The 72,089-nt window shown below is 37.4% G+C and overlaps 2 protein-coding genes across 2 annotated transcripts; both read left to right on the forward strand.

Annotated features, from left to right (window-relative positions):
* The first annotated feature begins 3,963 nt into the window (after window positions 1–3,963).
* On the forward strand, window positions 3,964–8,030 carry LOC110881535. Its single transcript, XM_022129759.1, has 3 exons — window positions 3,964–4,368; window positions 6,826–7,563; window positions 7,671–8,030. Exons 1-3 carry the CDS (start codon window positions 3,964–3,966, stop codon window positions 8,028–8,030), a joined length of 1,503 nt encoding a protein of 500 aa, XP_021985451.1.
* Window positions 8,031–15,562: 7,532 nt separating this feature from the next.
* LOC110884913 (uncharacterized protein At5g41620) lies at window positions 15,563–19,326 on the forward strand. The gene is made up of 3 exons (XM_022132618.2): window positions 15,563–16,194; window positions 17,704–17,829; window positions 17,914–19,326. Exons 1-3 carry the CDS (start codon window positions 15,814–15,816, stop codon window positions 19,165–19,167), a joined length of 1,761 nt encoding a protein of 586 aa, XP_021988310.1. The 5' UTR covers window positions 15,563–15,813; the 3' UTR covers window positions 19,168–19,326.
* The last annotated feature ends 52,763 nt before the right edge of the window (window positions 19,327–72,089 follow it).

Raw genomic sequence — 72,089 nt, forward strand, 5'->3', positions numbered from 1 at the left:
TGGGCCTGGTGGGGAGTATCGTGACGTAGTCGATGTCATCATGGTCAACAACACAATATATAAAAGCACAGCGGAAGCAAAAGATAAATATATTACATTCCGAATATAAAGTAATGTCAAAGTATTACAACCGAAAGTAAAGGATCCACAGGCGGATCAAATAAAAGAAAACTGTTCAACAGACTTTAGGCATCTAGAACTTGCAAGATTCCTTATTAACGCCCTGAACTTCCAGCCAATTACGTTCAGTACCTGTCACTTAACCTTTTTGGAAAATACGTCAGTTTACACTGGTAAATACAATTAACCGACTCGTTTGAAAAGGTTTAATAAAATTGATTTGGATGCACAAGGCACAACATATCTTTTATAACTTTGGACAATTATATTATAATCTTGTATACAGATTTACATGTTCGTTGTACGTTCGACGCCCGATGTAGAAACCGAGTCAAGATTAACAGACACGCCACAAGTATAGGCCCGCAAGAGAGTGAGATACCGTTTCCCTTATGCACTGTCAGGGGTATGCCTACACCTCGTGCATAAGACGTGGCCATTTTATAATACAATGATGTCAAGGATATCCGGGACATGGTCATTAACCCCTAAAGGCTTTTATTTCAAACAATACAGATTAAAGCGGGTTACCTCAATAATTTAATCATAATACGACTAAACATTCAATACCCGACCAAGCGGTATTATTATAATGCCGTATCCCAAGCCCGTATAGGGAAAATAAGTTAAAAGTATTTACCTGAGCTAGCAATGCAATTTATACTCAGCCGTATATTCTAATCAGCAAGCACAAGTACTTCTACTGGGGCTCTCAATCTGGAACGAAGGTTTTTATTAATCTATTAGATTACTAACGGGTCTTATTTAAGTCCAAACTTAGACCGGTTAGTTTTAAGGAAAGTTTTACGGTTCAAAACGCATGATTAAGCGAAGACCGGAATAGAATGTGATTTAGACCCGACGAGTTAGGAGACTTGTACAATATGGGTAAACTAAACACATTCTGAATTTTGAGATAAAAGCGACAAGGTTTGACCCGTTTCGGCTAATTTATGCAAACTAGTTACATAAACCGAACCGAACGCGTAAATAGCGTAACGGGTAACCGTAAGAGTCCTATACAGGTTTCCTAAGTCAATATGCTCTAAATATGTTGTGATATCCTTAGGATACTTTCCATTATACCCAAAATGAGTTTAACCTCATAATACGCCCCGTAGGGGTATTTTGGTCATTTTTAAAGATGATAAAAGAGGTTAATTGTAGTTCTGAAACTCGGGTCTGAATATATCGGTAAAATAACTTATTTTAACAGGTTACATCAGTTGATGATAAGTCTTATGTGACAAAATGGTTTTAAACCCAAACTATGCGTTTAATACGCGTAAAAAGCCATTTAAGCGATTTCCGAGTTATACCAGAAATCTGAGTTTTCTGATCAGATTATAAAGTTCAAAATACTATATTTATTATATAAAATCAGTAGCAATTGGATTGGTGTCAAAATACTATGTAGAACTCATTTTATACATAAAAAGGGTATAATCGGTATTTACCGAATTAAGGACATAGCCTTAGGTTATGATTAGTTTAAAAATAATTAAAAATATTTAAAAATCTCAAAATATTATATTTCATCAGTGGGTAAAAGGTTTGGTGTCAAAAATTGGGTTTAGATAGGATTTATGCTAGTTGCGCCGTTTAATTACTAAAAGGCGTTATAATTACGCTAATGAGCATAACTCCTAATCTAAACCTCCAACTGATGTGAAATTTTAGGGACAACTTTATAAATCAGTAATAAGGCTTATTGTCCTTTCACTTTTCCAAAATTCTCGTTTTATGATCACAAGGGCATATTGGTCAACATTAGGCCATTAACGGAAACGTGTAAACGAAAGGGGCAAACAACAAACCAAGCCCAGAGGGTTATACCAACACTTAACCTGGTCCTATGGAAGCCTTAAGTAATTTCTAAACCTATCTAATTCGGGTCAGAACTGAAGTCAAAGCAAAAGTCAAAGTTTTGCGACTTTCGGTTCCGAACCGGGTCTAAACAGAAAATTGTCGGATCAAACAAGCTTAGATCAGTTCTTATGCTTATTACCAAGTTATATGAGTGACAAAACAGGTTATACGCTTTCTACATTGCTACTTATGCGTTAAATCGAAAATTAAGCTTCTGTTGACTTTTTATAAACAACTTTGACCCGACATTTGACCTAGTTAGAATGGGAATCAGAGGGTGCCCTTTTAAGGGTTTAAAGCCCACATGATTACCAACTTATAACTACCTTTGATTCGACAAATCACTGGACCAATAGTGATTAATCATTAAGTCAACCGTTAATTACGACGGTTTGACTTCTAAGCTAAAACTAAGCGAAAACTCAAAAAGGAAAGGTCAAGCATACTTACAAAGGTCCTATGCACGATTAGGGAAACTTAGAAGGAGGTCTTGAGCTCCAGAAATGATCAGAAGATGAAGGAATGAATGAGTGATCAAGTCTTGCAACAATGGGGCTATTTATAGTGTTCTTGATCCATTAAGATCATGACAACTAAGGCTATACATGATCCCTGATGATTAACAAGTGTCCCTAAGGCCTTAGGATTAGTTTAGGCAACTCTTGGAAGTGTTTAAGGCCATAAATGTCGTTTACATGGGCTGAACAGGCAACAAAAACGATTTTCTGCATCTGGGCGTGCCAAGCGGCCCGCGTAAGAGTCTCCCTGGGCTTACGCGGCCCCCTTAAGGGTGGTGGTCAGGTTACACAAATGTTTCAGTTTGCACCCTTGGCTCTTGGTTCTTCGAAAGGACAACCACACTTTGTTTCTTGCATTTTGAGCCCTCCATAATTACTTATAAGGGCCTCAAGACCTATATCCACTTTGTTAAGTCCTTGGTCACTTCGTGTTAACCCGAAAAGTCATAACTTTCAACGTTAACGCTTTTAACCCTTATATACGAATTTGATCATAACTTTCTCATATTATAACGAAACTTTATGAAATTTTTATCGTGCATTCTAGTGAGCATAATTTACCGTTATAAAGCTTCGGGTTTGCTAAAAGGTCACTCAGAGGTATAACTTAAACATGTTGACACATTTAACCCATGTAGTTTGTAATCTCTCACTTTCTTCCACATTTAGTTCCATGATTTATTCGTTTGAAGGTATGAGCATCATGTAGGGTTACTGTAAAGTATATTTATCCCTTGTTGACATTTTGAATCCCTTGATTTCACATACTTTCCATGTTTGTCAACTTTAGTCCCTCTAGAGTATTCTTTCGCACGTTCAAGCTTATGACACGTGTCAATACTTTATAGGACGTGAATTTTCGAGGTGTTACAAGAATACAACATATTTTCATGGGGTCGTGAACTCAAACACTAGCAATAATCGGATTAATGTCCTATGGGTGGATGATACGTGGGGTGACGTCTCCTATCCTGGTAAAAGACAACGTGTGTGCGTTTTTTGCCAATAAATTTCAAGAACCTATGGAAGTGAGACCATCTCTCGTGTGTCCAAACATGAAGTGTATTTCAAATTTAGAGGTGGAGGGATTGTCGGTTCGGTTTACCATGGAAGAGATTAAAAACGCGGTATGGGAGTGCGACGGAGATAAGGCCCCGGGACCCGACGGGATTAATTTTTCTTTTCTAAAGAGGTTTTGAGGTGTGTTTCATTCAGATTTTTTAGAATTTTTGAAGAATTCTATGAGCGGGGGAGTATCAACGAGGGTTGTAATTCTTCGTTTCTTGCATTGATTCCTAAGTGCAGCGATCCGGCGAACCTCTCTGACTATAGACCGATCAGTCTAATCGGTTGTATAAATAAAGTGATATCCAAGGTTTTGGTGAACCGATTAAAGACCGTCATACATAAGCTTATCTCGGAAGAACAAACGACCTTTCTAACAGGTAGGAGCATTATGGATGGTCCTCTAATTTTAAATGAAATTATACCGTGGCTGAAGAGGAAGAAGAGGGCCAGGATGTTTTTTAAGGTAGACATCGAAAAAGCATATGATTCACTAAAGTGGAAATTTCTAGACTCGGTTATGGAGCAAATGAAGTTTCCGATTAGGTGGCGAAAATGGATCATGGCTACGGTGACGTGTGCACGGGCTTCGGTGTTGGTAAATGGCTCCCCGACTCAAGAGTTCCCGTGCTTTAGGGGACTTAGACAAGAGGATCCGTTGTCTCCGTTCCTGTTTATCATCACAATGGAAGCTTTGTCGTGTGTTGTCAAACGGGCGTGCGATATTGGACTATTTGACGGTATTAGATGTAAAGCCGATGGGCCGATTCTATCTCACTTTATGTACGCAGACGACGTAATTTTTATTGGGGAGTGGTCCACCCTAAACGCTCAAAATTTGAATAGGATACTACGGTGCTTCTTTTTAGTTTCGGGGCTTAGACCATAGGGTATGGTGGGGCTTGGGTTGGGCATTGGTTGACACGTGGAATAGGGTGGCAGACATGGGTAAACCCACATTGAACACGGTATGACCGGGGCGGGGGTTTAGGGCGTGGGTTTGGTGGGCTTGTGGGCTGACCGGCTGGGCTGACCCGCTGGGCAGACCCAATATGATTTAGTACACAAATTTAATTTTTTTAATATTTTTAAATAAAGAAAATTACAAAAAAAATTCCTAACTTTTATATTTGTTTTTTTATCTCTTCTCTCAACGCCAAGACTATTTCTAACTCGTCACCCTGTAGGTGATCAATCGGCTGGGATGTATAGAAGATGTGGTTGAATGTGGTAAAAAATGGAAGAAAAATGTGAGTTTTATAGTGAAAAAATGGAAGAAAAAATTAATTTTTTTTAATATAGCCGTTGGCCAACGGCTATTTTCTTTTGGCCATTCACAAACCGCCATGTCACCTTGCTCCCCCGCCCCACGCCCGGCTTAAAACCCAAGCCCTAAGGGGCCACGCCCAGTGGCGGAACTAGCCCATTAAAACAGGGGTATCCCAAAAAAAAAATTACCGTGCAATCATACAATAAAAAAACGACAATAAATAAATAAAATAAAATAAATACCTAACTAATTGGGCCACAATTTCAATCATATCATTAACAGTGCCAGAACCAGAAATTTTTAATCGGATGATCTATATATATATATATATATATATATATATATATATATATGTGTGTGTGTGTGTGTGTGTGTGTGTAGTTCACTAGGGGAAAGTTAATTTGAGAAGAAATTTAATGTGAGAAGAAAAAGAAGAAAGGACATAATGGTAACATATTAAATAATTTATAACTCATCCTATTAATTATGTTATCTCTCATTAATAAAACAAAAAAAACATTTTTATCCTACACATTTTCAAAATTTATCCTACATATATCTTACATTTACCAAAATTTACCCTACGCATATCTAAATTATCATACACATTTAGGAATTTATCATACACATACTAAAATTTATCCTACACATGTCGAAAATTGTCCTTCACCCTAAATTAGTTTATCTTGAAATAATATATTTTAAAATGAGTTACAAGTTTAATTAGTTAGCTAATTAATTACAATTAGAAATTTACATACATGCCCTTATTAATAACATTAAATACACATATTAAATGAAGTAAAATGGAGTATTTCTATTGGTTTAAAACTTATTCTTTTTATTCTTACAAAATTTTTCTTCTTTTCTTATTTGAACCCTCCACTAGTTCACTATTTATGTAAGTCTACTATATATATATGTGTGTATAGTTAATTATTTATGTAAGTCTACTAAATAAAATAAAAGAATAAATAAAATAAAAACTAGTTATACTTTTTAAACTAAATTAAGTAAACTCACAACTAAAAATAAATAATAAGTAAAAACGTTAGTAAATAAAAGAGCTATTTAAAGTATTATTAAATTATATATAGTTAATTATTTATGTAAGCCTACTAAATTAAATTAAATAAAATAAAAGTTGGTTGTATTTTGTAAGCTAAATTAATAAATTAATTAAACTAAGAACTAAAAATAAATAATAAGTAATAGCGTTAGTAAATGAAAAATTATTTAAACTATTAATAAATTGACAAGAAATAGGTCATTGAATATAGTAGCATTTCTCTCTTATTAAAGTTGGTTAATTACAAAAATGCCCCTCACTTACTAATATATTTACCATCTTACCAATTATCTTCCTCATCTGACATCACTCGCCCTCTCTGCAACTCCGGCAAAGATAGAATGAAATTTCGATGAACCCAATTTGGGTTGTTTAGGGGTATCCTTGTATTATTTTTGGGTTGGTTAGGGGTATCCTTGTATTATTTTTAGGGTATCCTTGATATAAAACCGAAAAAAATAAATAAAAATATACTACGAATACGCACTTGAGCCGTAGCCCGTGCTACGACTACTAAGCCATTGGGTCCGCCCCTGGCCACGCCCCAACCCAAGCCCACCCGGGGTGGTGCCTTGGGCGTTTTCCCCCAACCCACGCCCCATACCCCACGTCCTTAAGGTGAACTTAGTCAAGAGCTCTATTTATGGAGTGGGCGTAAATGAGGGGGAGGTCCAAGTGTTGGCAAGTATTCTGAGGTGTAAAACTGGCTTATTCCCGTTTAGACATCTGGGACTTCAAATAGGCGCAAACATGAATTTGGTTAAAAACTGGAAACTGTGGTGGATATTTTTAAGAAGCGCCTCTGGGTGTGGAAAGCGAGCACCCTATCGTATGGCGGACGAATTACACTTATTAAGTCGGTACTTAGTTCCTTACCGACTTATTACTTTTCTCTTTATAAGGCGCCTATGCAGGTTGTAAAACAACTAGAGCGTCTTCGTAAGGATTTTTTATGGGGGTCGGATCCGGAGCATGGGAAGATGTCGTGGGTTGCGTGGCAGAAGATTATGGCTCCAATAGACGTGGGAGGAGTGGGTATTGGGTCGTTGAAAGAAGCTAATATCGCCTTACTAGCCAAGTGGTGGTGGAGGTTTAAGGTTGACGGCCCGTGCCTATGGAGAAGCGTAATTTGGAACTTATATAGTAGCTCAAGGCAGTGGTGTGATATTCCGGTTAGACTTTCGGCTCCGGGCATTTGGAAACAAGTGACTGGAATTTCGAAGGATTTGTGGGATATGGAGGTGGACCTACCAGGTTTGTTCAAAGGGATTCTGGGCTCTGGTACGAATATACATTTTTGGAAGGACCGGTGGGCGTTGGAAAAACCCTTGCAGCTTGTTTTTCCTAATTTGTTCAGGTTAGAAAGAGTTAAAAACTCTTTAGTGGCCAATCGAGTGCGCGTGGAGGGAGGGATAATGGTTCTTAGCTTCGAGTGGGTTAGGGAACCGGGGTCTTCGGAGGAGTTGCTGGAACTCGAGGGATTGTTATTGATTATGGGTGACGTGAATCTTGGGTCCGGTATGGATAAATGGGAATGGAAAGCGGATCAATCAGGGGTATACTCAGTTCGGAGTCTGAGGACTGAAATGCAGAACACAATCTATCCGGTGCAGGAAGGTGGTTTTATTTGGCATACATGGGCTTCTTTAAAGGTAAGGTTCCTGTGTTGGAGAGCGTTCTTAATCTGATCCCTACATTGGTAGAATTGCAAAAAAGGAACATAAATACTGTTTCTTTATTGTGTCGTATATGTGGGAAGAATGAAGAGACTACGGACCATTTGTTCTTGTCGTGCGGTCTTGCTCAGGCGGTTTGGGACTCGGTGTCAAGATGGTGTAGAATTTCGCCAGTCTATGCTTTTGAGTCCAAGGATTTGGTAAGAATGCACCATCATTTGAGTGGCTCTTTTAAGTGGAAAAAGGTAATCTTTACCATCGTTCAAACGACTGTTTGGTGTATGTGGAGGTGTCGGAATGAGGTGGTTTTTAATCAGAAGCAAGCTAACGTCGCAAGGTTGGTTGAGGAAATTAGAGCTCTCGGATTTTTGTGGGTGAGGAGCCGTGCGAAACTGCAGGAAATGTCATGGGAGATGTGGTGCAGCTTTAATCTTCCTGTATGAAATTATAAGATGTAATATGGTGAATGTAATGCTGCTGGTATTAACAATTTGTTGGTACGTGTATGAATAAATTTCTTTGTTGGCCTTTCAAAAAAAAAATGCCTCATAAGTTGTGCAAGGTTTTGGGAAATTAGATGACATTTTTTGTAGCAGTGGGGGGTGGTGATTTGGTTATACATACAAAGTTATTGAGGATCAGCTTTGCTTGTATATGATAAGGATCAAAGACAATGCTTTTGGTCTTAGGAGTGCAGTGTATGTTGCATATGAAGTTTCCTCATGAACTCGTTTCTGGTATTGTGGTTCTTGTTGGTTTTGATGATTTGATGATATGAAACACTTGTCATGTTTTTTGGTTGGGACTCGACAAAACATCAAATTGTGAGTCTGGCGGATCCCAAGGACTTAACCCTGTCCCAAGCGTTGGACCTTGTCAAACCACATCATTTAAATGTTATCCTTTTTACCAATATAAGACTAGTCGGTATGGGGGCCGGCTGAGGCCCGGCTAGGACCGGCGCCGATCCCCACACCGCCCCCCTCAAAACGGCCCGGCTAAACCAGCAGCCCACAGCCGATCTCGACGGGCCCATGATTCAAAGAAGTAGCCGTTATAACGGCTAGTTTCAAATAAATAAAAATTATTTTTCCACTTTAAATATATACCACTTTCAACCATTTTTTATACCATTCTCATCCATTTCTTCCCTTTCTTCTCCCATTCTCATCCATTTTTGTAAAAAACACTCCCATTTTTTATACCAATCTTTTATAAAAAATATCTTTTCATCCACATCCACAATGGCATCTAATTCTTGGTGGTCCTCGTCTTCTTCGGACGAAGAGGAGATGTTTTTCGCAAACGCTGTGCGTTCACACCGAAGAGGTTGCGCCTTTGTAAGTACGCTTGCATTTTGCTCCATAACATGATTATTGAAGACGAAGGTCGGGCGATTTGTGAGTATGATGAGAATGCATCTTACGGGAATACTGTCCCGGTAGATCCGACGCAACAGGATTTAAACTCGTTCGCGCTAACCAACGACTTCACGCATGTAAACCTTCAACATGATTTGGTAGAACATATATGGAACAACGTAAACGTCGGAGACGAAGACGAAGACGAGTAGTGTAATTTTCTATTTTTAGGAAATGTAATTTTTTTTTCGGAAATGTTTTTATTTTTATTTTTAGGAAATGTAATTTTTTTATGTTATGAAATGAATTTATTTATGTTGTTTTATGTTGTGTGTTTTAATTTTTATAATATGTTTTTTTTATAATTTTTATATTATAATATGTTTTTTAGTATTTGATTCCGATTGTTATTAGAACAAACCCGTGTATTCACACGGGTGCACACCTAGTTTTTATTAAGTTAATAAAAAAACTTAGGAAATTATAAAATATTAAGATGGGGTAGCCCCATCCTCCACCCCTCTCAAAAGTGAAGGAGGCCCATCCCCCATGAGCCGGTAATGTGGCGCCTACGTAACGACCCATCCTCATGGGAATGGGCCTCACCATACCCTCTGGTCTAAAGTCATTCACCATAGTCCATATAATTAATGCATTGTCATATCATTTAAACATTAAAACTTTTTCTTGGTCGCCTTTGGGATGTCCAACTCATCCTATGATTTTTAACCTGTTAATTTGTGGTTAAGAGAAATTATCTTTTATAGAGAGAGCGAAGTTTAATCCTTAAGAGATGTAATATTTAGGGAAAAAAGCTTTGCTGTTAAGAAAAACTCTATGATTTTTAACCTGTTAACTTGTTTTATTTTTACCTAGGTATAACAATTCTTCCTTAGAGAAATTATTATTGCATTTTCCGTTCTTGGACCGTTAGATTTAACAACCTATTTGAGTCTTTAGACTATATGATGTGGGCGTGGAAAACTGGCATGGAAGCCAGTCCACGCCGGGCACACCACTTGGAAATGGTGTGGTCAGCGACATGGGGGGGGGTGTGGGTTTTTCCACCGGTGTGGAGGGCTTTTGTTTGGTGATGTGAAGGCTCTTGATTGGTGGATGTAGGTTGAGTTGGTTTTGATTGGTTATGTTTATTTATTTTTTAATAACGCTACTTTCATGCCCTTCCACTCCGTGCCTTTTTTACCACGTCCCTCCACTGACGTGGCTGCCACATGGCGCTTCATGCCACTCCACTCCGTGTGGTCTACCTCCACTCCGTATGGTCTTAGGTGGGCATGGGAATATGGCATGGAGGCCAGTCCACGCCCACCAAACCACCCCGTGCCTGGCGTTTTCTACGATGTTGTGTGTGGGTGGGGGATTCTTCACCGCGTGGGGGCGGTGATGCGACACGAGTTGGTTGGTGGTTTGTGGTAGGATGTCTGTGATTAGTTAGTTTTTTTTGGAAAAATTACACTTTTCGTCCTTTATGTTTGTACCCAGTTGCAATGGATGACCTTTACCTTTAATATTTACAGCCACAGTCCTTTTTTTTGAAAACCTGTTACATCTTTCGTCCTTTACCCCAAACCCAGTTAAAAAGTTTGGTTAAGTTACATCACGTGCACAGCACGTGAGGGCATTTATGTCCATTCATAACAACCAGCTACCTACCATTTAAAAGCCCCAATATCTCCCCCAAATCCCTGATTAGGGTTTCTTCCCCATTGTTTTAGCCCCCATACCTGCAACTCTCTCTAAGGCGGCTGGCCCAAAATTAGGGTTTGGATCTTAAATCATCTGCCCATAAACGAAGATGGTGTTATGAGATTGTGGAAGAGAAGCTGTTATCCCCACCTCTTGGACAGATAGGAACCCAGGTCGCCGTTTTTATGGGTGTCCTGATCAAGGATCGTCATGTCGATTCATAGGATGGGTAGATCCGTCCAATTGCCATTCATGTGTGAACATCATCCCAGGTCTGCTACGAAACAGAAACATGTTAGAGGAGAAGGTGAAAGAACTTAAATCTGAGACAATGAAGCTGAAAAAGATTTTGATTTTGAGTTGGGTTTGCTTCATCGTGTATTTGTTCATGTAATGCAAAGCAGTCTAGATGTAATGTGGTAGTCTTGATGTAATGCAGTTTAATGCAAGTAGTTTTTGTATGCAATGTGATATGTAAGTAGTTTTGATGTAATGCAGTACCTTTTGATGTAATGCAGTACCTTCGGCAAATGATATTGTCTTTCTTGTTGTTGCAAAACGGAATTTTGACCCATAACCTGTTTTGACAGTCTCCATATTGACCCAAAACCTGTTTGGACATAACCTGTTTGGTAAGCAGCACATAATTGACCTGTTTCGACAGTCTCTATTTTGACCCATAACCTGTTTGGACATAACATGTTTGGCAAATAGCACATAACCTGTTTGGACACTTTAAATGGCTGCAAATTGCAAACAAACAAGACAAATGACCCATTCAACTGCTGTAGACATCAAACACAATGCAACTGCTGTTTTGACCCATTCAAGTGTTGTAGACAACAAACACAATGCAAATTGCAAACAAAAACTGCCACATTGGCATAGATATCCCATAAAGTACTAAGTTATAAAAGACATGTTTTGAACATGTTCCAAACATCTAGAGTTAATACATATCCCATAAAGTACTAAGTTAGACCTTAACAAACCAAAAGTCAAAGACCATAACAAACCAAAAGTAAAAAGTTAAACCCCTGCCAACAGATCTAGTCCTTCCTTTTTTCACCTTGCCCCTTGCAAGTCCTTTGATTGTGTCCGGTGTTCCCACATTTTCCACATACACCCTTCATATTCTTCTTTGATAACCTGCCCTTCTTCTTGCTTGAGCCTTCATCCTCCATCTCCACGGCTGACCTTTTCCTAACCTTCTTTGGCCTACCCACTTGTTTGTGATGTTTTGGTGGTGTTATCTTGATAGGAACTTCACTCTTCGGCCATAGAGCTTTGCCATTTATAGGGTTTATCTTGAAAGCATACACCTCTTTCCACCTGCCTATTGAGAAGACTGGATCAAACCAGCTTTCCAAAGCACCAACTCTTTGACCATTAGTAGCCATGAACCATATTGCAGCCACTGCATGTCTGCAGGGCATGCCTGTCACAATCATGAACAATCAGTCACAAACAGTTAATAATCATAAAAGTTAGTCACAAAGAGTTAATAATATACCTGTGATTTCTCAGCCTCTACAAGCACAAGTCTTTTTGGCCAAGTCCACTACCCTTGTGTGTCCAGGTTTACCACTCACCCCATACAGATCCCCTCCATTCCACTGCACATGATAAAAGGCTGCATCTTTCTTAATTGTCTGAAGTTGTTTTTGTGCCCAAGGTGTAATAAGACCTTCAGTCCTTTCTATAACCCTCAACACTGTCACAATCCTCCTCATTAGGTACTCCCTGATATACTCCAAAGCAGCAATGATAGGCTTGTCCCTCCCTTCCAGTATCTTGCCATTGAAGGTTTCACACATGTTATTGAGTAGGATGTCACTTAATGTCCTACCTGTTCATTGTTTTTTTATCATTAGTCAAGTGTATACCAGTTAAGACCAAGTGAGAAATGGGAACACAATGTACATACCAGAGAAATGGGACCTTGTCCAGTGAAGAGGGGGGATTTTAGACAGCCACAAGTGAGCTTTTTTGTTAAAAGCTTTCAATTCCTCCATGGAAGTTTGAAACTCAGGAATTGTTGTTTCCTGTGCACATTTCCACAATAAATCTTTGTATTGTCTACCTTTAAAGGTCCCTTTCATATTCTCATTCACTTCCTGCACACTCACACCACCCTGCACAGTCACACCTTCCTGCTCATTCACTTCCTGCACACTCACACCTTCCTGCTCATTCACACTCACACCTTCCTGCTCATTCACACTCAAACCTTCCTGCTCATTCACACTCCCACTTTCATGCCCAATGTTATCAACATCTAACTGCAACCTTCTTGTTACAGTTAGTTTTGAAGGCACTATTGCATAAGGGCCAGGCTCATCAATTTCTTCAATTGTAATGCCCTTTTGTGGCTTCATAGGTGATTGAAATAAGTCCTTAATATTGTGTAAACCATGTAAAGTAAACACATTGATAATCTTATGAAATTCTACATGCCTAGACAAGTTCAAAACATCTTGGTCACTACTTAAATCTTCAATACCATTATCTAAATCCTTTTCAGGGTTTTGGAAAAAATAGTATATATGATCAGTAACAGAATAACCCAGCTTATCCATCATATCTGAAATCTCGTGAACAGAAAACATATCAACGTCGATCATGTCAACAAAATTAACCTTACCACCTTCGTATACACGACCAGGAATCTTGGTTAACCTACCACCATGATGTAACCTAATATTGAATAGATGAGGCATACCAACTGCAAATTTCAAATTTTTACTAGTTAGAAACATACACATTACAATAGGTTGTCTTGAATCATTCAAAAAGATGAGAATTTAAGGTTACAACTAAACTTACCATACAACTGAAGAACTTCATCTCCATCCATGGCCTCTCGTATAAACCACGTTGGTGGTACTGGTTCTTGGTTCGTCGTCATGACCGTACAAGCAAGATTTCTTGCTGAAGAAGATGATCGATCAGAGCAGCAGATGAATTTGGGGATGTTATGCCATTTCGAAGACCTAGGGGAGATGATAAGGATTGAACTGATAATGAGGGATTTGGGGGAGATATTGGGGCTTTTAATGGTGGGTAGCTGGGTGTGATGAATGGACATAAATGCCCTCACGTGCTGTGCACGTGATGTAACTTAACCAAACTTTTTAACTGGGTTTGAGGTAAAGGACGAAAGATGTAACAGGTTTTCAAAAAAAAGGACTGTGGCTGTAAATATTAAAGGTAAAGGTCATCCATTGCAACTAGGTACAAACATAAAGGACGAAAAGTGTAATTTTTCCTAGTTTTTTTAAACACTAGGTGGGGCCCTTTCCACGCCCAACACCACCCATGCTTTTTTTTTTTACCACATCCTCTTGATTACATGGCTGCCACATGGCGCTTAACGCCTTCTTTTCATGCCCCTACACACTGAATGGTCTTAGGGTGGAGGGGGCGCCCCATTGAAGTACCCTCGCTTCCTCCAATCCTGCACTGCCACATCATTTCTACCCTAAACTACCACCAAACCACCAAAATACTTGCAACACTCCTCTCGGCTACCCTAGAACTTTATTATATATATTATAAATAAAAAAGAAATTCAACAAATTTAAATAACTAAATTATAATTTTATTAAAAATAAAAATAACACAATTCAAACTTTAAAAATAAACAAAATAAAATAATCTAATTAAAAAATAACTTCATTCATCTATCTCATCCATCAACCACCCATATGTTTCGGCTTTTACGTTGTATAGCAATTTCTCTTAGCTGACCACGAAGATAATCGTGGGGATTAGTAAACATCTCAGAGTCCCAATCAAACATCACTCTTCTTACACTCTCGCGTTGAGCATGCATCAACGCGATAGACTTATCTTGTTTCCTTTTAGCATCCATCAACGATTTGTTTGACGACTCGACAAATGTCTTCTCTTTTCGCTTCGATCGAGTAGGGTCGATTTCTTAGTTCACATCTAAATTCGGCCTACTACGTGTGAAAACATTGTCAGATGAACCCGCATAGTTGTTGCCGGCTACCAATGTCTTTCTTCTCTTCTTGGACCTACCACCGGACTCTTCACCCATCAAAGGGATCTTGCTCCATTTTGCATGTTCTATCCCAAGCCTCAACATGCTTAAAACCACCTTTGCATTTACTCCGGAAATCACTTAGCGCATTACTCATTACATTAATATCATCGTAACCACTCCCTCGTATACAGTCCTATTGGGTGATACCACCCACTCGGGATTTGGTTGTTTTTTTTTTTTGCTTGAACCGACTCGTTTTTGTTTGTCCATGGATGACAATATTTGTGTGTTAATTGATTTGTAATTGTGTGGTGATAAATGATTTGAATAGGTTGGTACTTATAGGTTATTTGTATGTAAACTAAATTTTTTTTAATCCCAAACGGTCATATTTGACAAAAAAAAAAAAAAAGTTTTCAACAACACGTTTCAATACCCACTTTGGCTACCCGCCTAGCCTACCCGAAAGGGTGGCGACAGTATAGCCAAGGCAGGTTCGAATCCTATAGCAAGGTTATCCACATGCCCCCCTCCACCCTTATAAATAATTACCACTTTTAAACTCATTGTTCTTTTAATTCTTTTTCAAGCTTGTAACTAATTTATTTTTTAGCTTCTATAAGAATTGTTACTTGTTTAATTTTGTATTAGTTTTAGTTTTATTTTTATTATTTTATCTAAAAGTTCATCTTAGCCAATCTAATAATCACACTCTTTACTAAAAGTACAACAAGATTCACCATTCAAGTTCAGTCATCAAGTGCACCAAAATGTCAACACAACACACCAAAAACAATCTTCTAACAAGGTAAAAAGTAAAAAAAAAAAAAAAAAAAAAAAAAAAAAAGATTGGACTATCACTATAGTTATGCCAGCCAAACCAACATAAATCCCCACACTTCAATAATATAAAACACAAGTTGGACCCTACAAACATGATGCCATCACATTCCAGTGCATACTCACTGTTACAAGATCAAGAAAGAACACACAAGAAAAAACTAACCAACCCTCTTCCCACTTCCCAGATTCAAATCTAACTAATAAAAAACAAAAACAAAAAATCAAACACAATTCTATTCTAGAGAGAGAAAAGTTGGTGGTGGGTAGAGAGAGAGAGAGAGAGAGAGAGAGAGATAAAAAAGTCAGATGAAAAAGTGGGTTGAAGAAGAGAAGAATCCACCACCCAAAAAGCAGCAAACTTTGGTGAAAAAGATAGCAGCATACCAAAGGGGTGAACAATTCACACCTGTTTTGCCTTACCCTCTTCAGATTACCAACTGTTGTGCGCAAGATAGCAACGGTGGTGCGCAAGATAGTCACTTTATTAACAACCCTGATTTGTACTTGACTGTTGCTTTGCCTCCTCATGTTTCTGCTAGAAAGTTAGCTGCTTCTGTTTGGGAGCTTCATCAGTATAACCTGCCTTTTGCTAACATGCACCAGGGTGGTGGCAGCAGGCGGAGCCACCGGTATCTGCAGCCCAACCACCACCACCACCATCATCTGCTTGAGGATAACCCTGAGCTGGTAAAATAATACTGCTATTGTGTTTATGGATCTGATCATATGCATATTGATTATTTATTTTTTTTTAATTTTAATTTTAATTGGTTTTTGTTGATTTTTTGATCTATTAATGTGGTTTCTCACTGAGAGGCTCGAGAGCTACTCGTTATCGGCTCGGTTAAAAGTTCGAACGAGCCGAGCGTTAACGAGCCCGAGCTCGAGCCTGAAATAGAGCTTGTTTAGTTATCGAGCCCGAGCTCGAGCCTGAAATACAAAGCACGTTTAGTCTCGCGAGCCTAAACGAGCCCAAACAAAAATTTATTTATTTTATATATAATATAATAATAATGATGATAACATTGGCGAGCCGAGCTCGAGCCGAGCTTTGGCTCTTTTAAGCGATACTGAAGCGAGTTCGAGCTGAGTTTTTAGATCGTGTATGAGGTTGTTCTTAAAATAGCTCGAGCTCAGCTCGAGCTTTGGGTTTTACTCGCGAGCCGAGCTTGAGCTCAAATAAGTAGGCTCGAACCGAGCCGAGCTCAAGCTCGAGCTTCAAAAAACATGACGAGCCGATCTCGAGCCCAGTCGTGCTCGGGCTCGGCCCGGCTCGTTTTCACCCCTAGGTTTCTTAATTGTTGATTATGGTGGGTAAGGGTTGCTTTTTATGATAGTTCAAGTGTCTTTTGCTTATTTAAGAGTGTTGTCTAGATCACTTTTGTTCACATTTGAATCATGAAGTTTGCCATTTAGGACATCAATTAAAGTTGAAGCATTTATGATGATTTAACATGTGAGGAAAAGAGGGGAGATTTTTGCAGCATTAATTGTTAAATGAAAATCTCTATTTTCTTGCATATGTGTTGGAAGCCTAAGTTCAAAAACAGATTACAATCTTGGTTTAAAAAAGCACGAGGCGTTTTGGTCCCATAAGGGGAGGCGCTCGGCGCTCATCATGCATGTGAGACGCGCGTCTATACAACCAAATAAGCTTTATTTACAAGCAGAAGCTACATGTCTCTCATATGTTTTGCATATAAACCTCTTTATCAAGTAAACCTTTCATAATTTTTTCACCCCTTAGGTTGTTTTTACATATAAACCTCCTACGGAACCTAGTTTTGATCCAGAACTACATGAGGCACGCCTTTTTTCCCCTGATGCGTTTTCCTCAACGCCTTGCGCCTAAGGCGTGCCTTTTTAAATCAAGATTATACAATACGTAAAATATATATACCAAGAAAAAGAGACATAAATCAAACCAGAACTTGCATCACGAGGAATCAAACAGTAGATTAATAAACATAATTGGCCAAACACGGTTTCCTTAAAACAGATTTTGCGCCTGCTTTTATCATGGTACAACAACCACAACGAAAGTATTACCAGAGATGACCAAACTTATATAATATGCAAATAGTTAGTTACGTGTTCTTGATTATTGTTTAACCAAGGTTATAAAACCTTCACATTCGGCTTCTGTGCAGCACCCAAAATAGAAATAATGTAAATTCAATTTTATGATAATTGTAGGGGAATGCTGGCAGTTTGAGAAGGCATGTTGCAGCATCATTGACGCAACATCACCGCGCAATACAAAGGACCCATAACGCTGTACGAGCAGTGTCACCTTCAAGTTATGGTAGTAGTTCCATGGAGGTACAAATATACCCTTTAATCTTGTTACATTTGTTGATGTGTTGACTTTATATCTTGGTTTGACCTGTTGATTTTTGTTGATAGGTAGCACCTTATAATGCTGCTGTTACGCCTACGAGTTCTGTAGAGTTTAGGGGAGGAAACGGTGAGACGAGTTACACTCTCAAAACATCTACAGAGCTACTCAAAGTTTTGAATAGAATTTGGAGCCTCGAAGAACAACACGCAGCGAATATAACCTTGGTTAAGGCGTTGAAACGTGAGCTAGACCTGGCCCGATCAAAGATCAAAGAACTGGCCCGTGACCGCCAATCTGACCGCCATGAGATGGAACACTTGATGAAGAAAATAAACGAAGACAAACAAGGTCATACTAATGCAACCATTCAGTCTGTGAGAGACGAGCTTGAAGGCGAGAGGAAATTACGAAAACGGTCAGAGACACTTCACCGGAAACTGGCTCAGGAGCTTTACGAGACGAAAACGTCCCTCACGAATGCTTTAAAAGACTTGGAAAAAGAGAAGAAATCAAGGGTACTTTTGGAAGATCTTTGTGACGAGTTCGCCTGGGGGATTAAAAGCTATGAACAAGAATTGCACGCGTTGAAGCATATAAATCCGGATAGAGGTAACGGATCGAACTTTAGATCCACCCGTGATGGAATGATTCTCCATATATCCGAATCTTGGCTCGATCAGCGAATGCAAATGAAACAAGAAACGACACTTACTAAGAAATCTGTAGTGGAACAATTAAGCTCGGAAATCGAGGCTTTTATTGAAGCGAAACGGAAGGGTGCGCAAAAAGCCGGGTCAGGGTCAGTGTCGGTGGTGGGACCCACGGCCCGAAGACGGCATTCTCTCGAGTCCATTCCTACAAATTTGGCTGCTAGTGCCCCACCTAATGATGACGACGATGGTGTTTCTTCGGATGGTGCCGATTCACCTTGTTTTGAGCTAGATAAACCTGATGCGCGTGGCAAGGACGATATCGTAAATACAACAACGAAGGCGATATTAGGTGAAGAACATGGGAAAGCAGAAGAAAATCACACAAAAGTAAAAGAAGATGAGGTTGGTTTAAACTCCAAATACTTGGATAATTTACTAAAAAACCATTTCCTGCTAACCGCAAAGGAATTCGACGATTCTAATAATAAACCGGTTTGGAAAAGTCATCCAAGTCCTGTTCGGAGATGGACCACAACGCTACCGGATGAAGATATTGAATCGTCATCAAAACTTCAAACCGAGTCAAAAGTGCAAACTACATTGAAGTCAAAGCCACATGAAGCAAGAACACGAGGTCATAGATCGGGCTCTCGTGCAAAAAAGTAACAAGATATGGTTCGTTACGTCACATTTGATCTGTTTTATGTGTGCATATGTACATGTTATCATACCATTTCTTTCGGTTTCCAAGTTCCAACACATATATATCTTGTATCGGTTTTACACGGGCTTTTAAAATACCAAATACACATAAAGTTAGTTGTATATATCCATATGATAGTTGCATGAATTTGTCTGGACTCTGCCCAAACAGAGTGACCGAACTTAACGCAAACATGGACAGAACCGATTAACGGGTTGTTGGCTGGTTCTTGGTTTAGATGTCTAGCTATCGGTTTCAGTCTAGGATTTGGACCAATAGAAAAAAACTGCGGACCAACCCCCCGAATAGATTGTTGCTTAGCCCATTATCCATGCAAACCTGTTAATATAGCCCGAACCCCACGAACAATTTTTAGTGACGATTAGTGTTAAAAACTAACAATTTAATACGTGGTGTAAATAGTAAATGTAAAGTCAAATGTAGGGTATCCCACTTGGTGGAGGACCGGAGGCACATGCCTCTTAAGGAGGAGGTCTCATGTACTGAATTAAATAAAATAATCTCATGTGTATTAAATAATTATTAATTAAGAGACGTTTCTTAAATAGGGCCAAATTAGAAACTATTGCATAGAGCACTTGTACCATATTCTTAGAAAGTTGTAATAGACGTCTTACAAAATTTGTGAAGCTGTAAACGAGTCGAGCCATGGTGGGGTCGAGCTCAAGCTCGAAATTAATTCAGGCGGTTAAACTTGGCTGGAGCTTTACGTCAGAGTTAAACGAGCCTAAGAACGAGCCAACGAGTTGAGCCATGGGCCGAGCCGAGCTTAGCTCGAGCTGGGCTTGGTTACAAAATGAGCCGGCTTGGTTCACGTCATCTCAAATTGAGTTTTTTTATCTAATTTTTCTCGAGCTTCTTTCGGGCGAGCTACGAGCCGAGCTATGAGTCGCGAGCTTTATGAACAGCTAGTTTTTCAAAGAGATACTTTATATAAAGCTCAAAATGTTGGCTATCAGCTTATCTGCAAGTCTTATTGTGATAAGATGTTCTATCACCTGAGTTCTTGTGGATTAAGAATATATCTCTGTTTAAAGCCCTTTCTTGGGTTAATTGGTGTAATTTTGTGTTGTAATTTTTCTTCTTCTTGTTGTTGCTGCCTTCTACCGGCTCACTAGTTGTTTTAGTGAAATTTGAAGATCGAAAGTTAAGCACGTATTTCTTGATGGGCCGCGTTTACGTTATGTTTATTTTAGTTAATGGGTCAGACTTTATTATTATGTTTAGTTTATTTCGGTTGGGCCGTAGGCCATGTTTGTCCAGGTTATTTTTAGTCCAGTATGGGTCAAAGAACAATGTCCGTGTCAGTTTGTTTATAGTCCAGTCCGATAGAAATATGATACGGGTCAAGGGTTTATAAAGCCCAAAGGTGAAACGGTGTGTCTCTTTGTTGTAACTGCTGCAACGGTTATTCAGGATACACCGTTTAAGGAAAAGACGCGACCGTATAGAGGCACCGTTTCACACCTATAAGAACCCTGCATCATTGTTCTATTTCGTAGCGTTGTAACAGACATTTGTTGAAGGTATTCGAAGTCAGTTTATGTTATTATCGAGTGCTGCAAGTATTTCTGTTTGTTTTTCGATCAGTAAGTTTTTTCCATTCAAATCATTCGTATTACTGTTCGTTCATTATTGTTACAATGAAGTTCTGCGATCGTTGTTATATGATTGATTGTGATTGTGAATATAATAACAACCCGGTCCGTTCCGAATGGTCCTGGGTGTCCGACGATTCTGATACCAACATTGGTATCAGAGTCGAAGGTTCACACGGACACGGAAAGGGTTGTAGTCATGGGAACGCGTGTCTTCGCGGTAAAGGAAAAGGGGTAGAAATCGGTAGTAGTAGTGATGTTGGGAACGTTGGAAAGTGCGGCCGGGGCTGCAACCGTGGGAAACGAGTTGCGCAGGGGAAGCCAACCAAACGTTCGGTGAAGTCATCCGGGAAGGATTATGCGAAGAAGAAGGTTCCTAAAGGCGTTGGAAAGAAAGTTAACCGGAAAGGGAAGGCACCGGTTGGACGGCCGAGGAAGGCCGGGGTGACATGTTTTATTTGTAAGCAATTTGGGCACATAGCCTCCATTTGCCCTAGTAGATATATCAATTTAGGCCCGTTACCGGAAGAAGATGATTACTTAGTCGATGGTACGAGCGGTGGTTTGTTTAGCGAAATGTGGGTCGTTGATCCAAGTTTCAAGACACACATGACCGGGAACCGTAGTTTGTTCAAACGGTTCAAGAGGCATTTCAGGGTAATCACGAACGAGAAAAAGAAGAATTTTTCGTTTGTTCATGGCATTGGTGAAGTGAGAATACCGGTCGATGGTAGAGATAAAACAATCTCGTGTATAAGTTATGTACCGAAGATGGAGAAAAATGTTCTTAGTTTGGAACAACTTTTGTTCCAAGGGATCGAGACGGTCACTACGGGTGACAAATGTATGTTAAAACGAATGTTCGGTGTACAAGTCAAGAACTTTGATGTGTATGAAGATAAATCAAATGTTGATTTGGAAGAGGATTACTTGAATCGGTTTTATGATCAATTTGATGTCGATAACGGTTATCGGATGGAGAAGGAGAAACTTAAAGAGTACATAGAAGATTACTATGAAGGAGAGTTTAAGAAGGAACGTGAAGAAAGAAAGAAGGCGAACGGCGAAGGAACATCGGGAACAAAAAAGGATGAAGTTGTGTTTTCAAAAAAGCATAAAGTTTGCTTTATGATCTACTACGAGGGGATGAAAGATAACCCTCTTCAATCTAGGCAAGAGTTACGTGAAAGGGCGGTGGTCCTTTCCCAAGATGAAGATGACGTGATCGAGAACGGCTTGATTATGGATAGTTGTTTAGAGCCGTTGGATTTGCTCTTAATGCACGAAGAATTGGCGGGTTATGACAAGTTTTATGATGCCAACTTTGATGATGTTTTGATATGGTTTTTACCAAGTTTTCTTGGTATTGTTAAGTCAAGAGAGATGCCACCGAAATTGCTAGACGGAAGAGATGTGAATTTGCTACTTTTGTACCGTATTGTGAATCTCAAGGGTGGAATTAAAAAGGTATTAGAAGATGATTCGTGGGCTGAAGTTGCACTCGAGTATGGGTACGAGAAGGTTGATGGCTTCGAGATGAAGGTTTCGTATGTTCACTATATCGAGTTGTTTGAATGGTACTTCGAATATATGAAGGAAAAGGGCGATAAGAATGCAAAAGCAAAAGAGAAAGATGGAAAGAAGAATGCTCAAGTCAAGGAGGTCAAGACCGAGGATGATGCGGACTTGGTGATCACATTCGTGGTCACCGATGACGAAGATGCGTGAAGATTGTTGCGGGTCAAGAAGATTCGTGCTTAAGGGGGAGAATGAAGATCGAAAGTTAAGCACGTATTTCTTGATGGGCCGCGTTTACGTTATGTTTATTTTAGTTAATGGGTCAGACTTTATTATTATGTTTAGTTTATTTCGGTTGGGCCGTAGGCCATGTTTGTCCAGGTTATTTTTAGTCCAGTATGGGTCAAAGAACAATGTCCGTGTCAGTTTGTTTATAGTCCAGTCCGATAGAAATATGATACGGGTCAAGGGTTTATAAAGCCCAAAGGTGAAACGGTGTGTCTCTTTGTTGTAACTGCTGCAACGGTTATTCAGGATACACCGTTTAAGGAAAAGACGCGACCGTATAGAGGCACCGTTTCACACCTATAAGAACCCTGCATCATTGTTCTATTTCGTAGCGTTGTAACAGACATTTGTTGAAGGTATTCGAAGTCAGTTTATGTTATTATCGAGTGCTGCAAGTATTTCTGTTTGTTTTTCGATCAGTAAGTTTTTTCCATTCAAATCATTCGTATTACTGTTCGTTCATTATTGTTACAATGAAGTTCTGCGATCGTTGTTATATGATTGATTGTGATTGTGAATATAATAACAACCCGGTCCGTTCCGAATGGTCCTGGGTGTCCGACGATTCTGATACCAACAAAATTCACCGTTCCCAAAAAAAAAGAAGCTAGCACGTTAAGCTAGTGTGAGCATAAGGATGGTTACATGGAATAGTAGGTAATAGACTTTTGGGTTACATATCGCTATCCAAATGACCGAAGACCATATCCAACACCACAATATACATATCATCGTCGTTTTCAAGTTAAAAAAAACGAACATTTGTTTCGTTTAATTCAATTAGACCCAACTGGTATCACAATCGTTGTCCATTTCGTTGCTTTGCAGTCATCGCTAAAGGGTAGAACCTACACATCACGGTTCTATATAGTTGTACAATAAAACCTTACACCACATAAGGGGTGTAGTCAATATTCAGTTGGTCTAAACTAGGAAGCATCTCACATGTTGTACAATATATCATACACCAACTACTTTGCTGTGTTCTTGACCAAATGATTCATTATTATGCATCATCTTTAAGATTTTTAATTTCTGCTTGTTAGTCTATCAACAAATGGTTAGAAAGATATGGTAAGATTTGTATATTTTGGGAGAGTACTCGTGATATTGAAGTTTGATTTGATTATGTAATGTTTTCTTTTGGGTGAGGGAGTTTGATTTGATTATGTAATGTTTTCTTTTGGGTGAGGGTATTGGTACATCCCCCAAAAGTAATGACACCCCCCCCAGCAGCCCCGTATAAGGCAATGAGGGTTGTATAGGGTTTGAGTGCATTAATTATGTCAGAAAAAGTAAAGTTATACGACCCTCATTGCCCTATGAGCGCTGTATTAGAAAGGTGGTAGTTGGAGCATTAAACCCTATACGCCTCTCATTGCATTATACACTGCTCATTGGTACTATAATCTCTGAATTTAAGGTATATTGCTGACAAGACAGCTGAGTTCAGACTGAAAAGGCTGAAAAGGTGATCCGCATAGACGCGCTCATGGCCCTATACGCTGCGTATTGTTTCGAATTTTTTCCTTTTACCCCAAGCTTACGGGATTTATGTAATACAAATGTTCAAAAATCCCAAAAAAGTGATGAAAATGATAAAAATTTTCAAATAAACGGTCTGGTTAAATTAGATTCGAATCACGATGTCAAATTGGGACTTTGGATATTTTTTTGGTGAAATTTCGAATGAGTCATATGTCTCCGAAAGCGTTTGGTTACCCGGCGTTGATCGAGGTGAGGAGGAGGGTGAGGAGGAGGTGGTTTCCGTGCGTCCGCAACACGCCGGAACTTACCATTCGCATCAGGAAGGGAGTGTGCGGTCCGTGGTGCCTGATTTGAACCAGGTAAAAAATTCATATTGTCGTTTTGGTTATTTTAGTATAACCATTAAGTTGTTTCAGGTCGTAGAGGAGGCGGGACCATCTTACGTGGCTCAAAGCTATCCGCAACAGGAAAAACATGCATACGGGACTTACCATTCCCATCAGGAAAAACAACGCAAGCTGAAAAAGTCCGAGGAAGGTGCTTTTGACATCGAGGAAGACGAGAACGAAATCGAGAAAGGTGTTACACACTTCGAGGAAAGTGATCAAGACGAGGAAGATGGTGGTGGTTGGGACGATGGTGGTGCCTGGGACGATGGTGGTGGCGGGGACGATGGTGGTGAAAAGGACGATGGTGCTAATGACCCGAAAAAGCAAGGAAAGGTATAACATTACCGTCACTTACGTGTTATTCGTTATGTATAATGTTTATTAAATTTTAGACAATTTTGATTTTGTATACGTGTTATTCGTTATGTATAGGTTTATTAGAAGGGTGCCTATTAGAATTTAGAAAAAGTGGATTTTGTTTACGTGTTATTCGTTATGTATAAGGTTTATTAGATTTTAAACAAATATAGTTTTAAACATACTTTTAAATTACCGTTGTTTCAGGTATTTGCGACACTTCACGAGTTAAAGAATTGGGCTTACAAAACAGAAATTGCGAAAGGTTACGTCATTGTGACCCAACGAACGGTAACAAAAGGCGAAGATTCGTCAGCAAGGACAGTGAAGATATGGTTGCAATGCGACCGTGGAGGCACATGCAAAAGTAAAGCAACAGTTCGGCGTTCTGGTAGCAAGAAGATTGGGTGTCCTTTTAAAATGATAGGGAAACTAGACGCAAGTAGTGGCAATTGGAGCTTAGTGGTGAAGCAAAAGGATCATAACCATGAGCCTGCGGTATTTCTCGAGGGTCACGCGTTTGCAAGAAGGTAATATTAGAATGGATATGGATTACACTTTCTTGTACGTAATATTAGAAAAAAAAAGAATCAATACGCCACTCATAGCACAATGAGATGCGTATAAAGTACAAAATCCAACCACTTTTTCAGAAAAAGTAAATACATATGCCTCACATAGTGCTATGAGGTCCGTATAAAAAAAGTTAGGTGGTGTATATGCCTCACATTGACCTATACGGTCGTATACACTGACACCTTTTCAGAAAAAGTAACCGGTTACCCTTTCTTTAACTAATACTTTCTTTTAAGGCTCATGCTTACTAGATCCCCAAAAAGTTCTTGGACCACACGAGACCAACGTTGGACCACACGATGAAGATCCGGAAGTACACACACACGCACAGATTCTTTGTCTCTCGTATTGTTATTGCTCTCGTATCGCTCCATACGCTCGGAGTATTTAAGGTTTGTTCGTATTCTGTATTTTTATGTTTAATTTTCATTTTTTCTCTGATTTTGGTGGGTTTTTGTGGTTGACGGTTGTGTTGTTTTGTGGGTGGTGGGATGTGGTGGTTTTGGGTGGTTAGGTGGTGGTTGACAGTGGTGGTGGTGGTGGTGTTGTGTAGTCAGTGGTGGCTGTTGTGGTGTTGTGGGTGGTAGGCTGTGGTGTTTGTGGTGAGGTGGTGGGATGTGGTGGTTGAGGTGGTGGGTTGTGGTGGTTGAGGGTGGTAGGTTGTGGTGGTTGACGGTGGTGTTGTGTTGTGGGTGGTAGGCTGTGGTGGTTGAGGGTGGTAGGTTGTGGTGGTGGTGGTGTGTTGTGGTAGCTGGGATGGTGGTTTTGGTGGTGGTTAGGTTGTGGGTGGTCGGCTATGGTGGTGGGTGGTCGGTTGTGGTGGTAGTGGGTGGTCGGCTATGGTGGTAGTGGGTGGTCGGCTATGGTGGTGGTGGGTGGTCGGCTGTGGTGGTGGTGGTGGTGTTGGTGGTGATGGTGGTGTTGTTTGTTTATTATATTTTACAATATAATTTCTAATATCGAGTCTAACACTATAATTCTATGTTTTTTAACAGGATATCGAAAGTCGGTGTTTTGACGGTGGTGGAAACGTAATTTTTATGGAGAAGTGCACTGCGTTCATATTTCAGATTCATGCGCCGGGACGTCGGTCTAGGGTGAGGTGCTTGGCGGTGGGGGATGCATCATCCAACATCAATAGCCAAGTCACCCGGTGTAGTCTTGATAGCATCTACCGACGCGCGGCAGTTCCGTCACCGGCATCTACCGACGCCTTGTAGTTCCGTGACCACCATATACCATTACGCGTCTGAACCGGCTTTTAAACCGGACGGAATCTACGAAGAAGCTGTTCGATTTCACGGTTTGTTTGAGAACCTGATTCAGATACACAACGGTCTCTTTGCTTCGTCCACTAGAACTATTTGTGTATGCATTCTTTTGGTAGTTAACAACCAAAAGAATGCATACACAAATAGTTCTAGTGGACGAAGCAAAGAGACCGTTGTGTATCTGAATCAGGTTCTCAAACAAACCGTGAAATCGAACAGTTTCTTCGTAGATTCCGTCCGGTTTAAAAGTCGGTTCAGACGCGCGATGAAATAACCGATTCTATTCCCAACTCACTACATTGCCTTGTATTTAAAATCTCAATTGATGAGGGGTTTGTCATAAGAACAGGTTCATCAAATCGAGAATCAATTTCTTCATCATATTTTCATGCATTTCCATTAGCCACAGTTGTACGAAGAAACTGTTCGATTTCACGGTTTGTTTGAGAACCTGATTCAGATACACAACGGGTTCGTGTGAATCTAAGTAATAATATGTAATAGTTAGCGATTTAGGGTTTCGGCTATGTATTGTATTAAATTTTGTATGAAAGTGTTGTGTTTTGTGTTATTTTATCAAACAATGTTCACTTACATTTGCGTTTTGGATTATAGAAAATTTTACGTTTTATAATAACACTTGATAAAAAAATGTAGAAGTTTTATAATACTAATTAAAAAAATTGGTGACGTTTTATAATAACACTTGATAAAAAAAATGTAGAAGTTTTATAATACTAATTAAAAAAAATGGTGACGTTTTATAATAACACTTGATAAAAAAATGTAGAAGTTTTATAATACTAATTAAAAAAAAATGGTGACGTTTTATACTAAGAGTTGATAAAAAATGTAGAAGTTTTATAATACTAATTTAAAAAAAGTTGACGTTTTATACTAACACTTGATAAAAAATGTAGAAGTTTTATAATATTAATTATAAAAAATATTGACGTTTTATAATAATAATTAACTAATAAAAATGTTGCCATTTTTCTAAATATATTAAATAAAAAATGACATTTATATACCTTCCTTTTATAACAATAAATAATAATAAATATAAATGTTTATATTTTTTTTATTTTAACAACAATTTAAAAAAATATATATAAAGTTTTTTTTAAATAATATTTCATCCTAATGAAAACCTACACATCCCCCCCAATTTTATTCCACACAAAAGAGCCAATGATTGGGCAATCATTGGCTGACACCCAATCATTGACAATTAATAGGATGTGTGAAAAAGTAACCAAAAAGTAAACGTATAGGGCAATGAGGGGCTTATCAGGTGGGTCCATTTTCAGGCGTATAGGGCAATGAGGGGTGTATAGGGTTAGGGGATGTGTGGATAAATTTAGGGGATGTGTGGATAACCAGACCCTTTCTTTTTACTGTATTTCAGGACATCCAGTGTCTAGCTGGCCTCTCTTTACGGCAATAAAATGTTAACGTTGTTTAAAAAAAAACATATGTTTGATTCATCAAACGTGCAAAGAAAGAAGATACAATCATGTCACCGTAAATCAAGTAAAAAAACCCCACTATAATCGATGAATGCAGTGACACAATTATTTACACAAATTCTGAGAAAGTTCTGTAAAAGTTCATATGATACATTTTTCTCCCTATTACTCTTATATTTGTACCATTAAACATGCGTAGTTAAAATTATTTTAAGAAACCTGCAAATTAAATAATTGCTACAAAGTTTTCTACTTTAGAGACAAAAACAATTTACAGTTCAAAAATGGCAGAATATAATGGAAAACAGAAGCACACTCGAGTAATCAAATCAAACCAAAGAAAAGACAAATGGATCTTGGAAAAGTTTGATGGATGTGAAAAGAAAAATAGATTTGAACTTTAATTAAGGATATATATTATAATTTAAAAAAAATATATTTACCAACATAAATTTATATTTCGAAGATATCAAATACATAATTTACATTTAGCTTATTACAATTGAAAAAAAAGAGCAACTTTTGATAATAGGTTGAAGGAATGAATAATTTGATGAAGCAAATTATCCCCATTTTTAATAACGAATCATGTTAAATCTATCTATACTTACTATATAATAAAAGAAACCATTTATAGGACACATGTCATTAATTGGAGCCATCTATTTTTTAGCCTATTAAAATTAAATAATTATTTAGGGTGTAGAGAGTGGTTAAACACTTTGGAGTGGCAAACCAAAAAACCGACCAATCAGGGCGCGCCATGTCAATCAGTCAAAAGTGTTTAAACTTTGGTGAAAAGTGTTGGCAATGGTTTAAACACTTGGTGAAGTGGTAAACTATGTTTTTTTTTAAAAAAAAGGAAAAAAGGTGTGATTGGTTGAGATAGGAATGAACCCCACCCACAATACCCTCTCTCTCTCTCCTTCCTCCCCTCACCGAATGGTAAACTAGTGTTGGCGGCGGTGTTTGCCGAGTGGTAAACTAGTTTGCCACTCTTTGCCGATGTCCACACCGTATACCCTTAAGAGATATACGATCTATTTTTAAGCCTATTAAAATTAAATAATTATTTAAGAGATATACGATGAGATATCCATTTAATATATAATGTCATTGGAGCCATCTATTTTTTAGCCTATTAAAATTAAATAATTATTTAAGAGATATACGATCTAGTTTTTAGCCTATTAAAATTAAATAATTATTTAAGAGATATACGATGAGATATCCATTTAATATATATACTTATTAAAAATATTGATAATAAAAAGAGTCATGTTATATTATATTATTATTTAAGATATATATATATATATATATGTTTTAAATATGTTTATTTTAAATAAAATATTATATATTTTTTAAATATGTTTTATAAAAAAAAGAATTTGACTTAAGATGTAATTTTAAGGAGAGAAAAATTATTATTATTTAATAGGAGAGAAAATGCAGGAAATCAAAATCTAAAGTTAAGCAGAACTCAACTCGTGTATTACACGTGGTTTTTTAAAGATAAAACTTTTTGTTATTTACTATATAAAATTATATTTATTTAACCCGTGTAATACACGAGGTTTTTTAAAGATATAATTTATTTTATTATTTACTATACAAAACTACATTTATCCAACCCGTGTAAAATTATATTTATCCAACCCGTGTAATACATGAGGTATTTAAAAATATAACTTTTTTATTATTTGATATATAAATTCAACCCGTGTAATACACGAGGTTTTTTATAGATATAACTTTTTTTATAAATTACTATACAAAATTACATTTATCCAACCCCTGTAATACATGAGGTTTTTAAAAATATATTTTTTTATTATTTGATATATAAAATTAGATTATTCAACCCATACAATACACGAGGTTTTTTAAATATATAAATAATTTATTATTTAGTATTTTTTTCATTATTTGGTGTATAAAATTATATTTATTCAACCTGTACAACAATACACGAGGTTTTTAAATATATAACTTTTTATTTTTTAGTATATAAAATTATATGTATTCAATCCGTGAAATAAACAAAGTTTTTTAAAGACATATTATTTTATTATTTAATATATAAATTTACATTTACTCAGTCCGTGTAATACACGGGGTTCTAATCTAGTACTATATAATAAAAGAAACTACTTTAGAGACACTTGTCATCATATTAGGCCATCTCTTATAGATAATTATTATTTTAGTTTGATCTCTTCTAATTAATTATAGATAATCTTTCTATTAACTATTATTTAGTTTAATAACTTATATATAATTATTATTTAGTTTAATCTCCTTCTCATTTTTAATATTATTTATTTGAATTAATTAGAGTTAATTACTATTTTCGTCCCTGTGATTTGTCAAAAATCACTATTCAGTCAATTAGTTTAAAAATTGCGATTTCAGTCCCTATGGTTTCACTTTCGTAACTATTTCAGTCCACATTGTAACCATTTCAGTCCTTGTAATTAATAGAATAATGGATTGAAATTGTTATGAAATTGAAACCATAGAGACAAAAATGGTTACGAAAATGAAACCACAGGGACTGAAATCGTAATTTTTTAACTAATGAGCTGAAATAGTTATTTTTGACAAACCACATGGACGAAAACAGTAATTAACCCAATTAATTATTACTTTTATATTTATCTATTTACTTCAAATTCAAACTTAGTTATCTAATTTGATCTTAACTATATATTTGAACGTTCTGTTTAGTTTGGTATCAAATAGATTTTACGAAACTTGAAATAAAATTAACTAATATTATTTATCATTTATATATTTACGGAGTTTTAAATAAAGGGTTATATTTATTGAGACTTCGTTAACAAATTTTGCAACAACAGAATAATCTATTTTTATCACGAAAACCAAACTTTGTATTAATATATTAAATATTTTCATTTTCACTATACAAAATTACATTTACTCGACTCATGTAATATATGAGGTGTTTTAAGATATAACTTTTTATTATTTGATATATAAAGTTAGATTTATTCAATTCGTACAATACACGGGGTTTTTTAAGGACATATATTTTTTTTTATTATTTAGTACAGAAAATTACATTTATTCAAACCGTGTAATACGCATATTTTTAAAGATGTAATTTTTTTATCATTTGGTATATAAAATCACATTTATTCAACCCGTGTAATAAATGGGTTTTTTAAGATGTATTATTTTATTATTTAGTAAAAAATATTACATTTATTCAACCCATATAAACACGTGGTTTTAAAGATATAACTTTTTTATTTGGTATATAAAATTACATTTATTCAACCCGTACAATATGGTTCTTATAGATATAACTTTTTATTATTTAATACATAAAATTATATTTATTCAACCCGTAATAAAGGAGGTTTTTAAAGATATATTGTTTTATTATTTAGTTTATAAAATTTATTTATTTAACCCGTGTAACACACGGGGTTATAACCTAGTAAGTTAATATATAAAAAAAGAGTTAATTACTGTTTTCGTCCCTGTGGTTTGTCAAAAGTCACTATTTCAGTCCATTAGTTTAAAAATTACGATTTTAGTCCCTATGGTTTCACTTTCGTAACCATTTCAGTCCACCTCGTAACCATTTCAGTCCCTGTACTTAACAGAATAAATGGATTAAAATGGTTATGAAAGTGAAACCACGTGAACTGAAATGGTTACGAAAGTGAAACCACAGGGACTGAAATCGCAATTTTTAAACTAATGAACTGAAATAGTGATTTTGACAAACCAAATGGACGAAAACAGTAATTAACTCTAAAAAGAATATGATGTATTTGATAGATGTAATTAAATAGTATTAAGCCACCTCTTGCGTTGTAGCGGGGCGTAAAACCATGCAAAATAGTATCAATGTTACACCACCGCCAGCGACCATCAAAACTGAAGTTGCGTTGTGTTAATGCAAAGAAATTAGACCGAAACATAAAACATAGAAAAATAAATAAGCTGATTTAGAACCTCTGTGTTGCAACGACCTTGTTAAATGTATAAAAAAAAATAGACGACGTATAATAATTGAACCACACACGAAAGAAACAACTAAATTGATTTATAACCTTTGTTGTTTGCAAATTTCATATAACTTTTCTTGAAAAGGTTGATATATATTTATTTGATCTGATCTAAAGAATGTAATTATTTTAAAACTTTAATAAAATATTTAGAGTCAAGAGAGTGAAAAACAGATGGGGCATTACACATTTGACTTGTCACCCCCGTCACTTCAAAGGTGGAAAGAAATCAATCTCTTTAAGTACTTACGGTTTTGTGTTTGCATTTTTTAGGCAAAAAGTAATATGGAGAAAATCTAAGAACAAGTTTATGAGCTTCTAGGCCCCCATCTTAAATTTTCTAATGCACTATTTGCTATATACTATTTTATACGTTTTTCTAAATGATTGAATTCTTTTTCCTAAACTCTTTTTGGGTTTAATAATTTTACCTAACTGATTCTCTATTTCATCTATCTATTTTAGTTTAAAATCGTTTTAAAACAAATAGTTAAAATGGTTTTTCTTTTGATACCAAAGGATATTTACTTTTCTCGTAATAAGGCAATTCATTGCGTTTTGTGACACTAAGTTCACATGGAGTGGGTATGAAAAAGTGGTGTGGTGTCTCCTCCATGACAGGAATACCATCCTATGGGGTGGCGTGGTGGCAATGGCGTGGGGTTCTTCACCGGCATGGGGTAATTTTGTCGGTGATGTGACGTGAGTTGATTGGTGGTTTGTGGTAGGAGGTTTGTGTTGGGTATGGTTTTTTTAACACTAACAAAAAAGGTGAGACCCTTTCCACACCCAACACCATCCTGTGCTTTTCTTATCACCCCCTTACTGACGTGGCTGTCACATGGCACTTAATGTCCCTCTTCATGCCCACCGACTCCATATAGTCTAAGTCACTTGGTAACGAGATCACTTTGTGGGCAAAAAGCCTTATAACTTAATTAGTGGTATCAAATGCTTATAATGGAAACCTGTTCCTCCCAGGAATGTTAAGGGTAATTGGTGCGGTATAAACTCAGCACCTTTAAATGGATTTTACCGCAACATTATCTTTACTAGTGTGTAATTATGTTTTGCTCAAGGTACTTGTCAACAAAAGATTTCATGCAAAGCTAGATTGAAAAGTATGTGAATCCGCGCCCTACTATTCTCGGAGATGTTAAAAACGACATACGTTACCGTATATGATTTAACTTCAAGACTATTAGTTTCAACAAATTAACGAACACGTATTAGCTTGGATGACATATTCAACTTCACATTTGCCATATCTAACTTCTAAACCACCAACTCCAACAATAACTATGGCAGGTGGAGTATGTGTTGGCATTCAACGATGAATGCGTACCAAGTATTCGTACATTTGAAAACAATGCAATGCATATAATAATTATCGCTGAGAGATGACCAACACAAATTCCGCCATAAACTTTATAACAATATATATGACACACGCAGTGACAGACTATCCAATGGGGTCCACTTTTTCCAGTGTTAAATTTTTCACAACATTGTGTTAGAATTTCCGGATCGGTCACCGTTTGATTCGGTCGGGTCTGGGAGAGTATTAGAACATTATAAAATACAGTTTTAGGGTTGGTCATCAATCGGGAGGGTGTTTAGATAAGAACCGAGATGCAAAGAAAAAGAACAGCAAGCCAAAAGAATATCTCTTAATTCATTTGCATACGTTAGGTTAAGGATTGAACTTGTGTATTTAGATAAAAGACAAGAGATTAACAATCACACCAAACATTCTTTTATTAGTATGGGTTCCATCTATATATTCTCACGTGATCCCTGAAAAACTTAAAATAGCGTCTCTAGTATAATTTTAAAAAACATTCGGTCCGTGGACCTCGACCCAGGACACACACGAGTATAATATACCTACGCTAATCATCAGGGGTGATCATATTCATACCTTTGATTGTATTGGTTGTGGGTGACGAAACTTTATAAAGATTGAAATCACACTAATTAAATTAATGTAAGAAAAAAACCAGAATATGTGACAGAACTGAATTTACTCAAAAATATCAAACTTCATCATATATGATCCGTTCTTTATAAATATTTGATAAATTAAAGCAAAATATTTGATAAATTCAAGCATAAATGAAATCAATAATGAACAGTTACAGAAATTATTATTATTATTAATGTAATGTAATAAAAGAACAACTTATTTGTCTCATTTGGGTTATTATATTTATCTTGTCTTATTTGAATCATTATAGAAAATATAACCTGGTTAATTAAATTATTTTTATCTCTACCTAAAAGAGACACATATCATCTTTAATTTTTTTTAAAGGTAATCATTATTCACACCGATAAACCCTTAAAAACAAGGGCAGCCAAAAAATAGGACGAAACCTGTGATAAAACCCAATACATATCATCTTTAATTGATCACACAATTATGATATAATATGACCCGTTATCCCGTTTAAGATAACAATGGCATGAAAATATTTAAAATACACAGACAGTTGACTTTTGAAGAATTTGTGGTCAATATCCCTAGGAATATAATAGTTGAACAACTAATTATAAACGTGAACTAAAAGAATTAAAATAAACTTTTTTAAACATATACACATTATATCTTTAATCGTCTCTTAGAACTCCTGAATTTAAAAACCTATCGTGACCAAGGAAAACTTAAATGTTTATGGACAAGAGAATGACGGTTTAAAAATTTGTTTCAAAATTACCATTTTTTTAAAACCAAGTAAGCTTATGAAATGGAGTTCAAACTCGATCCAACTCCATAGGAATTTTTCTAACTAAACATTTACTTTGACATTGCCTAACCATTTGATCTTTCTTTTTCTTTCTAAACCAAGAATCCAATTTTCAAGTTGAAAGTGCATATCATCTCTCTATTTATAGGCTGCCAAGTTGTATGGATGACATATCTTCGTCATATATAAAATATTTTTGCCATAAGTGGTTTGATTGAGTTCTTTTAATTAATAATCAATTTTGATTATTTCTAGTTCGCTTATGCTTAATTATTTGATGCCTTGTGACTTTCCTTGGCAATTCAGTCGCGAAACTTGAGATTTTCGATGGGGGTCGAAAACGTATATACCAAAAAAATTCTATAAAACCGGGGGATCGAAAACGTGTATACCCAAAAATTTCAATACGAAAACTACATATTATTCACTACTGAGTGAAAAATTCGGGGGGTCGGCCGCCCCCACTATGTTGCACCCCTGCTTGGTATCAAATGATTTCCATCCGGTATGATTATGCATGTCGTCGAATGCAAACTAAAGAAATTTCAATGTGTACGTTATTGTTTATAATTAGGGTTGTAAACGAACCGGACGAACACGAACAAGGCCATGTTAGTGTCTGTTCGTTAAAGAAATTAACATGTTTGCGAACTGTTCACGAACGCATATCGAACATAAGTTTATGTTCGTGTTCGTTCGTTAAGGAAATTCAATTGTTCACGAACAGTTCATGAACACTGGTCTCGAACACAAACGAACGCAAGCAAATAAAAATGAACGCAAACGAACATTTAACTTGAAAATAAAAAAATGAAAACATTGTTATCCTTAAATATTGGATATAAGTAGTTAAATACAACTATCAAATGATAAATCAAAACACAAGAAGTCTACCACACCACCAAACGACGATGAATAAAATTTAACTAACTTAGACATAATTATCTCAAAAAATATCTTAAAATGTCCAAATTTTAGCTAACTTAGAAAAAAATAGGGTTTCAAGTTTTCAATATGTTTAGAAAAATGTTTATTATTTATTATTTTTAATATAATCAAACGAACATATTACCGAACGTTCACGAACGTAGTCGAACGAACGAGACCCGTGTTCGTGTTCGTTCGCTAAGCTAACCGAACGAAATTTTTTGTTCGTGTTCGCTCGTTAAGCTAATCGAACGAACATAAACGAACTTCCCGCCGAACGGTTCACGAATTGTTCGCTAAACGTTTGGTTCGTTTACAGCCCTATTTATAATGATACAATTATGTCTAAAATTGGATTTTCACTGTATATAAGGATCCATAATTGAAATGCCATTGAACAATCACAAAAAATAATAACAATAATGATAAAAAATTCTTATAATTAAAAGTGATATACAAGTACTCATCAAACAAACAAGATGAACACCTGGGTTGGGTTTGGGAGAGGAGGTTTTGGATTCAAGTCCCTCAGACGACAGGAATTAAAAAGAAATTTTGTCGTTAAAAAAAACAAGACGAACAAGGACTCAATAATTTGGAGAAAACTGCACGAACTAGAAAGATTAGGGTTACAAAATGCTACAGAAAAAACTGAATCTAACACTTATATGCTGACAGAAGTTTGTAGCATTTTCATCCCCTAGCTATCAGTCTTCAACTTGATAGGTTAAGTACTAAAATCTTTCAGACAACTGAAACAACTTCTCAAATTGCTTTTCAGCTTGAATCTGCCCAGAAAAGTTAAAAAGTTAATGTCAAAAACTAAAATATCACAGGAGGTTTATACAAATGTACATTCTATATATGACCATTAATAAAAAAATGACCAAATTTGTTAATCTATATATGCATGATGAAACGTTACGCATGCAGATGAGTAGATCTAAGAATCAAAAGAGTGAAACACAATGCCTCATGGTTTAGCAATATGTATCTACAATATAATTAATGATGTCTTGTTTGCATATAAAGTCAAGTATGTTAATTCAATAAAGCAGTCATTACAAAATGAAAATTTGGTAAGTGAATTGAAAATATGAAGGGAGCTCCCTTCAGTCCAACCGCAAGGAGTTTAAGATCCAATTTGTCTCCCGCATCATTCACTCATTTACCGAGTGCCATGCTTTTGACTCGGTATTTGGATGAATGAGTCGGCAGCTAATTGAAATCTTACCACAACCCATGAATGGATTGAAGACAGCTCTCTTCTCTTTGAAATTGGTCCTAGCTAAATAGTACTCATTGAACTATTATGTGGTAGTTCATACGAGGGACACACATGAACAAAAACAAGAGAGCTAGCTATAAATATTTTAGATATAAATATGGAACATATATATTTGGGTGTAGAGTTCAGGGGGAGAAAACAATGATTCTTAGGGTTTCATGTGTTCTTTTTGAAGGGAAGTGGCCTTTATATATATAGTCTGAAGACGGGACGATAACGTGATCAAACTTAAAATATTGATTTGGGAAAACGTCCCAAAAGATTTTGTATTTAAGGGAGAATAAACGATAAAAAAAAGCCTGAAACCTTGATGTTTAATGGGAATTAAGGCCGAGTATCATCAGATTTTTTCTTTTTGAAAAATAATATTTTGCACCTAAATATTGAACTCATGCTACTTTTAGGAGTGATAAACACCATATCGTTAGACCACTATATCATACTACTCTGATCATGACATATATAGTTCATCATCAAATAATTTCCCTTTTTACATAAAACAATAAAACTTTCGGATATCCAGTATCACATTAATTTTTAAAAAATGCGTCTAAAATAAAGTGAGCTCCAGCTGCTATATGTGGTAACAAAAGTCTTGTTTATGTTCGAAAATTCAAATATGTTTGTAGGTTTTTTTTCTAATATCTGATAGAAAAAAAAAATATCGTTAAGACTCATCATGATATACCTCATGCCCAAAGAGGAGTTCATAGTGATTGTGATAACACTAAGTGCTATGCCAATATGGTTTAGCCTAGTTCAGGGGGTCTTTCACTAAATGGTCTTCTTTTTGGAGATCTCAGGTTCGATTTACAATATCTAAGTACAAATTATTTAAATATGGGAGAGCACCTCTGGGAGGGATTTGAACTTGGGGTGAGGGGTTTAAATAGCATATCTTGGCATTTTGGAGTAAGCTAGAAATCCAGATGATTAGTCGTTAAAAAAACTTGTATATATGGCAATGATGTAGAGTTGTTCCGATATGCTTTCCCTTTAATGTGTTTAGTGTATCACCGACAATGGCATTCATATATTTTCTCGAGCAAACATGTTACCCCATAATGGTACACTCTTTACATGCCAGTGATTATAAACTAATACATCATCGCAATAGTGCTATGCTACCTTTTCTCGAACAAACAAACTACTCCCTTTAAGAGTTAATTTTAAGTTTGACATGAGTATGTATTTTTTTTTCTTTTGAATCCCGTTCATATATAGGTGTGGACGTGTGGTATAAGATAGCTAATGTGGTTGGGCATGGATTTGGCGAGCATGTGACCCACTAAGAGCTAACTAAGGATGTTAATAAAACGGTTGACAAATGTTGGTAACTCGAGTCACATATCCAATTGTAAAACTTGTCCTCAGCCTAATCCGGCCGGTACCTGTTAGGTACTGCCGTACTGGGCATACACGCTGAATAATGTGAATTCCAATAGATATTACTGTGGGACCACCTACAAGATTATCATCAATGAATTGCCGACGAATTATAGCGAAAGCTACTATTACAGTTTTATCGATGAACTAGCAATTGAATTTTTATCGAGGGATTAGCGAAAAATTATGTATATTTTGTTCTTTTGAATCTAGTTCGGTCATAGTTGTGGAAACATCGGTCTGTAAGATTGTTTATTAACCTCATTATCCATTTATCCACTTGTTTTTTAAATATGTGACTTATAATATATAATTTAAATTATTAATTTAGAAAAACTTATTTCACTTAGATAATTCACTACATTAATTTTGTAATATAGTGCATCAAAAGTTGCTCTCGAGAAACTGAAGAGTCTTTCCGGCCGTTCGAGCCCAGGCACTGCATAACAGCCGGTGATTGATCGGAGGTTCCTCATCTTCCTCCTGATCATAACGAGTTTTGTTAGCAGAGTTGTTCGCGCTAGTTCGGTTCCGGATCGTCTTCTTCTCCCTCCCGTCGTCCAGTTCATATCCGTCTAGCCCAGGCTTTGTATAACAGCCGGTGATTGATTGGAGAACCTCCATTTCTCCGATCATAACGAGTTTGTTAGCAGAGTTGTTGCGCTATTCGGTTGGCTGGATTCATAAGCTATTGGGATAGATCCCGATCAGGTTGATGTATGCAAACATGGGGAGAAGTTTGAGGGGAGGCCAAGGCCATTACCATTGGAAGCCCAAAGATAAGACGCCGGAAGAAAGAGACGTAATAGCGGATGAAGAGGAGTGGGAAATGGTTAGAAGGAAAAAAGGTAAAGAAAAAGAAGTTGAAGAGACGAGTACAACTATATTCTTAACAAACTTACCAGAAGAGGTGCCTGACAAAGAAATATGGTTGGAAATAAGAAGGTGTGGATACTTGTCAGATGTGTATTTTCCCCGGAAAAAGGATCTTAAAGGGAAAAGATTTGCGTTTGCAAGATTTAAAAAGATCAGGGATATAAACAAACTGGTTCAGGCTTTAAATAACATATGGTTCGGTGGACAGAGAGTCAAGGCGAATGTGTCTAAATTCAAGAGAGATGAAGAAAAGGTGAATGGAGGAAACAACGGAGGGAGGCAGGAAAGACCAGTAAAATGGGGAGAAAGGTATGTGGAAAAAGGAGAAACGGCTGACAGAGAGTACCAAATGAATATACCAAAGATCCAAAAGATATGGAATAAAGATGGAAGAAAATGTTCGTATGCTGAAGCAGTGACTGGAGAGAAAAGTACAAACAAGAGAGAGGTGATAACTTTGTCGGAATCAGTGGCAGAAGACATGATGGATTGGAGCAAGAGGACAGTTTACATGGAAGCCACGTCAATAAGAAACCTATGCAAAGCAAAAGAGATATTAAGCAACCTATTCTCACACTCGATGGAAATAAGATACCTTGGGGGGCTCAGTATACTTGTTACATTTGGTTCTCAGATGGTAACAACAGAGTTTTTAACAAGTTACAATAATCAATGGGGAGAGTTCTTCAGTAGAGGGAGAGTATGGAAAGAAGAAGTAAACCAGTATCAGAGAATTGCATGGGTATGTATTTTTGGGGTCCCGGTCAGCCTAAGAACTAAGAACAATATCAATGCCATAGCAGGAAAGATCGGGAGGGTGGTGGAAATAGGAGACATAAGCAGCAAAGACGGGGATTTATCTATGGCCCAGATTGGTATCATCGTAAATAATGGTCAAACAATTAATACAGAGCTGGAAGTTGAGTATAAAGAAATGGTATTCAAGTGCTGGATAACAGAGGTACTTGGTAGTTGGTCACCAAGATTCGTAAAAGACAAGACTGTGTTTGTAAATCTCCCTGATGAAGAGGGGGAAGAAGGTGATAATGAAATCAGGAGCATTGATAACGTAGGCGAGAATACCATAGTGGACGAGGATGAGGAGAATACTCCGATGAATGAGAATGAAGATGTACAAGATACACCGGAGATCGGAAATAATCAAAATACACCGGAAAAGGAGAATGATGCACCGGAAGACACGTCGGAGCTGGAATCTGAAAAGTCGGAGGATGGAGGAGAACCATTTAATGAAGGCACAAATTTCGGAGGGAACTGGAGAGAAGTCTTCGCTGATTGCATGAGAACCGAAGAGTCGACAGGAGCTGGATATCCGAGGAACATCACAGATCACAATAACAATGACGTCTTCGGTGGGACCAATGGTATATTAAAATTTGCGGCTAGTAATGTGAATGAAGGTGGGGTATCAGATAGTGGGCCAGTGGGAGAAAAAAACTCAGGGCTTGATAAAAGCCCAAATCAGGAAGGAAAAAGTATGACAGACAAAAATATTGGGCCAGATGATGACCCTTTCAATTTGAAGGAACTTATTTGGGCCAGCAGTAAAAAGAAGGCTACTAGGAAAAGAAAAAAGAGGGCGTCAAAATGTGACTTTATAAATACTTACTCCGCATCACATAAAAGGATAAGGTCAGATGAGGATCCGGTAGGCCTGGTGCAGACAACAAACGACGATTTACTAGATCCGATTGACAGGACGTTCGATTTAAATGAAGAACCAGATGGGGAATGTCTGGAGGAAACAGAGGCAACACTGGAAGTGGGTAAGAAAATTGGTGTTAGGGTTTCCAGATTTAGAACAGAACTTACCAGGATTGTTGAAGAGGAATTGGAGTTGAACGGTCAAACATGAACTTTTTGTCGATAAACATCAGAGGCATTGGGGGAGTAGGGAAGCCAACATGGATTAGCAGTCTGGTAAAAGAGTATAAATCTTCTTTTTTGTGTATACAAGAGACTCAGGTCTCGGGTGTAGATGTTGTAACAATTGGAAGATACTGGGGCCAAGTGGAGATGGAATGGGAAGCAGTAGACGCGATGGGAAGATCGGGGGGTTTGGCGTCGGTATGGGATCCAGGGATCTTCTCGAAATCAAGTGTATTAAAAAATGAAGCCTTCTTAGTTGTCTCTGGTCGATTAGCAGGTACTGACATTTTTATGAACATTGTAAATATTTACGCTCCTTGCGATGTAATGCGAAGAAGGAATGTATGGGGGGAACTGAAAAGACTAAAAGAACAAAGTGAAGGGTACTGGATAATGGTCGGAGATTTTAATGAGGTAAGAGAAGAAGGGGATAGGATGGCATCAAGATTTGACAGTCACAGCGCGATGCTCTTCAATACTTTTATTGCAGAATCTGGATTGCTAGAATATCAGATGGGAGGACATAAGTTTACATATATGTCGGACGACGGATCCAGCCTAAGTAAAATCGACAGGATTCTAGTATGCAATGAATTTATGAATAAATGGCCTACAGCGAGATTCGAAGCCTTAGCAAGGAACTTGTCTGACCATTGTCCTCTTATGTTGATGTGCTCTTCACCGGACTTTGGACCAATTCCTTTTAGGTTTTATAACAGTTGGTTAAAACTAAACGGCATTGAAGAAGCAGTATGCAAGGCACTGGGAGAATACGGAAATGGGGCTAACTCTCTAAAGGATATGGCGAATATATTTAAGAAAATCAAATTAGAAGTAAAAGAGTGGAGGAGAGAAAGCAAAATAAAAGAAGAAAAGGAGATAACTAAGGAGAGAAAAGTGGTGGAAGACATTGAAAAGATGGCAGAAAGTCGAAGGCTTACAAGTTCAGAAAAGGAAATGAGAGTCCAAAGTAAATGGAAAATAAAGAAGTATGAAGAAAGGAGGCTGGAGGATCTGAAACAAAAAGCAAAGCTGAGATGGGCAAAGTTGGGGGATGAAAACTCAAAATTCTTTCATGGTGTAATAAATTGTAGGAAGGCAAAAAATAGAATAAACACCTTAAAAATTGATGGAAACATGGAAGCTGACCCAAAGAAAATCAAGAAACACATACTCGATAGCTTCATGTCACGCTTTAAGGAACCTCTCCATAGGAGACCGTCATTTGATGGCAGAGGTTTCTCACATATATCAAGAGATCAGGCAAACTTCCTTGTTGCGGAGTTCTCCGGAAAGGAAATAAAGGAGGCGGTATGGGCTTGTGGTAGTGATAAAGCTCCAGGACCGGATGGATTCACGTTCAAGTTCATCAAGAATTTCTGGCCTCAACTGGAGAATCATTTCGTAGGAGCACTAAAGGAATTTCATAGGAGAGGCCACATCGAGAAAGGATGTAACCCCTCATTCATAGCACTGATTCCAAAATTGAAGGATCCCAAAAAGGTAAGTGAATATCGACCTATATCTCTAATTGGGGCACTATATAAGGTCATAGCAAAAATACTCGCGATACGAATTAAAAAGGTGATAAGCTCTGTAGTCGCTCCGGTACAAACAGCCTTCGTGGAAGGTAGGTCTATATTCGATGGACCCCTAATCACGAGTGAAGTCTTATCTTGGGCAAAAAAGAGCAACCAAAAAATATTTGTCTTTAAAGTAGATTTCGAGAAAGCATATGATTCAATAAACTGGAAGTTCCTATTGGCGAATTTAAAAGCAATGAAGTTTCCAAAGCTGTGGAGGAAATGGACTGGAGCATGCCTGAAATCAAGCTGGGCCTCGGTTCTCGTGAATGGATCTCCTACGTCACAATTTAAATTACAAAGAGGACTAAGACAAGGTGATCCTTTATCACCTTTCTTATTCATCCTAGCCATGGAAGCACTGGATGTTATCATGACGAAAGCAGGAAAACGAGGAGTTTTTGAGGGGGTAAAACTCCCAAATGGAGGACCGTGCGTATCCCACCTATGTTACGCGGACGACGTAATATTCATGGGAGTGTGGTCCGAGGCAAATATAAAAAATCTGAACAGGATCCTCAGATGTTTTTATTTATGCTCAGGCTTAAAAGTGAACCTAAATAAGTCAAACTTATATGGAGTGGGGGTTGGTGATGAGGAAATAGAATGCATGGCCAATAACTTAAAATGCAGGAAAGGAGATATGCCATTTCGCTTCCTTGGCTTAACAATAGGTGCAAACATGAAGAGAGTCAAATTCTGGAAACCTATAGTGGACGATCTGAACAATAAACTTTCGGCATGGAAGGCCAAAAGCTTGTCGTTTGCCGGAAGAATGATTTTAGCAAAAGCAGTGATGGGAGCATTACCGAACTATTATTTGTCGATGTATTTAGCACCAAAAAAGGTAATACAATCGTTAGAAGCAATCCGTAGAGACTTTTTATGGGGAAGAAAGGATGGGAAAAACAAAATCCGGTGGATAGCATGGAATAAAATAGTAAGAGCAAAAAAATATGGAGGTTTTGGAATAGGAGATTTGGAAAGCGCTAACTTAGCGTTATTGGCAAAATGGAGCTGGAAACTAAAGAGAAATCCGGAAGCATTCTGGGCGAAGGTCATTATGGCGATTCATGCAAGCAATAGGAGTCACAACCATATTCCAGTAAAGAAAGGAGTCCCGGGCACGTGGAAAGATATTGTATCTTCATTTAAAGTATTGGATAGTAGAGGGATCAAAGTGGAAGAAAGATTGGTGCCGAAAGTGGGAGACGGAACAACGGTAAAATTCTGGATGGATAATTGGACAGGTACGATGCCGTTCAAAGATCGATTTCCTGATTTATTTAAGATTGCTAAGAAGAAACAAGCTCATGTGGCGGACCTTGCTGTAAAATTACCAAACGAAGTACAATGGGATATAGGCTGGACGAGAGTTCCAAACAGTGACGCTGAATGGTTACAATGGTCGGGCATGCTAAGCGAGTTAAACAAAACAAAATTTCTACCAGGAAAAGACCGCTGGGGATGGTTAAGCGATAATTGGGAAGAGTTTTCAGTGGCAGCGGTAAAGGAACAAATAAACAAACAGGCGGCGGACGAACATGAAGATAGATGGAAACATTGGATTACATGGCTACCTGCAAAAGTAAACTACTTTACTTGGAGGATGGCGCTAGGGAGGATCCCAGTTAAAATGGAATTGAGAAGAAGAGGAGTGGAACTACAAAATAATCTATGCTCTAGGTGCGGTCTAGCTGAAGAATCAACAGATCATCTCATTACCGAATGCATGAAATCGATCACTATATGGAAGAAAGTAATCAACTGGCTGAAAATACCATCATCGACAGAAATCAGCTCCTGGGAGAAGATTTTAACGTGTGCAGACGACTTAAAGGGCTCCTTGGAGTGGAAGAAAATAGTAAAACTGATTATGCAAGCGACCATGTGGCACCTATGGAAAGCAAGGAATGAAAAGGAGTTTAGAGGAACATCACGATCAGAGGACAATGTAATGGACGACATCAAGACAGACACGTTTCTGTGGTTAAAAAGTAGATCGAGATTAAAAGATTTAGTATGGGAAAGATGGGTGGAATTCAATGTAAGAGATATGGTGAAATAATAACGTAAGAACTGGGGGATAGGAATATATATGATATGTAATTGTTAGTTGTAATTTGGGTTTTACAGCATATGCTGGCCCTGTTCTATAATCATAGAATTTTACCGTTCAAAAAAAAAAAAAGATAATTCACTACTAGAAAAATGTCAATTTGTTACGAAAATTTGCAACGCAAAAAAATGCGTTACAAATTCGGACATATTTGCAACGCATTTTTGACCGAAAAAAATGCGTCACAAGTGCGTTGCAAAACTTTAAAGCTCTAAACTGAAATTCCAATAGATATTACTGTGGGACCACTTACAAGATTATCATCAATGAATTGCCGACGAATTATAGCGAAAGCTACTATTACAGTTTTATCGATGAACTAGCAATTGAATTTTTATCGAGGGATTAGCGAAAAATTATGTATATTTTGTTCTTTTGAATCTAGTTCGGTCATAGTTGTGGAAACATCGGTCTGTAAGATTGTTTATTAACCTCATTATCCACTTGTTTTTTAAATATGTGACTTATAATATATAATTTTAATTATTAATTTAGAAAAACTTATTTCACTTAGATAATTCACTACTAGAAAAATGTCAGTTTGTTACGAAAATTTGCAACGCAAAAAAATGCGTTACAAATTCGGACATATTTGCAACGCATTTTTTGACGGAAAAAAATGCGTCACAAGTGCTTGCAAAACTTTAAAGCTCTAAACTGAAATTGCGTTGAAAATTCATCACAAAATTCCGACACCATATTTTTGTAATAAATGCGTTAAAAATTGCGTAGTAAATGCGTAGTAAATAGTTTTCAACATGGTTTTTTTTCCAACATCAAGGTTTTGTTGCAAATGTGTAACAAACCTGAATTTGCTACGCAATTATAAAGGAAAAGCTTGTTAGAAAATGCCAAATTTCTAGTAGTGATTGTATATATATAAAAAGCTTTTATATTATATTAAAGGAGAAAATAATAAGCAGATAATTAAACAAATTTTATTTTGTAAATCACGACACCCCCTTGTACCGACTACCGATGTCTCTACAGGTGAAATGCAAATGGTGAAAAACAACAATATAAGTTTATATAATTCTTCTATCTACAATTATTGGTCTAGAATTGCTTATTTAAACCATAAAGTCACATATATCCCTAATTTCCTGAAAGGAAATAGTACCAAGTGCCCTCAAGTCTTTACCACAAAACGTTTGAACAGAAACCTAAAGATTCCATAGGAATTAACCTACCTGTTTTTAGGGTTTCCATATTCGCCAATGACCTTTCTTTTCACCTGTATGACCTTTGCCTGTTCGTTTCCACTACCTTTTTGGTGTGAGCCCCCACTACTACGAAATATACCAGGCTAATGGCGTTAATAATAATAATAATAATAATAATAATAATAATAATAATAATAATAATAATAATAATTCAATTCACATGAAATGTAAATCTTTATACTATGTATTTTAAATTAAGATGATGCAAGTGTGACAGATGAATGAATTATTATTTTTATAATTACAATTATAAAATATAATAAATGAGAGTATTATGGTTGAAGACTTATCTTGAAATTTTGAAAAAATTAAAACAATACTTATTAAACTTTTTTAATGAATTAAACAGAAAGAGTTATAAAATAATGTAAGGGGGTCAGTATGGTTCGGTGAGTGGCATTCAGGGATGGCATTCACCGCACGGTGAATGATTGCCGGTCCTTCGGTGAGTGGGGAGGGTTGATTTCGGTGTATAGTCGTCGATGAGAGGAGAGAGGAGAGGAGAGGAGAGAGAGAAGAGAGATACAACCAATCAATTTTTTTTTTTTTTTTTTTTTTGTAATCGAGGGGTGTTTGAACCATACCTAGTGATTGAGTGTAAAATGTGAAGTAGAATGGGGAGTTGAAATGGCATTCTATTATTGGGTAGAGAATGACTCAAACACCCTCCACCCTAATCATAGTTTGACCTAAAATATACAGATTTTAACTATTTATTTGGTTTAATTTTATATGCATTATAAAGAAAATTACATCTAAAAATCATTTTTATCATTTTTAAAAAGTGAAATATAAAATCAATTGAGTTTTATTGCTGAGGAGGTAAAAGAAACTAACTGAAAAGTTAACCTATTTTTTTTAACAGTAAGATTCTATGATTATAATTAATTAATTAATTAAATTATTAGCATCATAATTCAAATTGAGTTAAGTGAGGAGAGGCTGTAATCGCAGGTTCAACCGGGTGGTTATGGTTTTGCCATAGGGCTTTTTTCATAGAGGGTCCTCTGTTCAATTCCAACAAGGGAGAACACGACTTTTGTAGGAATCAAACTTGGGTAAGGAGAGGTTGGTAAGTGTTATGACTTTTTAGGAGAGACATCACTGTCACCGAGCTAACGTCATTAAAAAAAAGTGGGGGAGGCTAAGTCCTCTTATGATGGACGACATGCATTTAGAAAGGTTTGTATTAAAAAGACTAATAAATTGGGATTGCAAGTCTTAGTTGAAATATCTTAACCTATGTGACCAGGTTAAGGTATAGTTTCCTTCTCATAATGGTTATACTGATATTAAGATGTGAAATAACAAGGGAAGCTTGTTATATCAAACTTTAGTTTAAATGTTTATATTTTTAATGTAAATTGTTTTAATGCAATTCTTTGGTTTTAATGTTTTATGAGGTATTTTGGTCTTGGGCTTTCAAAGGGAATGGGCTTGTTGCTGAGGAAGACTTGAAGTGTTCGTGGGCTTGGATCTGTTTAGTGTGCTAGGCTTGGAGCGTGGGTTTTGACCAGCTATATAAATGATGTTCGGGTACTGTTGGCGTTAGATAGCAACATTCTCTCACACACTACAACATGTACTTTCTCTCATGGCGAAGCTTTTAAGGGGCGAGAGGGGGCGGCCGACCCCCCGAACTTTTCGCTTAGTAGTAGAGAATATGTAGTTTTCGTATAGAAATTTTTGGGCATATACCTTTTCGACACCCCGGTTTTATAGAAATTTTTAGGTCCGGTGACTTCCTCCCCTGGGTCGGAAATCTCAAGCTTCGCCACTTTGTAAGTTCATGATTCGGACCGTGACCCGTGATTAGTGTGTGATTATGTTCAAAGACGAAAAGATTAGAGACGGATAAAACAACTTTCTTGTATAAATTCGGTAGCATAACGTTACAAAGCGGCCCGATAACAAGCTAAGCCGAACCATACCAAATGAGTATACATCCAGGGAGAGACCAAGTGGTGATCTCTCCCCCAAAGTCTAAAACCTTCAAGTGTTGCAAATGACTAAGGGTTGGTATTTATAGCCACACCCCCTTCACTTGCAAACACACACGGTTAAACGAATAACCCTTTCGTTTGACCACTTCAAACGAGCGGGTCAATACACGTTCGTTTGACCGTTTCACTAACTATTACATAAGCAGCATAAAATGTAATCTAAACTATTCGAACAGCATCGGACACAAAACTGCACCAACAAATTCCCCCTTGTCCATTGCTGTCGAATAATGCAATTGCAATCGATCTTCAGTCAAGTATTTGTTGACGTTATCTTCTCTGTGTTAACAAATTCCCCCTTGACCGATGATCCAGGTAAGTAGTATCTTGACATAAGTCTTCATAGCAATACCAAACCCTTGAAGCTTCTCGTATAGTAATTTATTTTATATTTATTTCCCTTTTACTATAATTTAGAATTTTTCACGCTTCTAGCTTTATTATTTGAAAAAATGAACTTTTCATTTTAAATATATACTTTGATGGTGTTATTCATATTTATATGCTATGAAATATAAAATTACTTTTTAAGATTAATATTATCATATATTTACATTTTTAAGTATATCAAATATTATTACGGTGATTATGATATCTATATTATTTATCACAATTTAATATATTATATAGGTTTTAAAACATAAAATTATAAAGGAAAGTAAAATATATGTATATATGAAAATCCTAACGGGTATACCTGATAACCGCGGGTATGCTCGATACCCGACGGGTAAATACCCGTCCCATACCTGATGGGTAATGGGTCGGGTATGGGATAAGATTGTACAACGGGGTATGATTATGAGATTGGCCATACCTGACCCATATTTGGCCCATTGCCATCCCTAATTAGATTATAGCTTATTGGCATATTAGAGATGGGATAAGGTTTAGGGACCATTAGGTCATGGGTTCGATTCCCACATTGGTAGTTTTTCCCATTTATTGTTGATGACATAATGATACTCCAGTGGTCTGAGTGATCCAAATTTGTCGTTAAAAAAAAGTAGATGGAGCCCAGCTACGAAACCCAAACTGCCGAAACAATATCCAGCCCACAAAAAAAAGGCAAATTGGAAATAAATAATCCCAACTCACTGTTATTGGCCAATAATAATCCCAACTCATTTAATCACTAATAATAATCCGAACTATTCACTTTTGTTTGTAAAATACTCCCACGTTAAAAAAAAACATTAACTAGGTTAAAATATTGTTGATGTGGCTTAACATGTGTGGACTGACGTGGCTGGTAAACATCTTACCAGTGTATAAAATGATTATCAGCCTCATTTGCACACACAATCGCACTCTCCTTCAAAACCCTAATTCTACAAATTGGGCAAATTCAGTCGATTGTGTGTGCAAATGAGGCTGATAATCATTTTATACACAGGTAAGATGTTAACCAGCCACGTCAGTCCACGCATGTTAAGCCACATCAACAATATTTTAACCTAGTTAGTGTTTTTTTTAACGTGGGAGTATTTTACAAACAAAAGTGAATAGTTCGGATTATTATTGGTGATTAAATGAGTTGAGATTATTATTGGCCAATAACAGTGAGTTGGGATTATTTAAATCCAATTTGCCAAAAAAAAAATGAGAAACACGATGTCCGGCTCGAAAAAAGAAAGTATTATTTTTTGTTTTCGTTTTTTTTTCTTGATAAAGCGTCTCTTGATTCCTTCTGGACTTGCGTGACGTTTGGTTTCCCAATGGATTCCCTCGATTTTCTATGTTTAGTTGTTCTTCGTACATGATTAGCTTTTCGATTTTTCTCAACTTTCAGTCACTAGATGCATTCATCAATTTGTTGTTAAGTAAGGCTGTAAGGAGTGGTTAAACATTTAAGAGTGACAAACGAAAAAAACAACCAATCAGAGTGCGTCATGTCAATCAGTCAAAAGTGTTTAAACTTTGCTGAAAAGTGTTGGCAATGGTTTAAACACTTGCTGAAGTGGTAAACTTTTTTTTATTTTATGTTTTTTTAATTCAAGATAAAATGGAAAAAACATCAAACTTTTATAAATAAAAATAAAGCATTACATTTTAAATAAAATCTAACTTTAAAAAAAAACTAAAAATCACAAGGCCATCCATATTTTTTTGCGATGTCACGTTTTCTAGCGAGTGTGATTTCCAACATCGCAGAGTGAACATTGTGGGTAGGCCGATTAAACGTCTCCAAGTCCTTTTCGAACATTGTTTGTCGCAACGCCTCTCGTTGCTCATCCGCCAAGGTCAAGTATTTTTCTTCCCGTATACGTTTAATTTCCATTATCTCTTTTTTCATGGCCTTGTACTCTTCGAATTTGTGTGTTATATCTCTTGGATCTTCGTTTCTTGAAGACGATCCTTTGTCCTTTTTCTCCTTTCTCGTTTGTCGTCTTGGCTAGGGATCCTCGTTTATGTCGAGAATACCGAATCCGCTCGAGACTTCGACATTTGGTGTATCCGCTCTATAATTTCCCGAATCCGAAGACTTTCTTTTTTGACTCGAGCCGGAGCTTTCTTCACCCAACAAAGGTACCGGCGACCACTTTTGATTTGTTCTAACAATCTCCCAAGCCGCAATATGACCAAAATCGATTTTTTCTTTGTTTTTGTAATCCTTTAGCGCTTTCTTCATTACAAAAGCATCGTCACTCCCGCTAAGACGTAAACGATCCTAAAATAATAAATTATCAACTTAATCCAAATATTTCGTTAAAAAATAAACTGTATAAAAAAAATAAAGTATACCACTTGATGATATAGACCGTTGAATGTGTTCAATTTTGTTTGCATCGTGATCCATTTTGATCGAACTTGGTGGTGGGTTCGGTTACTTCCTCTGACCGTTTGATTGAAGTGGTTTAAAACTTTCTTCCAAAACCCATCCGCCTTTTGTTGATTGCCTTTCTTTTTATTTAAAGTGCAATGAACAAAAGCCTTTCCCAACGCCTCTTCTTGTCTAGGCGTCCAAGTTTCCCGTTTCGCTTTTCCTTTTCTTTCCGGTGCGGCTTCATTTTCGTTCACGGGATTTTCTTCAACTGCAACATCTTCATCCTCATCTAAATCTTGTTCTTGGGTTTCCGGCACGAACTCCTCATCGGAGTCATCTTGTACGTCTCTCGGTGATTGTGACCTTGGGGTTTGAAAAGGTCTCGGTGATTATGAGCTTGAGATTTGAAAAGCAAACGGGTCAAAAGCATTTTGGGCTTCTAGGGAGTAATCATAATAACCGGGTCGAGTCATCGTCGGATCGTGTTGCATCCAATTTTGGATGGGTTGGGTATCATAACCGAAAGGTTGATGCATGGGTTAGTTAAAATAAAATGGAGGTTGGGTTTCGCAAACCCAAGGTGGGGATGAAACGGGACACTAGAACCACCCGAACCACGTTTATCTTGAGCCCTCGACTTCGAAGCGGACCCTAACATTTTTTTCTTGCCTTCACCTTTGTTTGAGCCTTCCATTTTTTTGAAAAGATTAAAAAAAATGAGAGTGAAATGTAGTAAAAATGGATGAGAGTGATGTTTGGTGAAAATGGAATCGAAATTGTTTAATTTATAAAGGTAAAAAGGAAAAAAATTTATTAAAAACCCCACGGCTATAATGCCGTTTGACACAACTCCCGCGTCGGCAATGTCTCCATTCATCAAACCGCGTCGGCAAAAGGTTGGCGGCGGTGTTTGCCGCACCCTTTGCCGACACACACCGAACAACCTAATAAATCGTTAAAGTAAGAAAGTCAGAATCTAATCCTATGTTCTCAATAGCAGTTGGAAGGAATCTTATTAGCAGTTAATTTTAATTGATTTTCAAGGTCGATTTTGTGTGATGAAAGTTGAATGAAAGGAACTTTTTACATGTGGTTTTTAACTGATGCTCCTATTTTTCAACAATATTTGATATTTCTCCCATGCACACTACATTGTTTTTTGTTTGACAGCAAATCTATTGGAAACCATCACCTACTGCTCTAGTGATGGCCACGGGTATTTAAGTTCCACATATAGTGAGTTCGGGTGAGTTTTACCTTCCAGGTCTCAAGTTCGAGTCTGGGTGATAGGGGTTTCTCATTGAAGGGTTTAAATTGGGGATCTATTGTGCGAGGGGGCTCTCTAGCGCGGACCCGGTTAAGACAACATATGTTAGACCTCCCGACATTCTCGAATAATTCACACCTTTAAAAAAACCAAACTATTGGATTCTAATGATGAAACAATACTAGTCACCATAGAACATTATATGCAATTATTGATTTATGATTCTCTTTCCAATTCAAGGAATGAAGAGTTTGTGTGTATTTGTCTTTAGTTCAGTCTTAATGTTACTAGGAACATTGATCAATGGTTCAAAGTTTATGAATTGTTCCTTCAACATTTTGGTTCTTAAAGTATATGGTTATGCATGCCACCTTAGCTTCAAATGTTTTTTTTTTATGGTCTTTATACATCTTGCTAACTCTAACCATCTTTTTCCTAGTTCTCATAATCTTTACAGGAAATTATTGGCTGTCTTATTGATATGAGGGAAGCTCACTGATAATGTAGGTTCTTAACTTGTTATACTACCACACATGTGAAGCAATTTGCTATTTCAATCGTTTGTATTAGTTTTTTTTTATAACCAATATTTCATATTACTTTTTCAGCCGTTACTCATTTTTCACACAACCACGGTTTCTTCCGAATCTCTTCTTGAGAATTGCATATAGCTGAGATTCGTAAGTTCTCGTCTCATAATTTTATATACAACCTTATGCAGGAGCAGGATGTGAAAAACATCGTGATCAAAAAAGGTACAAATGAACATTTCCCTTTCCAGTCCGCTGCCCATTTAATATGAATAATATATACATGTTCAAAAACATACAGGTTAAAACGACATTTTTTTAATTCCGCCAACTTTGAACTTTTAGTTTATTATTGTCGGTCCTAAGACCGACCAAGGAGGTAGGTGGTATAGCAATAGAATTCTACAATGACTAAATTCTGGAGTTCCCTTTGGGCTTCAAAAAGGTTGGGGACCCCTTTCATTAAACTTTAGTGAACCAAGCATCCCCTTAGTTTCCTGCAGTTAATCTATTATTTAACCTCCATGTTATAAAATATTTAATTCCCTAATTTCTTCCTAATTTTGTATCTATATATACTTCTTGAAGAAAAATATCATATGCATTACAGTAAACCAAATTTGGAACATTTATCAAGTTACTACCATGGAAACGACCTGACCAGTCTACATCTACACCAATTCTAACGTATAAACTATGATTGCTGTTGAGAATAGTCACGAATATTACCTATTTACCTTCTATTGTAACAAGACTCACAAACCACTTCTCATTCGTCCTTGTCACATCGCCTCCCTTCTCCTATCTATGTATTCTTTTTTTTTTTTTTGGATTTACTAAACGAGATATGATCGAAGCTAATATAGATTCGACGCAGGGGTGGGTTATTGCCAGCGTTCGCGATAGCTACAACTTAATTCCCACTTCTGTAGGTCCCTCGGAGGATGAGGTCAAACCTTAACCTTGTTATGTGAAACACACTAGCAAGTGCGGAATCCAAGCTAGAGTGCAAACCGAGTTGAAACAAGCACAAACACAAGACACACAAAGTTCACCGATTAACACCACTTGTATTAATACGTATGAAAGGTTCGGTTACAAGCTCAATGTTTACAAATCAGTTTTGCAAACTCTCTAAGTGTGTGTGTTCTTGACAGAATACTCTCTCTATCTCTCGAGTGTCTATCTTTCTGTCTCTGCTCATCTGAAATGAAATGAACACACTGCATGGGTATATATACCCAGCACAGATTGTCTGGTCGAAGGATCAGGATTACTGATCGAAACATCATCTTTCGATCATACAGCCATCGAAGGATCCATATATACCTCGAAGGATGGTATATCCTTCGAGGTCCATCAGTATCCTTCGTGGGATATCTTTCGAGCTCATCGAAGGATAGAAACAATCCTTCGATGACCCAACCTTCGACACAGACAACTTACAATCATGATCTAACTGTTTGTCCAAGTCAAGCCAGGAGGATGGTTGACTTGGTCAAACTTACAGGACTAACGAGGACATCGTTTTACATCATGACCGAATATAGACAAAGTACAGACACAAGTGCACCAACAAACTCCCCCTTGGCTGTAGCTTTGTCTCGATCTTGATCATCTTTGATCTTCGTGTCTTCAAGACTCTGATGTCCTTTCAAGTCTTCAATGTCGGAGGATCTTCAAAGTCTTCACGTCTAGAAAGCAGAAAGTGTATCAACAAACTACCCGTATCATGTAGGAAGTGTGTTGACAAACTCCCCCTTAACATAAGCTCCCCCTTGAGTTATGCTCGTGAATGACTTGATCTTTATGAATGAGATCCTTGTAGTGTTGATGATGGTCAGCGGCAACTCGATCATTTTCATCACTTGAGTGCCTTCACGTCGTGTCTTCATTCCGAAGCTTTGTCATCGACCGTGTGCTTGCCTTTAGAATCTGCACATGCAAGAAATCTAAACGCGTAATGAGAACAACTGCTTGGAACATAGTTAGCATAAACAATAGACACACGTATGACCATGTTTCAATCAAACACCGTCCGACAGTTTGAAAGTTTAATAAATTTGTCAATTTTAGATTCTAACTTTCAAAACTTGCAAATTTCGACCGTTTATGAAGATTTAGTCAATTCGGTTTTCGTTCAGGTTTCAGGTAACGAAGACTCGAGATCCAACATCGTACGATCGAAAATAAAAAAAAAAAAAAATCTTTTTGGCTTTTATAAAGTTTATATTAAAAGACAACAATTTTAATATCCTTTGAGTGTTATCAAACGACATCACCGCTAATGTCGTGCTGATATGCACCAAACGACAAAACTGTTTAAAATAAGACAATAAAAGTTAAGCAGTAAATAAATATATACAGACATTCTTTTTGCGAGTTTCGAGGGTAAGAGAATCATATCAGTGTACGGTCATACCAAAACGCTCTTGTTGTTCAGTTAGTTAACATTAAGATAAGCATCCTATAACAATTATCGGTATTGTTGTCCACATAAGCTCAACTTATCAGATGTAATCATGGCGAGGGGATACGTTAAGGTATGATTTATACTTACCGACCGGTGTTCATCTACATCACGACACATTCCCGTATCATGGTATGCACGAGGGTTCATCTTACCGGTGAGTATACCGATTATCATTTGTTTGACCGTATATGATGTGAGATTCTCACTTATTTTGATTTGAAAACAAGCCCTATGTGATAGAATCACTTATTGATGAGGAACTTGATTTTCATATGCATGAGGGCACAGGAGCAAGTCCGTGAACAGGTCAGTACTTTCGTACAGCAGAGAGACGAACTTGACTCCCGGATAAATGTGATATTTTATCACTTATTTGATATGGACATGTGATTGTTTATCACTTATTGAGGTCGAATGCAGTATGAGATATGTACACGTATGTATAGTATCATGGAAGATCTAGACTTGCGTCCCCGTTATTTTTCGGTAAGAGATACAACCATGATACCCAGATGATAAGCAGCATAAAGACCGAATATCTCAGAACCTCGGCAATCTATCAAACGAAATTTCGGTACTAAGACCATATGCCAATGGATGGTTCCCACCTGGTCTTCAGTTGATTTAAGATTTATATCACCCTGCACACTTTAAAATGATTGTGAGTCTACCGATACATCTTATATAGAGCTGCTTATCGTTTTTCATTTAAGGTTTAAAGAGGTTTGGATAGACCACTGATGTACTATCATTTTCTCTTTTGCTCGCCAGGAAACTCATTTTTGTTTTTCTATTGTTTTTGTGTTTTTGATATTTTTCGATGTTTTTGGATTTTCAGATTTTGGATTTACTCCCCCTAAAATCAATAAATTAAGATAAATTTAAAACACAAAGATATTTACAAAAATGATTTTCCGATGTTGGTTTTACTCTTGCTTGACCTTAATGCCGTTTACCAATAATAAAAAGTCAAATCTTGATTTGTCAAATGCTTTGGTAAAAAGGTCGGCACGTTGGTCATCGGTGTGGACCTTAACAACATCGATTAGCCTTTTCTCAAAGCAATCACGTATGAAGTGATATTTGATTTCGATGTGTTTGGTCTTTGAGTGCTGCACAGGATTTCTAGTGATCTGTAATGCAGCAGAATTATCAACGTAAATAGGAGTAGTTAGGAATTCAAAACCGTAGTCGCGTAATTGTTGTTGGATCCAAAGAACTTGGGAGCAACAACTTGAGGCAGCAATGTATTCAGCTTCGCATGTTGATGTAGCAACGCACGTCTGCTTCTTGCACTGCCATGTGACTAGGCGATTTCCTAAAAACTGACATCCAGCCGTTGTGGATTTGCCGTCGATTTTGCATCCGCCAAAATCAGAATCACTGAAAGCGACCAATTCAAAGTTATTATCCCTAGGGTACCATAGACCGGTGTCAGGGTAACCCTTCAAATAACGAAAAATCCTTTTGACAGCTGCAAGATGTGAGGCCTTCGGGTTGACTTGATATCTGGCAAGCAGGCACGTTGGGTACATTATGTCTGGCCTTGATGCTGTGAGGTACATAAGAGATCCGATCATTGTGCGGTAATATGAGGGGCTAACAGCTTCACCCTTCAAGTCTGGAGTAATTCCGTGATTTTGTGGCAGTGGGGTACCAATGGGCGTTGCATCAGACATCTGGAACCGGCTCAAGATGTCACCAACATATTTAGTCTGATGGATGAATATCCCAGACTCAGTTTGTTGCACTTGTAGGCCCAAAAAGAAGGTCATTTCCCCCATAGCACTCATCTCGAATTTATCCTGCATAATGCGCTCGAAATTCCTACACAAGACATCATTAGTAGAACCAAAAATAATATCATCAACGTATACCTGTACCAGCAGAAGATCTCCATCTTGTTCTTTGATGAAAAGAGTACAGTCGATAAGACCTCTTCGAAAACCGTTCTCCAGCAGATAGTTAGTTAGATAAGGTTGCATACCAAGCTCGCGGTGCTTGATGAAGACCATAGAGAGCTTTGTTGAGCAACCAAACCCGATCGGGAAGGATAGGATCTTCAAAACCTGGAGGCTGTTCGACATACACCTCTTCTTCAACCACACCATGTAAGAATGCACTTTTGACGTCCATCTGGTAAACCTTGAATCCTTTGAATGAGGCACAAGCCAGAAAGATCTGAATTGCTTCCAGACGTGCAACAGGTGCATACACTTTGTTGTAGTCGATCCCTTCTATCTGACGAAAACCTTGAACGACTAAACGTGCTTTGTTCCGGAGAACAACTCCGCGGTCATCCTTTTTGCATTTGAAAACCCAACGGGTACCAATCTTCTTGTATCCAGCAGGTTTCTCTACGAGTTTCCAGACACCAAGCTTCTGAAACTGTTGCAGCTCTTCCTGCATTGCTTCAACCCAAGAGTTATCTTTCATGGTGTAACACCCTTCTATTTATCACCTGATTTTAATAGTAAAATACACCATCTTATCCAAAATATTGATTAAGTGACAAAGTATTCGTTAACGGAACTCATAAGTACATCAACCTTAGTCAACTAGTGGCTAAGTTAAAACATTTCAAAAGTAGTTTAATAATGTTTACAACCCATACATAATACTACTAAAGATTTAAAACATTGCGGAAGCTTCAAAATGTAGTGTTCGGTTCTTCATCATGTGCTTGATCGCCATCCGTAAGATCCATCTTGTTACCTATGATCAAACCGTTAAAATCATTAGTTTTAACGATATGATATAACATAATTCCAAGGTTTGACGTCACATTAAAAATAACAAAAATATAAATATAAGTTATTCTGGATCCACCGTAAATTACGGTATCACCGTAATTTACGGTGAGACCTGGAGATTTCTGGTCACCGTAAACCAGGAGACCCACATCGTAACAATATATGATCTTTACCGTAAATTACGGTACTACCGTAATTTACGGTGGTACCTGGAAATTCCATGTCTCGTTTGTTTTGTTCATTTCACTCAAACCCAACTCCTGGAATTTACTTTTTAACAAACCACTGCATCAGATTCTAGTGACTCAAACATGTTATATATTAAGCAAAATCAAAGAACATTCCCTCATATTCCGGAGCCTTAATCATGTTTTACTAGATTATTTGACCCGTTTGGCTCGTCTAAGGAGTCCTCCTCTATGACGACTACCAACGAGTACCAACCGAATTTAATCAATCAATCAATATACGACTTCATCGCTTATTTCAAAACAACTCTTATTCAAAGATTTAGTTACACATTAAAATCATCAAATCTAATAAATGTAACGGGTCAAGTTACATACCTTCATAATTCGTCGACATCGCTTTCTAACCATAATTACCCAACTATTTATTTTGACCCGTTTGGTTTGTCGAGTGAATTCCATCACTTCCTAGGCTCACCAAACGCAACTATTTTTGCTATAACAACATTAACGTATTTACGACTAGGCTTATCAACATAAATGTAACGAGACGACAAGTCGCGTACCTTTAGAACACACCCTTCAAACGCGTATCCGCTCCGGCTTGTCCGCTTGACGATCCGGATTCTTTGCCTATTGAGTTCAACGAAAACACGTTTAGAACTCCTTTTAGTTCACAATTCGCATATTTCGCCTAGACATCACAATCATACGGTTAACTCAAATTTTCAGATTTAAGTCTTCTTTGAGGCATTTATGCGAACACCTATCGGGCAGAATTTTATATCATTCATGTTTCAAGTTCATAGTTTGCTATTAAGCTAAACTTATTCATCAATAAAGCCTTCATGTAACTTTTAAACATCATAATTTCAGAAATTGCTTTCTATGACCAAATCACACTAGAATAATCCTTCTAAACCCTAGTGTTTACTAGTTTTCCACAAAACCCATGAATCACCTTCATGGTGTTCATGAGAATTTCAGGAATTAGCCATAATTTCACATGTTATTGTCTAGGTTTTTACTCCTAGACACCATGTCATCACTAAGTTAACCAAATCACAAACATGCATCATCAAATTTCAGATTTCCCAATTTCATGAGAATTTCAAACAGAGAATTAACACCAAATTTTACATACCTTGTAACCCCCTTGTGATGAGGATCACTAATCTATGTTCGGATTTTGATTTGGACTGAGTTTGATCCTTCAATTTAGAGATTTTATGCTGAACTAGGGTTTTGATGAACTTGGTCGCCCCCTGCTCTTGTCTGGTCGATCTCACACACGTATGTGTGTTTGAGATTTCTATTTTTCATGTTTTATTAAACTAACTTTTAGTTTAATCCCTTTTTGGTCCCTCTAATTTTCTTTAGTCCCCTTTTTGTCCTTTAACTACTCACTAGTCATTATCTAACTAGGTTAGTGTCACCCCTAGTTAGTTTATTTTACTAATTTATTTACAAATAAATTGTAAATTTTATGAACTTATATTTTCGGGATGTTACAAGTCCATCCCCCTTAAAAGGGTTTCGTCCCCGAAACCGAAGTACGTACCAAATAATGTAGGGTAGAGACGTCGCATCTCCTCTTCAGACTCCCACGTAGAGTCTGAACCTTTCCTATGCTCCTACTTGATCTTGACTTGATCAATTTGTTTGTTTCGCAATTGCTTCTAGCATTCTATCACCACATTTCTTATCCTATAATCTCCCACCATAACTGTATTTACGGTGGGTTTAATGTGGTGACCTATATAAACCAAATTTTACATTTCGAATCATTATTTTACGGCAAAAACTCAAATAGTGCCATTTGACTAATATAATATCTCTTTCGGCTTCTATACTTATTCTAAGTATTTACCTATCATAAAACTCGTTTCCAAACAACCTTTAAAGGTTGTTTGTTCGAATTAGCTAACAAGGGCATTTTGGTCCTTTTTAGTCCTTCAATTACTACAAGGTCTTTTGAGAGCATGTTTGACCCATAATTCTTCTTTTGAGTTATGATCTTGTTTGAAAAAAAATCATTATGCTTTTCGACACGCCCGACCCCCTTTTAAAACATTCGGTTTACCCATTTAAGTAACCCATTGTCCATCTAAGACTTCATTTAATGCTCATTGAACCTTACGTTCTAAATGAGTAATTACTCCATTACACATACCTGGCTCGGGTCAATGTATTGACCTGTTTTAATGCCTTGCTATAATATTCGCTAAATAATAGCGATGCAAATATCATTTCTACATTTATTCCTGAAATCATATAACTCGACAAGAATCATTAGTCGCCATTATTAAAAGGTGGTATCTTCACCCTTTGACCCGTTTGGTCTAAATGACCGATTTTATTAGCGAGATGACATTTATTTTCATCTCGACTATATGACTCGCTCCGATTTACATCGGGCGGTCGTTTTACTTTTAATTCATTTCTTAACACTTTTCGGCCTATTAAGGCATACTTCATAAGTGTCTTTTTAAAACCAACAGTTATGGTCGACGCGTGACCAATTTACCGTTTTGCCATTATTGTTTGTTTTGGTTTACCCTATAAGGTACTCATTTAAAATTTCATTTTCCATTCGCCATAAAATGATCGAATTACCGATTTAACCTCTTTTAAAACCTTCCACATGGTTTCATGTCATGCTCAACTATCTTGTTCCGTACGTCTACACGCCAAAACGTCATACCTCAACTATGTATTTGTCACACCCCTTTCTGCGGCGGAAGCACGAGGTGTGATCATGAAAGGTTCTCATTGCATACGAAAGGTAAACATACTACATGCTCATGAAAATAACTTCAAATACCATAATTTGAAATCATAAGTTAGCGTTTACATCGCGAGTTAACATAAAACATTGTCTTAAAAGGTTTACACTTTATTTAAAGACAAACACAAGCGACATCCACGAGCATAAGTGAGACCACGCGCACATCCATCCTAGTTACCTGAAATACATGTGAGTTTTGGAAAAACGTCAACATAATGTTGGTGTGAATTCATGCAGTTTTTGTATTGAACGTTTGTATACTTTGTATGAAAAACATGGTATGTATTTTGTTTCAAATCACGTATTCATGAATGAGACAAGTATCTCTATATGTATCAAGTGTTAATGGGTTGCAAAGCCATTAACATATGACACGACATAGGAAGTCACCAATCCATAGGCATTTTCTGTAGTCGATTCACGACTGAGACACAAAAACACTACTTGGTTCTAGTTGTCACCAAGAGTGGGGCTGCCCTGAACCCATTAGATCTAACCTTTTGTTCTGCGGTCTAAGTATGTACACGATTAATGGTGCTTATGGTACCCTATTCGTGACACTATTTCTCGTATCATTTCTCGTAACGCATCATACTTGGTACTCGTTTTCACCAAGTGCGTTTCTCGTATTTTTATATCTCGTCACACTTGGTACTCGTTCTCACCAAGTGTGCTTTTTGTTATCATACCATTTGTAAACATAGAAATATTTGTAACATGTATTTCATCCCCGAAGTTATAAAACTGAAAACAGTTAAGAGAAAAGGGGGAGCATGAACTCACAACTTTGCGTTCCTGTGCGTCGTAAACTTCACCGGGTTTGCTTAATTAACGTCGTAACCTATACGCGTTTTCTTAACGTTAGTCACTAGACTTGCATCGCACAAGTTCAGTCACTCACTTTTGTGTATATTTTCTTGTGTTAAAAATATTTTATATTTTTAACTAAATGTCTTACTTATATTATTTTCTCACAAATAAATATAAGTCTTTTGTGTTTTGCACTTTGCACCCGAATTATGTGTCTTGTATATTGTATGTGTATTTTCATGTTTATACTCCTCATGAGTATTTAGTGTATTTTTACGTCTTAATACGCTAGCACGTATAACACATACTATATACACTTAGCACAAAAGTTGGTGATAAAATAATATATATTTTTCTCTCAAAAATATACATACTTATATCCACTTTTATTTTTGAAGAAATCTTCATTTCCTATCACCAAAAATTAGGGAAACCTTGGTAATACTCTTAAATACATTTTTAGGGAATAAGTTTCTCAAAAACTTATATTTTTCTAAGTGTCAAAATTTATAAAAATTTTGACAGAGTTTCCCCTAAAAATGGAGGTTTCCCATGTTTTCAAAACATGTGTTTATTTTCTTTTAAATCGTCATCAATCATCAACAATAATCGTCAACAATAATCACTAATTTCTCCATTTCATGAACTTGAATATTTACAAAAATGTGTAGTAACTTACTAGCACATTTAGTAAGTCTCGTTATCTTTAAAAATAATTTTAGTTTCTTAAAAACTTTATTTTTAAAGAATATGAAGTCTCACAACTTCTAGTCGAGATTCGCAAAAATATTTCTTTGTTAAATTTTTCTTGTGACACAAGTGTCCACACACTTGTTTATTTACTAAAAAAAGCTTTTAGTTCGGATAAGATCCGGGTTTTAACAACACTAATATTTTTGCTTGGTTCTTCCGAAAAACCACTTGTAGATCTTTAGATCTACTAGTTTAGAACTCCATTTTATAAGAAAATTCGTTTTTACACAAGTTCATGTTTATGTTTGAAAGGGTTCGTCATCTAATAATTTTACGACTTAACATAAGGTTAGTTCATGTTCCAAGAACATGATCTAGCGTGGTTTGATGACGATTCCTTCCAACACTAGCAATCCACAACAATAAATAATCATAACAAAATTAGTTTCAAAAATTTTACACTAACATTCATCCATTGACCACCATTTTTATTATTTTTAGTAGACTTTTAGTTTTGGTCTCTATTGTTCATAATTTTTATCCAACAAATCTCTTATTAACCACTTTAGACAATATTAATAGGATGTTTTAGAACACTTACTACTAGCTCGAGGCTAGGGAAGAAACTAGACGAAAAATGGGTGGTTAATAGCGTCGTAGAGAGGTCCTTGGCAATCCGCAAGCACCAGGCTTCCTTGTATGCGACCTTACACACTTGAGTGTATGTGGTTTATTAATATGGGATTTGAAAGTGGGTGGGTGGTTGTGATTTGGCTCTCGGCCGTAAGCACAAAGAAAAGAGAAAGAGAGTTGTGATTTGTAAATGAAATGGTGGACTAATATATTTAATTATAAGCCATTCTTCCTATTACCCTTAAGATAAAATGTCTTCAAGATATAAGACATAAGTTAATAAAATATTAAAAGATGTAAGGGCTTGTCCCACTTATGGGAACCGAACGGTCAAGGAGGTGGAGAAATTTGTGGGATTTCAACTAATAGTTTGGTATTAGTTAGGTTAGGTTAGGAAAAAAAATAAATAAATTAAATTACTAGTGTGTTGTAATTTATGACGGATGTTAGGGTATTCGGGGAACCTAACTAGCTCGGAAAAATAAAAACAATGCTTCTAGCATTATTTTAGTGTTTCGGGTAATATCCGGTCGTTCGGTTATACACCGGTTCGTTAAAGCGCTAAATTACACTTTTTAGTGTCTAATAGGTACCTTTTTGTAACACTTTTGATTCCCGACACTTAGGGAAGTATTCTGGATACTAAAACGACATTTTTGCATAATATTCATATGCTTAAATGCTGAATTATTGCTGAATTATACAAATTCTGCACTTAAAGTGCGTTTCGGGTGCTTTTTAGTGCTTATTTTTGCTTTCGCAATGACTATAAATTAAACCCTTATATGTACTCTTGGGTTTTAATGTACTTTTGTCGTAGGACCTACACCTAGGCCTCAATTCTAATGTCTGACTGCTTTCTGCAGTTTTGTTTACACAGCGTGTCTTACCGGTGAGTTTACTATTATATCTGACGCAACGCTCTCGATTATGCATAAAGCAAATTTTGTAGTATACAACGTGCATGAATTCACTTGCTTGGCATCTAATCAGTCAATGCTGACATTTAAGCACCTAATTGCAGTCATTAAATAATAATTAAAGTGTACGGAAGTTACCGGTTTTGTGCCAGTTGTCACAGTCTCCCCCCGTTAAAAGAATTTCGTCCCGAAATTCAGGATGAACTAACCCTTGCAGGAGTCTCTTTGAATAGGTGGGGATACTTTTCCTTGAACTGGTCTTCGCGTTCCCATGTGTATTCGGGTCCGTGCTTAGAGTTCCAACGTACTTTGACAAGTTTCACACTGCTCCTCCTGGTCTTGTTGACTTTCCAGTCGGTAACCTCAACGGGTTGTTCTGTAAATCGGAGGGCTTCATCAATATGCACTTCATCCATTGGGATGATCACGTTTTCTTGTGTTGGACTCTTCTTCAGGTTGGATACATGAAACGTATCATGTACTCCATTAAGTTCTTCCGGTAACTCCAACTTGTATGCCACGGTACCAATTCTTTTCAATATTCTGAATGGTCCGATGTATCGTGGATTCAGCTTTCCACGCTTTCCAAATCTGACTACGCCCTTCCATGGTGAGACTTTTAACAGCACTTTGTCTCCCACCTCGAATTCTACCGATTTTCTTTTCGGATCAGCGTAGCTCTTTTGTCGATCTCGAGCCGCCTTAATGCGCTCTCGGATCTGGGCGATCTTGTCGGTTGTCTCTTGAACAAGTTCAGGACCAACCATACGTTTATCGCCGGCATCTGCCCAACATAAGGGCGATCGGCATTTGCGGCCATACAGAGCTTCGAACGGCGCGGCTTTTATGCTTGTATGGTAACTGTTATTGTAGGAAAACTCAACTAATGGTAGGTGAGTATCCCAGCTGCCGCCTAGATCCATGACACATGCGCGAAGCATATCTTCTAACGTTTGTATAGTCCGTTCGCTCTGGCCGTCTGTTTGCGGATGGAATGCCGTGCTTAGATCTAACTGAGATCCAAAGGCTTCCTGAAATGATTGCCAGATTCTTGAGACAAAGCGTCCATCTCTGTCTGAAATGATTGAGATAGGCACTCCATGACGTGCCACAATTTCTCTTAAGTATATTTCTGCAAGCTTTCCAGTGCTATCCTTCTCACGGATTGGTAGGAAATGCGCAGACTTCGTCAACCGATCAATTATTACCCATATCATGTCGTGCCCTCTCGGGGTCCTGGGTAATTTCGTTATGAAGTCCATCGAGATTTGTTCCCACTTCCACACGGGAATCTCTGGTTGTTGTAATAGACCGGACGGTTTTTGATATTCGGCCTTAACCTTAGCACAGGTTAGGCATTTTCCAACATAGACAGCAACATCGCTTTTGAGTCTCGGCCACCAATAGTACTCTTTCAAGTCTTGATACATCTTGTCCGATCCTGGGTGGATCGAATATCTCGATTTGTGGGCTTCATTAAGGATGACTTCTCGTATGCCACCATAGAGTGGAACCCAAATACGCTTCTTGAAGTATAAGGCTCTCTCTTCATTTGGCGCCATGTACTTCAATGCACCTCGGAGGTATTCAGCTTTACGGTTCTCTCCTTTAAGAGCTTCTTGTTGTGCATCACGAATGCGTGCAGTGAGGTTCGTTCGAATGGTCATTTCTAACGCTCGAACTCTTAGGGTCTTAACCCTTTCTTTTCGACTTAATGCGTCTGCTACAACGTTTGCCTTTCCTGGGTGGTACTTAATCTCACAGTCGTAATCATTTAGCAGCTCGACCCATCACCGCTGGCGCATATTCAATTCCTTCTGATCAAATATGTGTTGCAGGCTTTTGTGATCTGTGAAGATTGTACATCGGGTACCATATAGATAGTGTCGCCAGATTTTCAAGGCGAATACCACTGCGCCCAGTTCCAGGTCATGAGTGGTATAGTTTCTTTCGTGTACCTTCAATTGCCTTGAAGCGTAAGCGATGACTTTTTGGCGTTGCATGAGCACGCATCCCAGTCCTTGTCGCGAGGCGTCGCAGTATACCACGAAGTCTTCCGTGCCTTCGGGTAGTGACAATATTGGTGCATCGCATAGCTTGTTTTTGAGTAGCTGAAAAGCTTCCTCTTGTTTAACACCCCAGTCATACTTCTTGTCTTTCTGTGTAAGGGCAGTTAGCGGCTGTGCTATTTTCGAGAAATTCTCGATGAATCTCCTATAGTAGCCCGCTAAGCCCAAAAATTGCCGAACTTCAGTCGGGGTTTGGGGAGCTTCCCAATTCTTTATTGCTTCAACCTTGGAAGGGTCTACATGAATGCCCTTCTCATTCACAACGTGACCAAGAAATTGTACTTCGCGAATCCAGAATTCGCATTTCGAGAACTTTGCATAAAGTTTCTCCTTTTTCAGTAGTTCCAAGATGGTTCTGAGGTGTTGCTCGTGCTCTTCTTTCGTCCGAGAGTAAATCAGGATATCATCGATAAATACAATCACAAATTTATCGAGATATGGTTTGCATACGCGGTTCATCAGATCCATAAAGACCGCTGGTGCATTCGTCAGCCCGAATGGCATCACAAGAAACTCGTAATGCCCATAGCGTGTTCTGAATGCAGTCTTTGGTACGCTCTCCTCTTGGATTCTCAGCTGGTGGTATCCAGACCGAAGGTCGATCTTGGAATAATAGCTTGACCCTTGTAACTGGTCAAACAAGTCATCAATCCTCGGTAGTGGGTACCGATTCTTGATCGTTAGCTTGTTCAGTTCCCTGTAATCGATACACATCCGCATGGTTCCATCCTTTTTCTTCACGAACAAAACTGGAGCTCCCCAGGGCGAGAAGCTTGGCCTTATGAACCCTTTATCCAACAACTCCTGGAGTTGTGCAGACAATTCTTGCATCTCGGACGGCGCAAGTCGATAGGGGGCCTTGGCTACAGGAGCGGCTCCTGGAACCAAGTCTATACGGAATTCGACTTGCCGTTGCGGGGGTAGTCCTGGCAGATCTTCGGGAAAGACATCAGGGAATTCTTTCACTACAGGAATATCTTCAAGTTTTGGCTCCTCAGCTTTCTTATCTATAATGTGTGCTAGGAATGCAACACATCCTTTCCTTAAGCACTTCTGTGCCTTCATGCAACTGATGATTCGAAGAGGCGCATCTCGTTTTTCTCCATGTACGATGAGGGTTTCATCATTCGCCAAAGGGATGCGAATGATTTTCTCATGACAAATAACTTCAGCTTTGTTCTTGGACAACCAGTCCATTCCGACTACTACATCGAAGCTACCTAATTGGATAGGTAAGAGGTCGATGCTAAATTTACGTTCACCAAGTTCTAGTATGCATCCTTTAACAACTTCGCTCGACTCAACGAGTTTACCATTGGCTAATTCTATGGAGTATGGAATATCCAATCTACTAGACTCTAACCCAAGCGTTCGTTTAAAGTCTACGGACATGAAACTATAATCGGCTCCAGTGTCGAATAATATGGATGCAAAGTGATTGTTAATGAGAAACGTACCGGTGACCACGTTAGGGTCCTCGCGTGCGTCCCTTGCTCCAATCACAAATGCTCGAGCCTGAGCATTCTCTTTCTTTGGGCAGTCTCTCATGAAGTGATCATTGCTTCCACAACGGAAGCATCCTTGGTTTCGCCCATTTCCGTTCCCAATACCATTTCCATTTCCACCATTGTTCCTATTATCGGCCCCATTCCGATTTCCATTCCCGTTCTTCTTACTCCAACAGTCTTCAGTGCGGTGACCCAGCTTTCCACACTTGTCACACTTTGAGATGCGACAAACTCCCTCGTGATGGCGTTTGCACCGATGGCATTTGGGCAAGGTGCCCAAGTATCCTTTAGTTGGAGCGTCGTTCATGGCTGCAAGCGATTTCGCCTCCTGAGGCGGGTTGGGGCCACGCTTCTTGTTGGAACCCTTGTTGTTGCGAGTTACTTGATTCAGGTTCGCATGTTTCCTTTTCTTGTCACCGGACGACTCGGCATGTGTCACGGTCTTTTCGGTGGGGTTCAGCGATAATTTCTCCATACGCACACAATCTTCAGTAAGGCTGACAGCCAGAGTTACAGCCTCGGTGATTGTTTGGGGTTTAGCTGAAGTTACCATGCCACGAAATTCTGGGGCCAATCCCCAAATGTAGCGTTCAACGCGCTTGAATTCGGGAGTCACCATGTAAGGAATCACCCTAGACAAATCATGGAACCTCCGAGTATACCCAGTGATGTCAGCTCCCACCATAGTCAAGTGCCAGAACTCTGTCTCCAACCTTTGGAGTTCGGCACGAGAGCAATACTTCTCTCTCATCTTCTCCTTCAATTCATCCCAAGTCATGCCATACGCAGCATCATCGCCTAGGGTTTGGACTTGTAAATTCCACCATGTCAGTGCTTCGTCGACAAACAGTCCAGTAGCAAAAGTGACTTGCTGATCTGCGGTACACTTGCTCATGCGGATTGTGGCTTCAGTCTTTTCCGTCCAACGCACAAAGGCTACTGCTCCTCCAGTGCCATCGTAGTTCATAGGTTTGCAGTCGAGGAACTGCTTGAAGGTGCAGCCTGTAATTAACCCAACCAATTCACTTATGAGCAATCGAAGAAATAATGAAACAAAGACCGTTCATAAGTTTCTTCATGCTTAGTAAATTGTTCTAAGGTTACCTTGAACTGCGTTTCCACCGGACGAATCTCCATGTCCGTTACGCCTAGCATTGCTTGGCCCTCCACTGTCTTGGGTACGGTTTGCCTCGTACTGGGCGATAGCAGCAGAGATTCTCTCTTCCAGTAGAGCATTCAGCTCTTCAGCAGTTTTTGGTAGTGGGGGAGGAGGAGGTTGATCATCATTGCGAGCATTCACAGCTTTCCTGGGTGCCATGTTCTGACAGAACATAACACAGCAGGGTTAGGCATTTGTTTTGACGTCGTCATACTGGACAGTAGTAGTATATATTCACAGGTATATACCACATAAATAACATCAAATAATTATTACTCTAGCAGAGTACTTAGTAGGCTTGTACTGAGGGAATCTATACGTGACAAGACTTGCTGTGATTTCTGTGCACTGAATTCCATAATTATGTATGCATCCATAATTACGTAACTCCTTGCACAGTCCGTACAGTTCGTTTCATCCTCGTATCTCTTCCTTCGGATGGGCCATCGTTGCAGGTAAAGTCACGTATACCTGTGACATTCTACATCTAGTATATGCTAATTATCACACATAATTGTACGTAATTTCTCAGCTAAGACAAGTGCTACTCCTGTGCACCCTAAGTCTCGTAGTGTCTTTTCTAGACTCGTGTAGTCAGTTTCAGGTAGTGGATGTCGCGGGACGTTTTATGCAATGAAAACTCTTTGAAAATTGTTTTCGTGATAGGATCCTAGAGATTGTAGACTAGACTCGAGAAGGAATCCTGGTTCACTACAATCGCAGCTCTGATACCAATCTGTCACACCCCTTTCTGCGGCGGAAGCACGAGGTGTGATCATGAAAGGTTCTCATTGCATACGAAAGGTAAACATACTACATGCTCATGAAAATAACTTCAAATACCATAATTTGAAATCATAAGTTAGCGTTTACATCGCGAGTTAACATAAAACATTGTCTTAAAAGGTTTACACTTTATTTAAAGACAAACACAAGCGACATCCACGAGCATAAGTGAGACCACGCGCACATCCATCCTAGTTACCTGAAATACATGTGAGTTTTGGAAAAACGTCAACATAATGTTGGTGTGAATTCATGCAGTTTTTGTATTGAACGTTTGTATACTTTGTATGAAAAACATGGTATGTATTTTGTTTCAAATCACGTATTCATGAATGAGACAAGTATCTCTATATGTATCAAGTGTTAATGGGTTGCAAAGCCATTAACATATGACACGACATAGGAAGTCACCAATCCATAGGCATTTTCTGTAGTCGATTCACGACTGAGACACAAAAACACTACTTGGTTCTAGTTGTCACCAAGAGTGGGGCTGCCCTGAACCCATTAGATCTAACCTTTTGTTCTGCGGTCTAAGTATGTACACGATTAATGGTGCTTATGGTACCCTATTCGTGACACTATTTCTCGTATCATTTCTCGTAACGCATCATACTTGGTACTCGTTTTCACCAAGTGCGTTTCTCGTATTTTTATATCTCGTCACACTTGGTACTCGTTCTCACCAAGTGTGCTTTTTGTTATCATACCATTTGTAAACATAGAAATATTTGTAACATGTATTTCATCCCCGAAGTTATAAAACTGAAAACAGTTAAGAGAAAAGGGGGAGCATGAACTCACAACTTTGCGTTCCTGTGCGTCGTAAACTTCACCGGGTTTGCTTAATTAACGTCGTAACCTATACGCGTTTTCTTAACGTTAGTCACTAGACTTGCATCGCACAAGTTCAGTCACTCACTTTTGTGTATATTTTCTTGTGTTAAAAATATTTTATATTTTTAACTAAATGTCTTACTTATATTATTTTCTCACAAATAAATATAAGTCTTTTGTGTTTTGCACTTTGCACCCGAATTATGTGTCTTGTATATTGTATGTGTATTTTCATGTTTATACTCCTCATGAGTATTTAGTGTATTTTTACGTCTTAATACGCTAGCACGTATAACACATACTATATACACTTAGCACAAAAGTTGGTGATAAAATAATATATATTTTTCTCTCAAAAATATACATACTTATATCCACTTTTATTTTTGAAGAAATCTTCATTTCCTATCACCAAAAATTAGGGAAACCTTGGTAATACTCTTAAATACATTTTTAGGGAATAAGTTTCTCAAAAACTTATATTTTTCTAAGTGTCAAAATTTATAAAAATTTTGACAGAGTTTCCCCTAAAAATGGAGGTTTCCCATGTTTTCAAAACATGTGTTTATTTTCTTTTAAATCGTCATCAATCATCAACAATAATCGTCAACAATAATCACTAATTTCTCCATTTCATGAACTTGAATATTTACAAAAATGTGTAGTAACTTACTAGCACATTTAGTAAGTCTCGTTATCTTTAAAAATAATTTTAGTTTCTTAAAAACTTTATTTTTAAAGAATATGAAGTCTCACAACTTCTAGTCGAGATTCGCAAAAATATTTCTTTGTTAAATTTTTCTTGTGACACAAGTGTCCACACACTTGTTTATTTACTAAAAAAAGCTTTTAGTTCGGATAAGATCCGGGTTTTAACAACACTAATATTTTTGCTTGGTTCTTCCGAAAAACCACTTGTAGATCTTTAGATCTACTAGTTTAGAACTCCATTTTATAAGAAAATTCGTTTTTACACAAGTTCATGTTTATGTTTGAAAGGGTTCGTCATCTAATAATTTTACGACTTAACATAAGGTTAGTTCATGTTCCAAGAACATGATCTAGCGTGGTTTGATGACGATTCCTTCCAACACTAGCAATCCACAACAATAAATAATCATAACAAAATTAGTTTCAAAAATTTTACACTAACATTCATCCATTGACCACCATTTTTATTATTTTTAGTAGACTTTTAGTTTTGGTCTCTATTGTTCATAATTTTTATCCAACAAATCTCTTATTAACCACTTTAGACAATATTAATAGGATGTTTTAGAACACTTACTACTAGCTCGAGGCTAGGGAAGAAACTAGACGAAAAATGGGTGGTTAATAGCGTCGTAGAGAGGTCCTTGGCAATCCGCAAGCACCAGGCTTCCTTGTATGCGACCTTACACACTTGAGTGTATGTGGTTTATTAATATGGGATTTGAAAGTGGGTGGGTGGTTGTGATTTGGCTCTCGGCCGTAAGCACAAAGAAAAGAGAAAGAGAGTTGTGATTTGTAAATGAAATGGTGGACTAATATATTTAATTATAAGCCATTCTTCCTATTACCCTTAAGATAAAATGTCTTCAAGATATAAGACATAAGTTAATAAAATATTAAAAGATGTAAGGGCTTGTCCCACTTATGGGAACC

Source organism: Helianthus annuus, chromosome 6, assembly GCF_002127325.2.
Source record: "Helianthus annuus cultivar XRQ/B chromosome 6, HanXRQr2.0-SUNRISE, whole genome shotgun sequence".
Classification (NCBI taxonomy): Eukaryota; Viridiplantae; Streptophyta; class Magnoliopsida; order Asterales; family Asteraceae; genus Helianthus; species Helianthus annuus.

What these genes read in the sequence shown, in the direction of transcription:
- LOC110881535 (XM_022129759.1), top strand. Translation starts at nt 3,964, where the DNA reads ATGGATGGTCCTCTAATTTTAAATGAAATTATACCGTGGCTGAAGAGG. An exon ending in ACTTTATGTACGCAGACGAC is followed by an intron (nt 4,369 to 6,825) that starts GTAATTTTTATT and finishes GCGCCTATGCAG; the next exon opens with GTTGTAAAACAACTAGAGCG. An exon ending in ATACATGGGCTTCTTTAAAG is followed by an intron (nt 7,564 to 7,670) that starts GTAAGGTTCCTG and finishes ATATGTGGGAAG; the next exon opens with AATGAAGAGACTACGGACCA.
- LOC110884913 (XM_022132618.2), top strand. Translation starts at nt 15,814, where the DNA reads ATGAAAAAGTGGGTTGAAGAAGAGAAGAATCCACCACCCAAAAAGCAG. An exon ending in TTGAGGATAACCCTGAGCTG is followed by an intron (nt 16,195 to 17,703) that starts GTAAAATAATAC and finishes TGATAATTGTAG; the next exon opens with GGGAATGCTGGCAGTTTGAG. An exon ending in ATGGTAGTAGTTCCATGGAG is followed by an intron (nt 17,830 to 17,913) that starts GTACAAATATAC and finishes TTTTGTTGATAG; the next exon opens with GTAGCACCTTATAATGCTGC.